The following is a 63,694-nucleotide window of genomic DNA, read 5'->3' as shown; positions in this document are numbered from 1 at the left end:
GTGGGGTCTTCACTGGACAGAAATCAGGAAATGAATCTCCTTTGCAATTCTTTAACTTGGCCCAGATGCCCAAAATCAAACTTGGGAGCTCTACTCTGTTCAAAAATCAGCCCACTCACAATGCATCTGAACAACTACAATTTTATGTTGCAAATTTACATGATGTAAAAAACAGTTTACACTTAGGTAATTATAATCAGTAATAAAACTCACACCTGGTGAAATATCCTTTCAAGATGAATTTTTCGGTCAAAATGACTCATGTGGGAAATTGCCAACTTAGAGTGACAACCATTCGACCAGCAGTTAAAAGGTTCAAACTTGCCTTAGCTCAAAAGGTAATACCCATTAAAGTGCTGTCATCAGTTTCTAAGCATAATTCTTTGGCATTATTCAACATCCACTGTTTAATGAAAGGTAACAAGAAGGATATGCCTCCCAAGGTACAAGAGATGTAAATTTCATCACAGGTAGTTGAAGACATGCGGCCAACCTTACAATCCAATCTCTTACATGAAGGAAATTAGGACACTTAACGCTTTGGCCGGCTTTGGCCAATGCTGATAACCCAATAAACTCCAGCAGAAACAAAGTACTGCCCTTCTATCCCATTTCAGTCCTTATGCAAAAACTGACTGCTGTACTTCCCCATGTAAAGTTGACAGCCTCGGGATTCCATTGTGCAGTGCAAGGTTTTTATGCACTTCACAATAGGTTTGAAGCTGAGAGTCGGGTGAAATGTGACCACTACTTGTATGCATGCAATGTGAAACCATTGTCGTACGCAGCACAAACTACACACGCACAGCAGTGAACTCAATGGGTGTCCAAGGCAGGGTTGACGTCACTGCTGCAACTGAAGGTGTAGCTGCACTGAAGAGACTGCACAGGACTCAAACACAAATCAGGCCTTAATGGGAGGAAGAAGGTAAGCTGAAGGTCTATCCTAACCTCAGTCACGGATGGGGGAGTTAACACTTAATATTAACTTCAGAACTTTTCTGGACCAACTGTTTTCTAGGTAAGAAATTTTTATTCCATGGTTGGAAGTGGAAGGCGAATCCCTGATTATCCTAATGCTTCAAACAAGATAAATATCTGGAGGAACTCAGAACTCAGCTGGTCAGGTAGCATCTAAAGAAGCGAAGGGACAGTTTAAATCAAAATAAAATCATATCGAGTTTAATTATCATTCAAACGATACATAGATACAATTGAAGGAGACAGTATTCCTCTAGGGCCAAGGTGCAAAACCAAAATAGCAAGCAAACATTCAAAATAGTGAGCAAAGAAGCATATTCACTCAAAAAAATCACATACATAGTCCAAGACCCTGAACGACAATGTCTAGTAATCAATGATACAGTCTCCTGCTGAATTGCGTGTGTCTGCAATTCAGCCTGTCATTCCGCTGCTCGAACACAAGAGAACAGAATAGTGGGAGAGGCCGGGCCCCAGCTGAGCGTGGACACCACGCTGTAGCGCTTCTGCGTTTTTCATCTGGTCCGTAGCAGCAGGCAAGCCCAAGGCTTGTGGCCTAGTTTTCGCTACAACCAAGGCTACACAACTCCCATGTCGTCTGCTCTTCCACCAGTTAAGAGTAATAGGCCTGCGGCAACTTACATTATCACTGTCCAGCAGAGTCCCTTGATATCCCGACCAGCTCCTCCGATATCACAACTGACTCCTCTGATATCCCAACGGGCTCCTCCGATATCCGAACCATATCCTTCAACAAACCGGCCGGCCTTTGCAACACCTCGGCCAGCAACTTCTCCAACATCCCGGTTGGCCTCTTCAAAATCTCAGCCGGCTCCACCACCATCAGTCCAGCTCCTCCGATCTACAAGCAGCTCACTCATGGAGTAACCTTATAGTACCTAAAGTTCTTGGTGTAGATTTGTCTTTAGATTGTAAAATTTTACAAAGAAAAAAGCACATTTGGCTGGAATTGGTGTTTCAGACCCTGAATCAGAACTGGGCCCCTGGGTCTTCACCTCCAGTTTCACAATACCCTAATATCTGTAGAAGATATTTGCTGACACTTCCTCTCTCTGACCTTTCTGTTTTAGCCACTTGAGGCTCATTATTTGATGCTGTGGCTCCCTATGAGGGTCCTGATGAAGGGTTTTGGCCTGTAATGTCGACTTTCTTTTCCTTTCCATAGATGCTGCCTGACTTGTTAAGTTCCTCCAGCATTTTGTGTGTGTTGCTCCTGATGAGAACTGCTGCTTTAAGAGCTCCCACACCATGCTCAACTGTTGCCTGCTCAGGATTTGCAACACTTAAACACACAACTCCAAGTCACATGTATAAGTAACTTATTGTCCTGCTACCCTGCAAGAAACTGGTGCAGGCTTCCTGCATAGCATCAATTCTGTGCTTCAGAATTTCTACACAAAAGTAATCCACTAGCTCTGAGGTACTATGAAATGTACAATGTAATGCAAGTTCTTTCTTAAAGGTACAAACAAAGCTTCTGTCATCAGTTCTAAATCAGGGAACCCTGGATATTTCCCTTGTTGAAATTCAACTGAAATCCAAGATCTAGAGTTGAGTTCTGTCATACTGTGTTGGACCAACTGGTGTTTTTCCATTGATATAGTTGATCCTAGAAACTGGCGTGACTAAGAAATTGGGGTCTCGAACCAGTCAAGTTTAGAAACTTAAGACTCTTGATCAAAAATACATCAACTCTCCAGGTGCCAGTGATTCAGAACTCTGGCACCTGCAGTATTTTCTTGTTTTATACTTCTCCTACGCAGTTCCTCATCAAGAATCGATGGATTTCATCAAAAATATTTTGCTTTTATCAGCTTGGTATCTTCTGTAAGAGTAATTAATTCCATTGGAAGTGCAACTAATGACTGAATTACCATTGACACAAGAGCTTATGCAGATGCAACCTCAACAGGTCAGGTAGCATCTAAGGAGGGAAATAAGCAGTTGACTTTCGGGCCAAGACCCTTCATCAGGACTGGAAAGATAGGAGGCAGAAGCCAGAATAAAAAGCTGATAATAAGAATAAGAATTGAATTAACATTAGTAGATAGGAATATAGAATTAGCAAATACTAAACAGGCAGGCAGGGTTGTCTTATTGCTGCACTGAAAGTGAAGTGCCTAATGCTATTCAAACCCTTCACTGTGAGATCTTCATTTATCTCCTCCAACAAAAGTATCAAGTCCTGTTTATCTGTAATTTTTCACACCCTTCATATCATAATTAATTCTGCAAGCATCTAGATAACATAAATAAATGTAAGGAATTAAATATATAAACAGAAAACATAAAAATCTAAACAAAATGGGGGATGGACATTTGCAAAGATGTGAAAGAAGTGGATCTGGATGCCATTTCTGGGCATTCATTAAATATATCAAATCAACGTGAAACTATTATCTCTAAAACTAATTATGTATAGGGATGTTTCTTGGGGCCATTTGATTATAATTCAAAGTAGGTTCTAATTTCTTTACAATTTTATGAGGTCATATAAAATTTATGTTTGCAATCTTGGGTTCCTCATGTTCAGCTGATATGAACTCAAATAATAGCAATGATCTTTTTGGTTTAGAGCTGGAAGTTATACTTTTTATCTTGTACAAAAAGAAACTTTGAAAGCCAGGCTTGCTTTCCTTTGGAGAAGCACTAATAAGTGCTTATGTAAGCAGCCTGCTTAGTGAATACAGAACTAGATTATATGAGAATGATATTTACAAGGTTAAAGTGACAGTATGAATTGGAAAGTGTTTTCCATGCAATGGGAGATAATTGGAATAAATTATTGATAGAAACAAATTATGTCTTTAATAAAATACTAAGTATTTAGTTAAAAACTATTCTGGCAGCTCCAAGTAGACAATATAAGTTGTTGCTGTTGCAGACAAGATGAGCTATATCATTCTATAGTTAGGAACAGTATCTTTGCCATGTAGTTGTTTTTAGGCCAAGTGCCATGTCACCTCACAGTAAAAAAAATCTGGTTAAAGATGAATAATGTGGCTTATGTGACAAACTGAACAAACTGCGCTCACTCTGTGGAAATAAAAAATTAAACAGACCAAATGGTCTTGTTCTGTGCTTCCTCATGTTAGTTGAATCTACCAGCCACATCATTGCAAGCACAGGATGGAAATGACTGCAATCCATACAGAGCATGGGAAATCATCAAAAACCTTCAATATTTGTAACAGCAATTTACAATGGAAAAAATATATTTTACCATAAAGTCATGTGTCAATAGCAAGATTGATGGGAAAATACATGAAAAGTTTACATGATTAATTAACAAACTGGAAGAAGACTTCAGATTATTGCAGAATACTGTGAACTTTCTCAGCAAGATTTTCCCAAATGGAATTATCATTTTTACATGTAGACATTTGGATATGGACATCTGTTACTAGACTCACCTGAATGGAATACACGCCATAATTTCAAAACATCCCCTGAAGTAATGCACACAGTTATTTCAGGAGTCCCTGAATAAAAAAAATACTCTGCATTTCTTCAAGATCAAGAAACAAACATTTGTTTATCCGCAAACATTCAAATCCTCGATTTCAAAATGGATGCAGTTGGAATTCCAAAAAGTGAAAATACTTTTCTTAGAGCTAATGCATCAAATCCTACTAAATCTTACAATGGCCAAAGTACTGAGAGTTTTTCCCACTTCTATAACTGACCAAATCGACCAAGTTCCACCTTCCAGAGATTCACAGCATTAACACTTATTGATGGTTTCCATTGCCTGCACTAATCTGTGAAGTGATTGTTACTTCTCAAGTCTCGGTTGTTGCAGCACTTTTCTTAATTTGCATTTGTCAATGTGGGACAGTTTACTGAACCCAATTTATCTTTTTTATCTTATGGGAGACATTATACAAAGCGATAGCTTGCTAAACTAAAAAACGTTTTGCTACAAGTGAACATTAAACAATCTGCAAAAGGATAGGGGTATGCAGAGTGAGGCAAATTCAGTTATAATCAAATTATACAACACAAATTATACATTTTATTTACAGCTTCCCAGGTCCATCTTTTGCCTCCTTCTTGTCTCATTAGCAGTCTCTTCTACCTTGTGCCATCAACACTTTTCTATCATTTGCTCATTACGTCAGTAAGACCAATGAACTGACTGTGGACTTCAGGAAGGAAAAATTGGAAGAACACACACCAGTCCTCATTGAGGGGTCAGTGGTGGAAAGAGTGAGCAGCTTCAAGTTTCTGGCTGTCAACATGTCAGAGGATTTGGCCTGGACCCAACATATTGATGCAATCATGAACAAAGCACTCCAATAGCTCTACTTCATTAGGAGTTTGAGGACTAAAGACTATAGATTTCTGAACAGTCTATGAACCCATAGATACTACCTCAGTATTAATTTATTTTTGCATTATTTATTTATTTTGTAATTTATAGCAATTTTATGTCTTCGTTGAACTGCCACCACAAAATAAATTTCACATCATATAAGACAGTTAATAAACCTAATTCTGATTCCAACAATTTGCCCAGTCACCTACTTTGCTTTTTGTTCTATTGTCTGCATTGTAAAGCCTGTTTAACTTTCTTTCCCCAGTCCTGATGAAAGTTCATTAATCTGAAATGGTTTCCCTCACTACAGGCACTGCCTGGACTGCTGGGTTTTCAGCATTTTCTACTTCTATTTCAGATTTCTAGATCGGTAGTAATTTGCTTTAGTATACTTGAAGTATGGAAAGAGATGGTTTAACCAAACTTATTGTGGAGCAAATGAAGCAGATGGTGCCTGCTTGCAAGGAGACCTAAACAACATACAGACATGGGACGATACGCAGGCAATATTCAGACCACGAAAGTGCCTTTATTACAAAAGGAATGAAATATAAGAGTTAGGCACTCTTGCTAAAACTGTCTGGGATATTAGCTAGACTACCTCTGGAATATTTTAGGCTGCTTATTTACAGAAGGGGATACTTGTCTGGGTAGTAGTACAGAGAAGATGGATTAAACCGATTCCCACAGATGGATAAGACAATTGGCCTATGAGAAAAGATTGAGCAAAATGAATGTAAAAACTCTTGAGATTAAAAAAAATGAAAGGTAATCTCACTGAAACATGAGATCTTGAGGAGGCAGAGGCTTTGGAACTTTGCGCCCTGATGAAACAGTCTAGATTTAGGGGGCATAATCTGAGAATTAAACATTCGCCCCTTGAGATGATGAAATTTGTCCATCTCAGAGGATTATGAATGCATGAGCCTGATGAAGATAAATGTTAGGAGTACAGGGGAATTCAGAGTGATGGGGATCCAGAAAGTACATGGTCTTGAAGCTAAAAGCTTGATCATGCTCAAGGGACCATATGGCTAATGCGAAAGATCACAAAGCCATATAGCACTACAGCACAGAAACAGGCCCTTCAGCCCATCTAATCCATGCCGAACTGTTATTTTGCCTAGTCCCATCAATCTACACCCAGACCATACATGTACTTATCCAAACTTCTCTTAAATGTTGCAATTGAGCCTGCATGCACCAGTTCCACTGGCAGCTCATTCCACACTCTCACCACCCTTTGAGTGAAGAAATTCTCCCTCATGTTCCCCTTAAATATTTCACCTTTCATCCTTAACAAACGACTTCAGTTCTAGTCTCACCCAGCATCAGTGGAAAAAGCCTGCTTACATTTACCCAATCCATACCCCTCATAATTTTGTATACCTCTATCAAATCTCTCTTAATCATGCTCCATCTTTCCTTATAGCACAGTTCCTCAAGTCCCAGTGACATCCTTGTAAATTTTCTCTGTGCTCTTTCAATGTTATTGATATCTTTCCTGTAGGTAGATGACCAGAACTGCACACAATACTAAAAATTAGGCCTCACCAACATCTTGTACAATTTCAACATAACATCCCATCTCCTGTACTCAATACTTTGATTTATGAAGGCCAGTGTGCCAAAAGCTCTCTTTACAACCCTATCTACCTGAATTATGTACCTGTATTCCTAGATCCCTATGTTCTACCACATTCCTCAGTGGCCTACAGTTCATTGTGTAAGACCTACCCTGGCTTGTCCTCACAAAATACAACACCTCACATTTGTCTGCATTAAATTTCAGCCACTTTTCCTGATGGTCCAGATCCTGCTGTAAGCTTTGATAGCCTTCCTCATTGTCCACTATGCCCCCAATCTTGATGTCATCCATTAATTTTCTGATCCAGTTTATCACATTAACATCCAGCTCATTAATATAGTTGACAAACAACAAGAGAACCAGCACTGATCCCTGCACCACTAGTCACAGGCCTCCAGTTAGAGAAGTAACCATCTACTACCACTCTCTGAATAATCCTGCTAAACCAATATTGAATCCAATTTGCTATTTCATCCTGATTACCAAGCGAGTGAACCTTCTGGACTAGCCTCCCATGCAGGACTTTGATAAAAGCCTTGGTAAAGTCCATGTAGACAACATCCACTGCCTTTCCTTCATCAACTTTCTTGGTAGCCTCCTCGAAAAAAATCAATAAGATTGGTTAGACATGACCTACTGCACACAAAGCCATGTTGACTATCCCTAATCAGCCCCTGTCCATGACCTTGCTTTGCCTCAGTTCTATAGACAATGTGTCCATCTCCTAAGTAAATACAGAGGAAAAATCCATTTTAAGTTCTCCCTCATCTCTTTTGGCTCCATGCGTATGTAAACCACTGATCTTCCCTTGCTATCCTTTGCTCTTAATGTACCTGTAGAAGCTCTTGGGGTTCTCCTTCACCTTGTCTGCTATCCCAACCTCATGCCTTCTTTTAGCACTGCTGGTTTTCCCCTTAAGTGTTCTCTTGCATTTCTTACTTTCGTCAAGTACCTCGTTTGTTCTTTGCTGCTGATACCCACTACGTGCCTCCTTCTTCTTAACCAGGGTTTCAATATCTTTCAAAAACCAAGGTTCCCTAAACCTTGCCTCTTAATCGAGCAGGAACATATAAACTCTATACTCTCAATTTTTCATGTTGAAGTCCTTCTACTTACCAAGCATCCCTTTGCCAGAAAACAAGCTATCCCTATTCACATTTGCCTGATCCTTTCTGATGCCCTCAGAATTGGCCTTTCTCCATTTTTGAATCTCAACCCAAGGACCAGACCTGTCCTTCTCCATAATTACCTTGAGGCTAATTAAATTATAATCACTAGACAAACATTGCTCTTTTTTGCGTTCTTATTTAACAGAGATGAACACAAGATATAGAAATTATTTAATATAAATCAATGTGACATTGTACACAACTTTGTGTTAGAGGCAGGGGATTGACAATCCAAAATACTTCCAGTATGCGCCCAAGGAATTTAATTGTAATAGTTTTTTTCAGTCCAAGCTTCTTAATACTTTCAATGATCACTTTTGATCTTTCACTTTTTAAAGTTCAGTTAAGAATGAAATATATTTAAATTCAAATTAATGTACATTAACTGAAACTTGCCTTTCCCCCTTGGATCTGGTTTGTCTCCATGGTAGTGAGTAGTCACTGAAATTGCCTGATTGATGCAACCTTAATGGGCAGATCCCACTTGGAAACATTGGGAATTTGATGCCCCTCCATTGAACTTCACGAGGAATCCAACATGGGAGCAATGTGGGAATAACTGCAGGAAGAATCACTCAGCAAGTTTGGACTTTTGCATGAGTGATCTCCATTAGTAATTCAGACTGTCAACCTGGACCTGCCCGAGAAAACTCTGCATCTCTGATTTAACAATGTGAAATGTATGTTGAGATTGTTCAATAGAAGTCAATATAAAGTATATGTCAAGATTATTTAACATGTCTTGCAATGAAGTATTTGCAGCAATGATATAACATTAGAATTGCAGGGTGATCAGCAGTGACTAAAGTTTGACATTTATGTTGTTCAGTCATTTTAATGAATTGAAGGTTCGTTCAGCAAATTCAATATTGGATCATCAACAGACAGCATTGAGATATGGTGGGGAATGTATTTCATGGATTGAACACCCATAATCACATTTAGGCATTTGTTGTGTGCAGGATGTGTATTAGTTGACCTACACCTACACAGACCAAATCAGAGCCTGCTTAACGTGGACATCTGCTTCCATTTGAGGTCATAACCTGGGCATTTGGATGTAGGGTCCTAGATGAAGATTTGACTTAATCGGTTATCTTGGTCCATGCACTTGGTACTGTTTTAAACGTGTCTGGGGGATATATTTAAGTTCCTCAACCTGTTACCAGATTGGGGATGGTTTATGGGGAAGTAGTGCCGAGCAGCATTTACTGTGATTTCCTCCAGGTGAGTCTCCTAATTAAGAAAGTTGATCTGGCTCAAGAAAGGCAGCCATCATGAAGACCCATTTAAGTGACACTGTTTTCAGGGATCAGGTACCAACTTCCTAATTAGTGCATCAAGTTTGTTAACAACGGATGAGATATAAGATTAGGTTTCCTGTTTAAATTTTTCTCAAGATGATTCTTTCCGCATAAGATGAGCTCCAGATCCAACACTGTATGGGGTGTAGAGACTATGGTTCTTTCCATGTATGGATGCAATGTCAAGATTATGAGTTGGCCTCAACAATGACTAGCTGCCTTGAGGACAGAGGACATGTACAGCCTTCCATGTGGTTCATTTCTCCTTTGCCTATGCAGATAGTTGCTCTATCACCCCAAAGGCCAAGTTGAGCTTACCATCAAGGTCCATACATCTCACTTGCTACAAATCTGTGTGGGTGGCTACAGTGATTTGTGTTAGTTACCTGCATTGTTACGAGGGAGCTCCTTTTTATTAAGGAGTGTCATTGGCGGCAGGAGGGCTGACATCTGATAGAGGTATAATATTAGGAATGAGTTCTGCTCAGATTTTGAAAAGCTAGTGACCAAACTGAAACTACCTTAACCCTAATAATCTAGGAATTGTTTCCCCATGAGGAGAGATTCAGTGAGAATGTTTTTTACTCACTGGAATTCATTAGGGATAAAATATTTAGTACTAGATGGAACTAATTTCTTAACACAGAGGATTGTAGACCTTTAAGCTCCTTACCTCAGAAATCTATGGATGCTCAGATATTGAGCTTGCAAATGATAAATTTTGGACACCAGCGAGATCAGAGAATATAGGGAGCAGGCGGTAAAATAGACATTGTGGCAGGTCATTGATTAGATTCTGTGGTCCTCTGACTTATCTAGTGGAATATATTTTCAGTGGTGCTCTCAAAGCATTGAGGAAAAGAATCTCAACACAAGAAGTTTTTTTTTAACACCAAATGTTTCCCTATGCACAGATGCTGCCTGGCCTGCTGAACATTACTGGCATTTCAATTTTTATTTCAGGTTTCCAGCACCTGCAGTTTTTGGTCATAATACAATGGATTAACATACACAGCTCTAGTTTTCAAAAAAATATTGCAAAAACCTGGCTTGAATGTAGTTATCACAGTGGTTACAGCATATTTGAAACCAATGTTCCTTTGAATCATCCAGGAAAGGATCTTTTCATCAGTGTGCTCACTACATATACTGGATACATCTTAAAATAATTGCAATCCAGTTTCAATTCCAACCACTGTCTGTAAGCAGTTTGTATGTTCACCCTGTGACCTCTGGGTGCTCCAGTTTCCTCCCACATTCCAAAGATGTATGAGTTAGTAGGTTAATTAGTCACACAGGTGTAATTGGGTGACATGGGCTCATTGTTACTGTGTTGTAACTCTAAATAAAACATAAAATAACTTTTGGAGTGCCATGTATGCAGGGATCTTTGTTTTTATTCAGTAACATGCTGTGGACATCACTGGCAAGGTCAGCACTATTGCCCATCTCTAACTACCATTGAGGTGGCAGGGTAAGCCACTTCCTTGAAACGTTGCATCCACAGTGTCATTGGAAAGGGAGTTCCTGCATTTATACCCAGCAACAATGATAAGGACCAGCAATATATTTCCAGGTTAGGATGGTGTGTGACTTGGAGGGGAACCCACAGGTGGTGGTGGTGGTCCCCTGTGCCTAGTGCCCTTGTTTTTCTTGGTCGTTGATAACAGGCTTGGGAAATGCTGTTGAAAAAAAAAACAGGTGAGAGAATCCAACAATGCTTGTGGAGCATACACACGGCAGCCATAGTGTGCTGCTGGTGGAGTGAGTAAACTGGTAGCTGGTTGATAGCATTCCTGTCAGGTGGGCTTCCCTGTCCTGGATGGTGTCAGAGCCACACACATCCAAGCAGTGGAAAGTATCCCATCACACTTCTGGCTTGTGCTTTGGAGATGGTGGAAAGGCTTTAGGATCTCAACAGGTGTGTCATTCACCATAAAATAACTAGCCTCCAACCTGCTTTTGAAGCCGCAGCATTTATGCTCCAACAGGCAGGGTCAGACTACTTAATTATCATAGGAAATACAAACAGAAAATGAAGACAGGAAATACAGACAGAAAATACCTCAGTAGGGTAGGTTGTACCTATGGAAGGAGAAGCAGTTTAATAGCTCAATTTGAAGATTCTTTGTCAGAACTCTTTCTCTTTCCACAGATGCTACCTGATCTGCTGAGTGGTTCCAGCATTTTTGTTTATTTCACATTCCAGCTACTGTTTCATTTCTGATTTTTTTCATTTCACAAAGAGTTGTGATTAGAATTGAACATTGTATAATCCTCAGGGCCTGAGGGCCTCTTGGGGTAATGTTCTGGATCTAATACAATTTGCCTCCAATAATCACAATCATCCCACATCTAAATTGTTTGCCTAGTGATGAAAAACAGTGGTTGTAGCATTAATTCTGTGGTCATTGCTTTTCACATTCTGCCATTCTGAGGAGTCTCCTTTAATCCATAGTCTCCATTGCCCCAAACAGGATTTGTTCCATTTTATTTTGAACATTCACATAATATTACTTCCCTCTTCTGTTATAGTGCATCCTCTGTCTTTTTCCCAGCTTCTTTTAGTATACAGTTGCAATCTAGGAATTTTATTCTTTTGCTTGTCTAGTTTGAGGTATCACCCTCCCTTCAATCTAAAATGTTTTAATATCTTCAAACATCCTGTCCATGTTGCTACTGCACAGGTGAAAACTGAGACTCAGAAACTTCCCAATTTTTTGCCACTTCATTGAGATTATTGTGGGTTCATCACACGCATCCCTTAGAGACCCTGTTCCTATCTTAATAGTTTGAGATTTATGCGGCTGTAGAATACATTCCTGTTTATTTTTGCATTAACCAACTTTTACAAACTCTTCCTATCGTATCGTATTTTGACTTACTTCTGCCATCAAATTGCATTGCAAACCGAGGATGGTGGAAACAGAAACCATTAGAATATGCTTGATGTCCTGGGATGAAACAGTTAAATGCAATGACCAACTGGCCAAGTCCCTCCCCCAGATCCAGAGCCCCTTATAAATACTTCATTCTGAGCAATTAAATTTGGGGAAACATTTGAGGAGCTGGGAGATAATTTCATCTTTTTAATTTTTTTTTCTGTTATTTTGTAATAGTCTGCTCTTTGGAAGATCGGGAACATGTGGGAGCTGAAATCCATCGCCTTTTGGAGGGCAGTGTTTGCAGAATTCTTTGCCACCATGCTCTTCGTGTTTTTTGGACTGGGCTTTACGATGCGATGGTCTCCGGGCCCCGTGAACGTGCTGCTGGTTTCTCTGGGTTTTGGCTTTGTCCTGGCTGCCCTGGTACAGGCTGTGGGACATGTCAGCGGGGCGCACCTCAACCCGGCTGTTACCTTCGCTTACCTGCTGGGGGCGCAATTGAGCATATTCCGCTGTGTGATGTACATAGCAGCTCAGCTCCTCGGGGCAGTGGCAGGGGCAGCTGTGTTGTTCGGGGTCACCCCTCCTGCTGTACGGGGCAACCTAGGGCTCAACACGGTAAATATGTTTGCAAATAGTACGCTACAAAGGGAGTTAAAGTATGATCTTGTACAAACTAAAATCTTGTTTTGAAAGCGAATATTAAAGTTTGAAGCAAAATGATAAATGTCTTGGAAAATAATGTATTAAAAAATAGTAACAAAGGTAATTGGTAATATAACGAGTGTAAAGCTGTAGAGATTTATTAAAATACTTTTAAAGGATATCTATATAATAGGCTTGAGATACAGAATATAATAGAGAATGAATTGAAGCAGCATGAATACATTTTAGTAAGTGGTGAGTTACATTATTCGGAAATGATTAAAGTGTGTCTAAACCTTGGGACTTAAAAACAGTTACTAAAGTTAAGTAAACGAGAAGCTAAATGACATTATTTTCGCTGGGAATTAAATGGATTAAAATAAACGATATTGTTCCAAAAATATAAATCATTTCGTATTTAAGTTCCCCATGTTAATGAACCCTTTAAAATGGCCAGACAGACGAATTGGAAATAACATGCTATTATTAAAGTACTTTTAGTGGCTTATTCCCAGAATCATTTAATTGTGGTGCCACCATAATTTAAGATTAATAAGTAATAATAATGGGGAACGGGAGTCTAGAATTTTTCCGCGTTGAACTCCTCCTGGTCGTTAATTCCATAAGATTTATTAAACGATATCAAATCGATCGTGTATGCAATGTGAAAATTGAGGAGATAAAACAAAACATAAAGGGTCGTAAGGTTAATGGAAAAATTATCATTTTCGTTTTACTTAGTCTTCATTTAGTGGTTTGTATTGTTTTCGGAAAATAGCAGACTACTTTTGAAAAGTGCTTTTGAAAACTTTCTGTACAACTGCAAAATAATCTACAGACCAATGTGGCAAGGGTAGGAAAAACGTTTATTTATAGTGCAAGATCTGGTGGACTTTGAAAGGTTTGTTGCTTTGGATTGGTTCTGAGCAGAATATTTATCCGGATAATCCAAAATGGTAGATTTCCCATCAACTAAAGGTATGTTCATTGGATTTTTAGCGGTAATTCGTGTTAAGCGTAAGTTATTTTCTGTTTCAATTCGTATTCAACATATTTTTTAAAAGGTGAAGTTTTATTTGGTTTATCACTTTTACCTTGGGCGTTGACCTAACTTAAGGAATTTTATTTTAACGTTCTGTGTGGTAACATTTTCAGACATTTGATAACTTCTCGAAATGTGTTGCGACTTTATGTAACTTCCAGTTTGCTTGAGAGTTAAAGGTTAAGCTTTCGATTTTCCGAACATTTTGTTATGCTCGTAAATTGCGGGTGTCAAACTTGGGGAATAATATTTAAAAGGAGGAAAATGGCTAGGTCATTCAACTGTGATTTCACAGGTTCAAATGATCCGTGTCTACAGTGTGATTGATTGCATTCTTAGCTATAGCGATTGTACTTGGGCTATTAAGTTGCGCAACTACAGCCCCAGAGCTTTAAAGGATGCTAGCAGCTAGCAACGTACCAAAGGATGCTAGCAGCTAAAATGGTAAATAATCTTCGTGATTGGGGAAACACATTAAGAAGACGGACGCAATTACATTTGGTCTTGCTCCAGAACAAGCGGAGAAGCGCGAAGGGCGTACCATGGGTGTGCTATAATATTTTAGTTAGAAATATGTACCTAGCTGGCAGCTATCGCTTTTAGAATTTGCGTTCGATTTGGGGTGAAGTAAAAAATAAAATTAGAACGGTTTCTGACTGGGTTGGTTTATATGAATATACCCAGTGTCTGTGATTCAGGGTTGCTACCGCATTCCAAAACATAAAAATGGCAAAACAAAATCCTCGCTTGCAGCCAAGACTTTATTGCTGGTATATCTTAGTTTCGCTGTCAATTATAGCGCTGGCAAAACAATCCGCTGCGCTATTTGGGCAGAGTTCTCAGTATGATCTGGGCCGCACTTCTCACCGAAAACAGAGGGAACAAGTCACCGATCTCGTTCTTCTTTAGGCATGGCTGCTGTGTGCAAACTAGCAAAAGAAACTAACTAGTCACTGATATTGTTGCCTGTGGGATGTTGCTGCGCGCAAAACACCACGAAAACAAGGTTGTAACGAGTCTTGTAGTTTGTGGGACTTCTTATCTGCAATACATCAAAGTAAACGAACGGTGAGGCATTGTGGTTGCTAGTGGTATCCAATTATGCGCAAAACATTGCCAAAAAAGACTAAGTGCCCATTGCTCAAATATTTTGTGGATCCTGCTGTGCGCAAACATCACCAAAACAGACAGGGTTACCATGGCTGCTTGCGGGATTTCGATGGGCGCAATAACAAAAAATCGGCAAAATAAATTAGGTGGCCATTAATTACATTTTAAACAGGGGTCTTTGCAAAACCACCGTAAAAAAGTCTTTCTGGTTATTGCCCTTATTGTTGCTTGTGGGATCTCGCTGTGCGCAAAGCAACACCAACGCAGGCTAGGTTGTAATTGATCTAACTTCTCTTGCCCAAAACAGAATATCAAATCTCTTAAAATCAGTGCTGCCTATCATTAACCGTACCTTTGACTATAGGATCTGGGTTGCAAATCACCAGCAGGACGCTATCTGGTCACTGAATCAATGCTGACTTGTGTGTGTGAAACTAAAAGCAACTGAGATAATTAAACTCTTTTCTGCTTGCAGGAATCCTTATATGCTCAAACTATTGGCAAAAGACTTTGTACATTGACCATCTTGTCCTCTGTGGGATCTAATACAAATGTGATGTTGCACTTATGTAATGTTGAATGAAGTCAGACTACTGTATAGAAAAGCATTTTGAGATGTGGGCATGATAACACGACAGGTACATTGAAGTATCACTTTAAAACAATGCAGGCCACTTGCATCAAACACTATCTGTTAATGATACTCTGCAAAGATGTAACCAGGAATAAGTATTATATTCAAGCTTTATATACTGAGTGACTGAAACAGGCATAAAGATCCTAACTGGTGGGTCTTTCATGGCTACTAGGAATAATGGCTGAAATTCTTCCTCCTCCACCCCAGGATTCACATACAGACTCATCACTATTACTTTAGATGACTACCTAAACTTCAGTTAATGGTGACATACTATCACCACCAGTCCTCCAAGAAATGGATACATAATTTTCTGCTAGTATGTCAAAACCAAAATATAATTCAGAACAGCTAGCCAGGGCTGCAATAATAAATACCTGTCACTTGCCTTCCTTGGACTAAATATATAGTTGGCCATTAGTCACCAGGGGCTGCAGGCAAAATTCACTATTTCCTTGACAGGGCACAGTTGTGTATTTTACTGCATTGTACTTTACTGTATACTGCACAGCAATGCTTAAATGGATCACTAAGACTTGAACCCTTTCCAAACACACAATTCAGCACAAACTAGGTATTATGACCACAAATGGGACAAAATCCCTAAAATCATTTCCAATATGAAAAATTAAAATTAAATAATAGTAATGAATTAAAATACAATTTAGTTTTAGCAATAAGTTGTAGACATAAGAAATATGTTTTGCCCTTCTAAGTAGACACATCAGTTGCTTACAGCATTTGAAATTACTCTTCTGATTTTGTGTCATTATAATGCATTCAAATTAATATTATTACATTAAGGCATGTTAAGATATTTCCTAATGCATCTGTAGTGTTTTACATCCTCAAAAAGGCCCATCTACCAGTTCTGGTATTTCAAATGATGTTATTGATCCCATAGCACTCTTCAAAGACAAGGAGTTCCCACTCACCTTTCTTCCTCAGACTTCATCGAAACCAGATTAACAACTGTTGTCTATGGCATTTTGGTGTACAGATTTTCCTGTGCAAACTCACTATACAGTGGTGCTAGAAAATTTGTGAACCCTGTAGAATTTTCTCAATTTATGCATAAATATGACCTAAAATGTGATCAGATCTTCGCATAAGTCCTAAAACTAGGTGAAGAGCACCTAATTAAATAAATAACACAAAAACATGTCACCCTAACATTCTCCTGTAAGTGTCTTGATACAATTTTGAATTCATTGTTCCCTCAACAATTGCAAGCTGTCCAGGCCCTGAGGCAGCAAAGCAGCCCCAAGCCATGATGCTCTTTCCACCATGCTCTTCACAGTTGGGATGAGGTTTTGGTGTTGGTGTGCAGTGCCTTTTTCCCTCCAAATATAGTAATGTGCATTTCTGCCAAAGAGTTTAACTTTTGTCTCATGTCCACAGAACATTGTCCCAGAGGTGTTGTAGTACATCCAGGCGGACTTTTGCAAACTTGAGATGTGCAGCAATGTGTTTTTTTTTTGGAGAGCAGTGGTTTCCTCCATGGTGTCCTTCCATGAAAACCATTCTTGCTCAGTGTTTTTCTTACAGTGGACACATGAACAGAGACTTCAGCAAATTCTGGAGATTTCTGCAGGACTTTTACTGTTACCCTTAGGTTCCTTTTCACCTCCTTCAGCATAGCACGTTGTGCTCTTGGTGTGATCTTTGCAGGATGCCCACTCCTAGGGAGAGTAGCAACAGATCTGAGTTTCCTCCATTTGTAGACAATCTCTTACTGTGGACTGGTGAATACTCGGGTCTTTAGAAATTATTTTGTAGACTTTTCCAGCTTAATGCACCTCTACAATTCTTCATCTAGGGTCCTCTGAAAGTTGTTTTGATTGAGGCATGGTGTACATGAACAGATAATTCTTGAGAAGAGCAGGCTCTGTCAGTAACCTGACTTGGTGTGTCTTTTTTAAAAAATAGGGCAGGGCACCTGTACAACCCACACTTCCATCTCATCTCATTGATTGGAACACCCAACTCCAAATAGCTTTTGTAGAAAGCATTACCCCAGAGGTTTACATACTTATTCCAACAAATACATGTCATACTGGATCATTTTTCTCAATAAATAAAAGTATAATGTTTTTAATGTTGTTTATTCCATTTGGTTTTATCTAGTTTTGTGAAGATCTGATCACATTTATGCAGAAATAGATGGTTCACAAATTTTCTAGCACCACTGTATGTTTTGCAGTTTGATATTTCTGAGTAAAATAATGAACTACAAGGAAAACATCATTTTCATATTTATTTGGATCATTTCAAAATCCCAATACAACTTGGCATTGATTTCTTCCATGAACTGCACTGTATATACAAAATGCAGAAGAAAGACAAATTAAGAATTACATTCACAAGGATATTATGTGTTGTTAAATGTGAAAATTTAGCACATGCACAGAAAACAAAATAATTCTTCCTCAAGTGTTGTGTGGAACGTACAGGTAAACAGAAATGAGGTGGTGATTTGGAGACCAAATGGGAGATATAGTAAAAGTTCACAATTACTTGGCTAAATTTCATCATTGATATAATTCAATTATAGGATGTTAAACTTCCTCAATGCTGAACAAAACCCCAGTTTATCATTAAATATATTATTCTAACATTGAAATCACAAACTTAAATATTGACAGTGATTTTTTTTTAGAAAGGTCATAATTCAAATAATTTCCCAGTGGGAGGTAGGTGAAAGCATAATTTTTAAATATTTACTTTTATCTCAAATACAGCTTCCTTCTCCCTGAAATCTTGACCTATTACAAGCTACACACAAAATGTTGGAGGAACTTAGTAGGCTAAGTACCATCTATGGAAAAAAGTACCGTCAATGTTTCAGACCAAGACCCTTCAGCAGGACTGCAAGCTATTAGCTTTCCTATTTGAAACACAGAACAGCTCAATCCAATTTCACATGAATATGGTGCTACATCTCTAAACTATACTTAAGAATTACTTGACACTTTCATTGCAATGCAAAGCTATTGTTTGGAAAATGAAATAAAACCACTTGAAGGTCAAGACATATTATACCGTTAGGCAAAGTAGCGATAGCATCAGATTTACTCAGATATTTCATGGTTTCAAAACTGGAGCAACTCCATTCTCCAGCCAGCAAAGAAATGCTTTGAAATTGGGTTATTTCATTAAATTAATTGTCATGTTCCAGAAGTAATAACACATAATGAAGTCATAACACTGTAATGATCCCTCTCTTAGCCATTCATTGCAAAGTGTGCACATTTAGATAGATAGATAGATAGATAGATAGATACTTTATTCATCCCCATGGGGAAATTCAACTTTTTTTCCAATGTCCCATACACTTGTTGTAGCAAAACTAATTACATACAATACTTAACTCAGTAAAAAAAAAATATGATATGCATCTAAATCACTATCTCAAAAAGCATTAATAATAGCTTTTAAAAAGTTCTGAAGTCCTGGCGGTAGAATTGTAAAGCCTAATGGCATTGGGGAGTATTGACCTCTTCATCCTGTCTGAGGAGCATTGCATCGATAGTAACCTGTCGCTGAAACTGCTTCTCTGTCTCTGGATGGTGCTATGTAGAGGATGTTCAGAGTTATCCATAATTGACTGTAGCCTACTCAGCGCCCTTCGCTCAGCTACCGATGTTAAACTCTCCAGTACTTTGCCCACGACAGAGCCCGCCTTCCTTACCAGCTTATTAAGACATCACGTAGTACTCAGCTAATCTGTGGGTTGAGATGGCATTCAAACACTATCATAAGCTCAGATCCAGGAACGAATAGTAAAATCTAGAATTAAGCAGAATCTAATGAATAGTGTTGGTTTTTGATTTTTGGTAGCAATTATATCTCCAGAAATGCCTGTAAATACACCCCTTTAGATTCCTTTCTGATCCATTGTTGCCATTTCTAATAGCAATATTGTTTTTATTCTTTAGCTGCATGCTGGAGTGGGTATTGGCCAGGGCACAGTCGTGGAGATATTCCTTACTCTTCAGTTTGTCCTCTGTATTTTTGCCACAACAGACATTCGCAGAAATGGATTCATGGGTTCAGCAGCCATGATTATTGGCTTTTCACTCACTGTAGGTCACTTCTTTGGGGTAAGTCTGGAATTTTCACTTCATTTGCCAAAGGACTAAGTTTGGTGTGGAAAATGTACTTGGCTCTAGATTAAAGGTAACAAGCATTCTCCCAGCAGCTGAGTTGCAAAATGTGACTGTGTTGTTGTCCCATCCAGGCTAGGAAGATGTCCAGCTGATGTGCTCAAAATGGCCATGAACCCTCAGAGGAGGGTTTATAATTAAGCCTTATACTGTTAACCATCATTCAGCAATTCCTACTGGAAATTATGTATGTAGGCCTCCATTAGTCGTTAGTCTTGATAAACCACGGATTTGCACCTTGGAAAGTTTCCAGGGCACAAGCCTGGGCAAGGTTTTTTTTATGGAAGACCGGCAGTTGCCCAAGTTGCAAGTCTCCCCTCTCCACACCACCGATGTTGTCCAAGGGAAGGGCACTAGACTGGAAAGTACAAACACGTAAACATGAAGCAAACACAGACACCACCTCTATGTGATTATTTTATGTGTATTGGCCTCTTTAAGGCACCAGTTTTAATTGATTATTTTTACCCTATCAATCTATATGTCATTGTCACTTCAGAAAATTTACCCAAAATCATAATAATTAGCCTGAGTCCAGATCATCACAAAAGATGCAAGGACTGATTTTCATTCAGATCAACCAGCATTAAAAGGATCATTGGCACCTTGGTATGAAACCAGTTTCATTGCTGTTTAGTGAGCAAGGCTGTAGACCATATATGTCAAACTCAAGGCCCGCGGGCCAAATCCGGCCCGCGGTGGAATTATCTTTGGCCCACTAGATAATATCTAATTACTATTAAAGCTGGCCCCAGTCATCGAAGCGCCTATGGCATATGATATGGCTAATGCTGAGTTTATTCAGGTACCAGGTTTTCAGGGTTTTTAGTGTTTATTCGGCAGTCTTCTTCATAAGAAACAGAATTTGTAAAGTGAAACACCTTGTAGTTATAGCAGAGACTGAGACACATGAGAGCAGGCTGAAAAAACAGAGGCAACGAAAGCTGCGTTCGCACGCGTCCGACTGATCCGGCCCGCATGAAGCTGCATTTTGCTCAATCCGGCCCGTGACCTAAAATGAGTTTGACACCCCTGCTGTAGACCAACAACTGGAAACTGATTAACCTAAACAGAATGACTTTAGCCTGCATGAATCTCCATCTATGCTTAAATTTGCCAGTTCTTAAGTTTCTGTGAGTTTCACATCAGGTCTGGAATAATAGGCCTTCTATTGTCTAACAAACCTGGGCAAGAACCCCTTTATAGAGGAGATCAGAGATCCTTAGACACTTAAGCTATATATGTGTGTCTAAGACTTTTGCATAGTACTGTATTTGTCAACGTAGAGCGGAGAGTGAGTCTGTAAATCTGGCAAGACAAAAGAATGTTGGGAATAGTAAGGATGGTGTGGGCCAGCCCTGAGACACCAGGGAAGGTCATTTGATTCCAAACAATTGTTTATTGATCATTACAGAATGTCTCTCTCTGGTGCTTCCTACTCCTCCCCTCTCCCTCTCTCAGTACACAATAGAGATCCATTTCAGATCAGGTTTATCATCACTCATGTATGCCATGAAATTTGGTTTTTTTTTGCTGCAGCAGTACAGTGCAATACATAAAATTACTGCAGCATTATGCAAAAGTATTAGGCATCCTAGCAACATATATGAGCTAGAGTTCCAAGTCCCATCTGGTTCTGCCCACCTCTCTGTCACTACTCTCCATTTCCAGCTCATCCTGCTGCCAGGTGTAGGAAGTTTTTTTGTTGGCTCTGAATTGTTGGGATGGTATTTTGTAGTTCTCAAGAATACAACTGAAGCCAGAGTCTCAGAGACAGAGTCAGAAAAGTCAACTGTGATCCTGTATGAAGAATTCAGCTTATTTAGCAAAAGTCTTCATGTTCTTTAATATTTCCATGCATACTGCTGACAGTATTTTAAGCTCATGGCTCTGAATACTCAATTGGTGATGAGTAGTAATCAGTACTGCTTCTTAGAAATTATCTGTTAAAACTTTTTATGCATTCAATTATGTCTGATCGGAATTATACCATACCACATTGTTTTCTCCAGCTTTATTACACTGGATGTGGAATGAATCCAGCAAGGTCCTTTGCACCAGCCGTACTCACTAGAAATTTTGGAAATCACTGGGTAAGCACAAACTGTATTTAATGCAAACCAAATGAGCAACTGAACAAATCTCATTTACAAAGAAATGAAAACATTAAAGGTGCTTATAAAATGCACCAACATTTCTTCAATCATCACACATGAACAGAATCTTTCAAGTTAGGAACTATGGGGTTTTTGTATCTCAACGATATTTTTAGAATTAGTGGATAACAGATTATTCAAATGCAGCTAAATAAGTTCAAGTTCTCCCAGTATGTCTGATCATACAATCTGCTTATTTGTAAAGCACTTGAAAAAAGTTAAAGATTGTCCATAATTCTTAAAAGGGATCTATCAGACTGTATATGCTAATTATAAGCAAGCCTTTCCCATTTTTAATAAAGCATGTGTCTTTTAGCATGCCCTTGAATCTAAAATAATACAAAACACTATCTTTAAAGGTCTAATATCCTTGTCCTAAGCTGCAGGTTTTAAAGAACTGACATACTTAAAAAGCAATGTCATTTATAATTCAGTAAAAATTGGCTTTGTTAGCAATCTCTAAAAACAGAGATAAGGATGTTTGTGATGAGAACCGGAAATCACTAACTGAGCACTAAAGGGTGCTTTACAGTAGTTATTTGCTCACTAACTTTGTTTTGAATAAAGTTCCATTGCAGCAGGTTGGATCCTACTGCAGAAGTTGCAACAGGCGAATACTCAACAATGCTGCAAGTGTATGTCAGGAAACTTATTTGCTCTGGGTGAGGGAAGGTACAAGGTATTGTCCTACTTTCCATAGCTATTCCTGTTCAATTTTCTATCAGACTGATGCAGTTACATATCATTGCTGCATTTTGCCAAACTTTCTAAGATCTGTTTAAGATGCTGAGCATTGTATTGCTTCTAAACATCAAGCTCCATATTTCAAGTTGAATTAGCTCATCACAACTGGATGTCAAATATCCTCAGACTTGGGATGCCAAAAAAAAATCTTTTTTTTCTTTCCTTCTTTCTTTTGCAAAGTAGGCCCTTTGAGCCTCACTGCCCCAGCAATCTCATACCCCCATTTAACCCTAACCTGATCATGGGACAATTTACAACGACCAATTAACCTACAAACCAGTACATCTTTGGACTGTGGGAGGAAATTGGAGCACCTGGGGAAAACCCAGACATTCCACAGGGAGGACATACAGAGACTTCTTAGAGAACAGCACCAGAATTGAATTCCAAACTTTGCGACGCCCAGAGCTGTGATAACATCATGCTAACCACTACGCTGCCATGGTGCAGTATTTACTACTGGTGACTCTCATAGAAAAGTGTAGATAGGCCTCAAGCTGTAAAGCACTTTACAGTCAAAGTACTTTTAAAAGTTCAATTACAGTCATAAGATAAAAAACTAAGCAGGCAATTCACACAAACATCAACACAATAATAACCCAGATACTGGCTTATAGTGATATTGACAGCCAAGATAATACCCCTGCCTTTTTTTCTGAAAAATGATATAGATTTGAAAGAGCAGATCTGATATCATCTGTTCCTTCAGATGAATGTCTCACCCAAAAGACACCTTCAACAGAGTAGAACACCCAGAAATACTGCACTGGAGCACCACCTAAGATTTTCATACTCCGGTCTCTTCAGTGGAGTTTGTGTTGTCCAGATGCAAGGTTGCTGTGAACTGGAACATTTCTAATAGTTGGTGAAAATACATATGTTGAATAACATTAGGACTTGGCTCATCTATGATGCATCCTGAAGAAACAGCTAGATTGCTTAGATTCATGCATTAAGATATTCACTTGGGTAAGGTTCAGGTGGGACATTAGGACCCATGGAATCATGCACTGTCTCAGTCACAAGCCTTAGGAGGGAATGCTCAATTCTAATTAGTTAACACCATTTTGTTTTTCACTTATGTTATGTCAATTATGTCTTTGCAGGTATACTGGGTAGGCCCTCTGATAGGAGGTTCTATTGCAGCTCTGCTGTATGATTTTATCCTGTTCCCCAGAATGAGAGGTCTCTCAGAGAGATTGGCTATTCTTAAAGGAGCTCATCCCCTTGAAGCTGATGGACAACAGGAACCTCGGAGTGATCCCATTGAACTCAAAACACAAGCCTTATAAAAGTAGCTTTCTTTTTAAAGAAAGTGGTCTACAACACAAGATCTATCCTATCATCACAAAGATATATTGTGAAATTTTCTGTGTTTTTACTCAAGGTGTGCTTGAAAGAATATGAATGCTGTCAATGTCCCTAGGCAGGAAATTCTAATATATCTAAATTACAGTACAGATAAAAAGGAATTGAAAAAGCAAATGGAGATAAATTACTCAGATATTTTCAACATTCTAAGATTCTTCAAATTCAGAGTTTGAATTTAATTAATTGGAAAAATATTATATATAACCATATTTTACAAAAGTTAAATTGAAATTATAACCTGCTATCTTTAAAATACTAATTGCAAATGCTTTAATAATATAATGGGCTGTTTTGATGGGACAAAAATATATTTTTAAGTTCTTTAAGTTCATGAAAAATGTAGGCAAGTTTACATTTTACAGCAGTGAAAGTCCAATCTAGCTGGTTAAATCTACCTTTTCTGAAGTAGAATGGATTTTATAGATCTTATAACTTTTTTTTAAAAAAGCAAACAGCTCCCCATAACATCACCCACCCCATCCCCTCACTCCACAACTCCCCAAAATAAAATTGAAGTTTACTTCAGAAAAATTGCCAAATAAGGAAGTATCATTAAGTGGAACTTTGCTGGTAACTTAGCGTTTTGGAAAATTTCTTTTGTAGCCAATAGGTTTTATCACACAGATAGTATTGGGTCACTTGGTGCAATTTAAAACCCTCCCCACCACTCCTAGTTTATAGTATTTACATAATCTCAGAGACATTTTTCTTACTATCCAAACCCTGCAATATAACAGCACCTTAAAGGCATTTTTACATAGATTAGACTGTCATTCAAGACAATTTAACTCAAAATTATTAAACAAGGGAGCAAATTGATTTTGTGACAAAATATAATCTTCTGCTTTATGAAATGTTATACATGCAACAACTGATCATTATAGTCCTTTCACTTCGCAAAATAAACACCAGGAAATTCTGTATTTTAATTTTAAAATAGTTTGGATTGACCCTCCATGTTTGCCTTGCCCACTCACAAGCTGATTTTGGGTATATGCCCTGCATTCTAATGTTGCACCAGCATAGAATTTAGAGTTGAATTTAGAGTTTAGAGAATATGAAATTTCAAGATGCAGTGTTATAAAGACCATAGACAATTTTATTTTCCAGTAGAGGTGCCAGTGCCTTTTTCCATAAAACATGTTGCAGAACTTGCCTCAAAGTGGATAAAAAGTGTCTAATTGATCTGTGTGTACAATACAACACTGGTTTTTAATATTTTTTAAACACTTTCATGATTATCAGTAACTCGGCACCATTTAGTCAGTGAGAAACCAAGAGGCAGCAGGAAATACAACTTTAAAGATTAATGGGTTGGGATGAAAATTTCTATTATGGGGATATGAAAGACTTAAATCTTTAATGGTTGTAGAATGCCTAATCAAAATCTAAAAATTTGAATTTCACAAGAACAAGTTCTGATGTTCACCACAATGTGTTTGGTAATATTGCTGCATAATCTCTTGAAGACATCATAATGTAAACTAAAGTTCACAAAATCTGCCTACAGTCCTTCACTGTTCATTTGTAGGGTTGTCCAAGAATTCTACTCTGCTTGGTACACCAGGAAGATTATTAATATATATGGACACAGTTACAACCATTCCTCAAGATTTTCTGCTCTGTGTAAAGAACACAAGTTTATGAACAACTTGGGGTGGGGGGGGGGGGGTAGCAGAGTTCTGTTCCTCACTTTTGTTTTCTTTTAAACCTTATTTTGTAAACTCCAAACTAAATTTCAACATTTTTAAAAAATCCAATGGTCCTAATGCAGTATTAATGAATGATGGAGCACGGGGCTCCCAAACCTGAGAGTTACAACTCCATATCTACACTAACATACAAATACAACATTGAATAAATTTTATCACTTCTTGTTGAATCTGCTAGATAAGATTGTTACATAGTTCAAATATTAGCATCTTAAAAGATTAAGGGATGTATGAATACTTCTACCTCATAAAATTAATCACTAGGACATCACTGGTGGCACCCATAAAGAGCACAGACCTTATCAATCACTTGATTCCAGTAAAAAAAACAACACAATGAGGCAGAAGGGAAAGGAAAAGGTACAAAAAATTTAAATAGCTATGATTTAATAACAATAAATGAACTGAAAGAATAATGTCTATTTTGCACTCTGAATTGTGCTAAACCTAATACTATACGTTCAACTGATTTGTCAGTTTATTCCCTATTGTAAATTCCTTTGGCTACGGTGAATGGTAGCTGGAAAACAATTAATTAGGGGAATATTCCAGTAACAATTAGTCAATTGGTATTATTGTAAATGTGCTTCCCTGTAACAAAGTTCTGGATCTGCACACAAGGATTTTTTTTTTTTACAAGCTGTGTGAGATTTATGCTTTGTGGTGAGGTTTTTAGAAGGAAGAATACTGTCCTTATTTGTTTTGGAATAGAGATATTCTTCCCTTCCCGGTCACCTGAAATAAAATGTTCATTTAACATTGGCACCATTACTAGGTTTAGTTCTTGTATTTAAGGGCAAACAGTTTGGACTTTTTTGCCCATTAAGAGCAATTCCTTGTGTGTATTCACTTCGGTCTTTTTGACCAAGATTTTTTTTGAATTGGGAGTGATGCTACTTTGTTAAAATAGTGCATCTTTGTAGTATTGTTAAGGCATTATATTTTGAATAAATAAATTTTGAAAAGTGGCACAGCATTATTTCAGTAAAAGTTTAAATTGATTGTGATTGTATTGATGAATTCATAGTGCATCAAATGGAAGTGGACAAAATAGCAAGTTCAGTAAAAATCTGATCATTCTTAAAATATTCAAGATGTAAGAAAGAATGCAGGATGCTTTCTCAGCTCACACTTTGCACTGAAATAGCATTAAAGTATGTCAGTCATTTGAACTCTCTGAATTGCTTGGTGCTTAAACCCCTTTATTCTTACAATTTTTGTAGATTGCTTTAGGAGGGTAATGGAAGTATTTTAATAGGGCACATTTATTGGCAAACCTGCAGGTTTGATTCTTCCAAAAAATGCCCATTAAACAAACCAACTTAGTTAAGGTTAAAGTCTGTCCCGAGCCTTATAGGCTCATCGGGCCGGTGCTTATGCCGGTTTCCATGGCTTGAAGCGACTGAGAGTACAAGATTCCCTCCCAGATAGGACGCTAATCTATCACGAGGTTAACCCCCAGCATTTTGCTGGTACCTATTTTCAGCTGGGTGGACTGGAGCAATGTGTGATTAAGTGCCTTGCTCAAGGACACAACACGCTGCCACGGCTGGGGCTCGAACTCATGACCTTCAGATCGCTAGTCCAACGCCTTAACCACTTGGCCACGCGCCATACAAACAAATCAACTTGCAACTAATAAAAACTTTTTTTTAAACATACCACTACAATAATTTTGTGTCTTCTCAAGCAAGATGCTAAAGGAGCCTGAAGCCAACTAAAAACAGACGGGACAGACTTACTAATTTTTTCAAGGGCAACACACTAAAGGTGGTGAATGGGATGCTGCTATGAAACTTTCATATCCAACCCATCACTTGGAAACAAAAATTGGCAGATAATTTATTAGTTGTTTTTTTTTTAATTTGAGACTATTAAATTCAAGGTCAACTTAAATTGAATGAGATCGAGTTTTTAAATTGTCTGTTTTAAAATAAAATGTGCTCACACACCATCTAATTGCTATAGCAAGTTGCAACCAAAACAGATCCTCTTCCACAAATTACAGAAACACAATACCAGCTCTTTATAAGCACCACACAATTATGTACATAAAAGTATATTTTGTAAAATTTTACATGTATTTTACAGTTATTACTATAAAGGACAAAGGTTAAATTTATCTTCCTATTTGCCAGTGTTTGTAACCCATAGTGATCAGGAAAGAAAAAGAAAAACAATCCTACACAACTTGAAATTGTTGCAATTTTCCTCTCATGTTAATAGACAAATGTCATGTTGTGTATTTGATCCACAGTGTGTGGCAACCCACAATAATAAGAATATTCAAAGTCTGCAATAGTTTTATCCAAAAACCAAAAAGGAATTTATTCACATAAACCCTGACTTTTAAACCCTCATTCAGTACTATCTATTCCTCTTCTCCACAGCACACAACTTCAGAAATAATAACTGTTGGCAAAAGAGATAACTTGCTCCTGGTCTTATTCTATTAGAGGTATCTGATATAATGTCCTTAAGGTTTGTTTTTAATTTTTCCCCAAGAGACTCAATTGCCCTACTATTCACTAAAGAACCACACTAACTCATCAATCCGATACTTTGCTATAGTTAAAATTTCACAATAACACCAAGTTACAAGATTGCCGTTCTGGCTCTGATACCTCCATCTGAGTACAGATTAAAGGGATTCACCTCTATTTCTCAATTTTGGAAAGCAGTGGTAGGATCTGAGCTGAAACAAACCTGACCAATTCCAAGCACAAGAGATTCTGCAGATGCTGGAAATCCAGGGCAACACACACACAAAGTGCTAGAGGAACTCAGCATCTACAGAAATGAATAAAAAGTCAATGTTTCAGGCCAACCCCTTTCATCAAGACTGCAAATGAAGGGGGAAAGCTGCTGGAATAAGAAGGTGGGGGGGGGGGGGGAATAGAAGGGTTCTCCTTCAAAGGTATTAGAGGAGCAACACCTTATATTCCATCTAGGTAGCCTCCAAACTAATGGTATCAACTTCAAGTTCTTCAACATCAGTAGTTTTTTTCCCTTTCCCTCTTCTTCATTTCCCCACTCTGGCACCCCTCTTGTCTCTTCTCCTCACCTGCTTATCCTTGGTACCCTTCCCATAAGACATAGGAGAATTAGGCCATTCAGCCCATCATGGTTGATCCTGGATCCCACTCAACCCCATACACCTGCCTTCTCACCGTAACCTTTAGTGCCTGACCAATCAGGAAACTATAAATTTTCACTGTAAATATACCCACATACTTGGCCTCCACAGCTGTCTGTGGCAGAGCATTCCAGATTCACTACTCTCTGGCTAAAAAAAATTCCTCCTTATCTCTGTTCTAAAGGGTCACCCCTCAATTTTGAGGCTGTGCCCTTTAGATCTGGGCCCCCCATCAAACATCCTCTCCACATCCACCTTTTCTAGTCCCTTCAACATTCGGTAATTATCAGTGAGATCTCCCAAGGTCCATTTTCCTCTCCTATCAGAGTCCTCCTTCTGCAGCCCTTTGCCTTTTTCACCCGTTACCTCCCTACTTACTCCCCCACCCACCTGGTTTAATCTATTACTTTCCATCACCTTATATCCCTCCCCCTCCCTCTACCACCTTATTCTAGTATCTTCACCCTTCTTTTCCAGTCCCGATGAAGGGTCTCAGCCAAAAAAGTCCCATGTGATGGGTATGACTCAAACCAGTGAAGAGCTTCCCCTTAATTCTAACACTATGTCAGGCTTAACTGTATTCAGATACAATACACACTGTCAAGTGATCCTTCAATAAAACAGTAGCGTTATTTAAACCATTTTACCCAGTAAATTTTTAACGTGGACTAAAAAGTAAATGAGAGTTCAATGGAAAGTGCAAGCTTAAAGTTAAATGTTCTTTATTGTTCTACATTTGTCAAGGTTCCATACAAATAAGTGCAAAGACTTATTTCCTTTTCAACTAAATAGTCACTTGAACTGTATTAAACTCCAATGGTCTGGAAACCTGTATTAATTGAAACATTAACCTACCGTTTAGAAGAATTTCCCAAGGGTAATCACAGGGTAAAATCTATCAAACACAGCATAGCAAACAATATGTACATAATACTAATCCAATCAACTTGTAAGGAAGCTGCTTGTAGCACTGGTTGATCATTTTAATAATATTCTTAAATAGAACAAAGAATAAAAATATCAAAATAATCTGTGGCTTCATTCTTACATTTTCAAACAAACTACATGGAAACAGTAGAATAATTGAATATTGAACACTGAACTTCCGAATTTGAAAGGGACGTTAATGTGATGACCGGTCTTCTTATGAGGAGGTATCTAGTTTCAGTGTGGCACCTGACAGCAGGGACTTGGGAAAAAAACCCAGAAAATGTTAGAAACACTCAGCAGGTCAGGCAGCATCAGTGGAAAAAGGGAGGAAGGGTTAATGTTTTACATCTCTGATCATTCATCACAATTGAAGGGCATCACAGAACAGAGCTCATGAAGAGGAACAGAGCCAGGGAATAGGAAATGAAGAGAAAAAGTAAGGTCCTTACACATCAAGATCAACTGTAGATTATTAATTTAGCTTGAGACAGGGTGCTGATTAAAAATTTTTTTTTAAGTGCAAGACAATAAGAGTAAACAATATAAGATATTAGAAAAAACAAATGAAAAATTATGTTTCTAGGACCCAGGTATGCATAAAAAGTAAAAGCAGAATTGCAGAGAGGGAGAGAACAGAAGATCTGGCAATCCAGAAAAGGCACCCCAGTAGCTCAAGAAAATAATGGAAAAAGGTAGGGAGACACCCACGTTGGTCATGTAGACACAGAGGGATTCCTTTTCCAAGAAGCTGGTCAGAGCCAACCTCATTCTTGGAAGTACCAATATACCCATCCTAAATTACCAGCACATACCATCTGAGAGAAAATCAAAGCAGTGGTTTAGTTTTGAAATTAAGAGACAATTTTAATGCAAAAGTACTATAAAATATGGAGTGGAAAGATGAGAATATGTTCTTGAGCTTATATTCAGCTCAATGGAACGACGCAAGAAGCCAAGCGCATAGAGATCGAAGTTGGAGTAAGATGGAATTTTAACAAATGACTGTAACCCAGTTCAAGTCTTTCCAACACCCCCACCCACTGTGAAAACAAAAACTAACCATCTCCCTTGAAGCAACACACATAAAATACTGGTGGAACACAGCAAGCCAGGCAGCATCTATAGGGAGAAGCACTGTTGACGTTTCAGGCCGAGATCCTTCGTCAGGACTAACTGAAAGGAAAGATAGTAAGAGATTTGAAAGTAGGAGGGGGAGGGGAAAATGCAAAATGATAGAAGACCGGAGGGGGTAGGGTGAAGCTGAGAGCCGGAAAGGTGATTGGCAAAAGGGATACAGAGCTGGAGAAGGGAAAGGATCATGGGACGGGAGGCCCAGGGAGAAAGAAAGGGGGAGGGGAGCACCAGAGGGAGATGGAGAACAGGCAGAGTGATGGGCAGAGAGAGAAAGAGAAAAAGGGGGGGGGGGGAACTAAATATATCAGGGATGGGGTAAGGGGAGGAGGGGCAGTAACAGAAGTTAGAGAAGTCAATGTTCATACCATCATCTCCCATGAAAATATATTTGCAATCCTGAGCTGTAAATCAGGTTTCAAATTTCTTACAGTTGAATTCAAGGGATGGTAGCACTGTGGTTTAGAGGTCTAATGGAAATTGTTCCTTTGGAATGTGAGATAATGTTGGATGTGGTAAAGACTGGTCTGTCAAATAGTGGTGGGATGCAAGATAAACAGTAATAGTTCTGAGATAGCTAAGTGGGTAAGTACAGGAAATAGGATGGATTTGGTTTTAAGTATTCAGTATATAACAAGAGAATGCAATCACTGCTGAGAAAACTGGAGGACACTTCAGAAGCTTTGGTACGTAAGGGTGGCATCAACTAGGTGGATACAAAAGACTCAGTGAGATGTATAATTGAAGTAGCTATGAGAGTCACTGGGCTCATAATAATCAATGGAAAACTATTAGCCAGATTTGAGATAAAGACATTTAGACAGAGAACATAAGTGTCAAGGATAGATTGTGTCAAAAAATGTAAGCAAAATGTAAAGGTAAATTAATTGACTTATGAATTTCTCCAGCATAGACAGAAATAGAAAAAAATCCTGGAGATACAGTACATCAGGGCACACCACCACTGGAGAAGTATTCAATGGGTAATAAAACAAAATCTGACACAGTGAAAACACAAGTGGGTTCTCCTGGTTACTCCTGTTATTTGGGGGAAAGTGTGAAAGAGTTCAGCCTGAAAGAGTAAAAAAAGTGGGGTGACAAGAGACTGCAGATGCTGGAAACTGAAGCAACAAATAATCTGCAAGCAGGAACTCAAGCATGTTGAACAGCATCTGTGGCAGGGGAATGCAGGCAGTGAATGGAGACCCAGGTTACTGATCAAGCAGGTGAATGGGTTATGCACAGACCATCCCAATATTTTTTAACCATGAGAATCACACTAGTGAGGAGGTCTTTTAAGATCAATTTATTGGATAAAGGATTACAGGTGCCAATGTTATAGCATAGTTCACCAAGGTTGCAGTATGTCACATCTTTCATTGAAATTTGTTAAACAAAGCACATGAAAAAGCATGAAATTAATTTGAAAATTTCACACAAATTACATATTTGTGTTGTGTTTTTGGTCTTTATATTCCAGAGAGGTCTATGTCTCATTGAAATGACACCTTAATGTTTGTAAGCATAACAAAACACTATTGGTTCATAATGACCATTTAGCAAAAGAATTCTCTCACTTTATACACAACACTAAATAAATCTTGAGCAGAAAATTAGCTTACTTGGCAACGCTGATTTTAAGGGGTAATTCACATTTTTGTTCAGTGCATCATCCATTGCCAAATTATTGGTGAACTTCATGCAAAGGAAAATTTCAATAATTATACAAAAGTTATTGATACCTCCCCAACCCAACAAATGTGAAGGACAAGAATTGCCAATATTGAAGCCAAAGATTATTTTATAAAATGATTGCTCAACTTTTTATCATAAACAGATAATATTAAAAGAAAATAATTAATTTTTGACAGAATTTCAGAAAGACACCTCAGAATCATTTTTATAAATATGATGCATAAGAAAACTATTAATATAAGAAAATGATCTTAAATTTTGAATTTTTCCTGTGGTAAAGAGATTCCCATTTATGCAAATATGTCATATTCAAACATTACATTCACCAGGATTCTGTGACACATTAAATAATGCTTTTATTCACTCACCTACGTTAACTGAATCCACAGACTAGTTTGAAAATTCCTTGAAAAGAATCCAATATCTAGCATTTGCACCATTTTAATTGGTGCTATCACCATGACTCAAGGTATTTACTTAGTTTACTATACTGTTGTCCTTATAGCTCTTAAACAAACTGGAACAGGCTCTTAGTTTTGAATGGCTCTTGAATGTTTTACAAGCATACCAACAATATTGTATGTGTTAATTTCAGTCAAGGGAATCCTGGATGTTCATAATGGTAACATAAGAAGCTGTGGGGGAATGTTGTACAGAGAAATGTACATTCCTTTCCCACCCTAACAGGCTTAATAAAAATTATAGCAAAGCAGCTGAAGAGCTATTACAAATAACTAGTAGAATAACAATGGGAACATTGCAAATGAATTTGAACATTTAAGTTTCTTTCAACTGTGCAAGATTAGATTATTGGTTCTAATTTCTCGACCACACAAGAACCTAACAAGCATCATGTGCATACCTGAAAAGACTACACAGCTACTATATACAAGTTGAAGATAAGGTTAACAGAAAAGCAACAATTGAGGGTAAGTGCCCCCGATAACTAGCTGATTAAACAATGTTTGGGTAAAATGTCACAGCGACTCCTTTAAAATTGAGCACCTGGTCCAATGAAATTGAATTGCTACAGTGACATCAGTTTAAGTTTTAACAGTGAATGAACAAAAGCCATTCACACTGTTAACTACGTAACTAGAAGATCATTTTGGCAAATTTCAGGAAAATTAATCATGTGGTCAGAACATTGAATACAAAATCCCAATAGATTTTACAATAATCTGTAGATTTTCAAGTTTCAAAGTTTAAGAGAAAAGATACACTTGTTCAAAATGTCTTTAAGGGTATTATCTGGTTCGAAGTCAACTAGCCAGGAAAGGAATGTCCTGTTCCCAATGGAGATGGACACAAGCTTGAAAGGGAGAAAAGATATTTTCAACATGAATGTGCACATGCCCTACCTGCAACAATTCGGCTCAGCAAACTTAAAAGACAGTGTGCAAACACTTCCATTCTGGCCCCAGATAAGACTGTCTTTATAGCTACCTTACGGTGTACTGTAAATTATCAGCTCTACATAATTTATCAAAGAATTTGTACATTTCTTGAACTTCCATACAAATTATAATATTTTGATTAAATAGAATATGCATTTTCACACAAGGATTTGAAAAAGATTTGTATTGCTGACCCAAGCTGTATGCAGAGGAACTATTTTTGACACTTGTTTTTCATCCACTTTACTCAACTATCTTTATCCAGTTCCATCCTCATTTATTATCACCAGTCAACATTAAGAAATGTGCTTTGCTGCAGTTTTGGGGAATGCACAGCTCAAGAGAAGAGAAGCCAGAGCAACAACAGCTGCAGGCTAGATGCAGAGTCAGTATCTATCTACAATACTTGACCTCATGACATCCTTCCTGAATACGTGTGTTCCCTATCCACTTCCCATTTTTTTCAATAAACTAGTTCAAGTAAAATGCCAAATCAAGGACATTTTTGTTTAGGGCACTGGTGTCCAGCAGAAAAAGCAATTCAAATTCTTTTAGCTCACATTGTTCTTGCAGCTGGCAAAAAGGTAAGAGTTTAATCTTATTATTGATTTTTTTGTCCATACCTTGGGCATCCAGTGCAACAAGAATAACAAACCTGAAAGTACACTTTAGGTTCAGTCATTCTAATGGTTTCAAAATTAATTAGACACTTTGGTAATGCAATGCATTTTTCTCATATTGTGAAGATTAAACTGTAAAATCTGATGGTTCAGAAAGTTTAAAAAAGTATTTGTACTTAAGCGAGCGCCACCTCATCTTCAAGATGCCCCAAAAATGTTTCACACTGAGAATTACTCTCTGAAGTGCAATGGCCACTATATGGGAAATTCAGCAGTCATTCAGCGCCAGCAACAGCCACAAAAAAAGTTTTCCAATACTTCTTTTTTGCTCATTACTGCCAGAAAAATTTACAATTTCATCTGCCACTAAATTTCAGTTTTGCGTCAAGAAAGCAAATAGTCAAGCATGGGAGACAAAGGATAGAAGTAGATCGGAATATTTGCGCAGCATCGCAGCCCGGTGATTTGTTTGTTCTAACACAAAAACCTTTATAGAAAAAAAATACTTTTGTGTCATTTGCACACATTTTAAGTAAAGTTTGACAATGGATTTACAAGAGTTGATGAGGTGAGCACAAATTATGAGTAAAGCAAGTGTTCAGAATATACAATGAATTGAAGAGGAATATTTCATTGACATAAAAATAAATTATGGGTCAGAATCCTATTTGGCTTTGGCGTGCATATCTATATAACACACATCATGGAAAGCAACATGGGAACAGAATCTCTTCTAAAACCTTTATGTGTTTCTTTGATCAAGGCTTCTCAGTGAGGAATTGCTGTAATTCTCATACTCTGTGAAGCAATTGGATAAGTAACCATTGGAGTGGTGGCATGGCTTATGGTAATTCCTGGGAGAGCTTGTGCAATTGACACTGCCACTGGTGCAACAGAGACAGCCACCGGAGCCATGGAAACTGGAGGTGCCATTCCCTGAGCAATGGTCTGGGCAAGTGCCGCAGGTAGAGAAGCAATTTCAGGATTAAGATGCTGTGCTGTTGGTGCAGCATTGGTAGGTGCTGCAGCAGAAGCTGCAGCAGTTGCTACTAGATCTTGTTGCGTGACAGGTCGTGGTTGAAGTGCTTGGCTGCTTAAAGTAGTATGAGTCTGTGCTACACCATGGTTGTAATTGGTCAGTGTGGCCACAGTTGGTGCTGCCAGTATTTGCTCTGTTGCTGTGGGAGTGGAAGTCAGCGTCACCACCTTAGTTTGGTTGCGGAAATGTGCATTTTGCTCCAAAAGTACCTCATTAGTTGCCATCAAATTTGAGATCTGTTTTTTAAGTTCCTCAACACGTTTTCGAAGCATCAGATTCTCCTCTTCTAAAAATCTATAGTCCACTGGACGTGAATTTGAGATACTAAAATCATAACTTTCAAACCTTAAGCCATCCACTCTTCTCCTCTTTAGTATATGGTCATAATCATTATAGCGATCAGAGTCATAAAGGTCATCAAATGGGTCATATCGCCGCACTACAGGAGAAAGCACTTGGTCTCGTGCCAATCTCTCTAAAGTTCTGTTTTCATACTCATATTCATCACGTTTTAAGTGCCGAAATTTACACTTAGATCCTCTTTGACAGTCCCCTTTCAGGTAATCTCGGCAGATTGGAACCTCGCCTTTTTTAAAGGAAAGGTCAGAGGGTGAAAGGCCAAGACCCATGGCTACTGTAAGGCGCAGACGTGGGGGAAGCTCTCCTGATTTTTTGTAATGCTCCTCATCTTCCTTTGTCCCATGAATAAACTTGCAGTTGATGCGAGTGCACTCCTTGTTCTGATAATCATGGCAAAAGACAAACTCATTTTTTTTAACGCCCAAGTCGGACACCTCATTAATGTCAGGGTGGTAGAACTTGCAGCGCTTGCCACGTTTGCAGACATTGCGCAGGAAGTCACGGCAAATATCATCTGAGCTGTGGCCAGCCTCGTCATTACCACTGTTAAATAAATTATCTTTATCCGGCATCTTCACAGACTATTATTGTTTCTCAGCAACTGTACATTAAAACATCTGAAAAAGAAAATCAAGGTATGTCTTTACAGAGAAGGAGGAATTAACCCACAAAGTAAATGTTACTTGAACTACTGCATTCTGAGCTCAGCAAGCTGAATGAACAATGTTGTCTGGGGAAAATAAAGGTTTCTACATGTTTGTCTGGTGTTGACATCAAATATTATTATGAGGTTAGTTGTAATACACTTCCCCTTGATCATACCCAAGATAAATAGGACCCATCGTACCAGTGACACAATTTCATTCCCGAATAACTTATCCCTAGGGCTTAAGACTGGGAATATATAGGTGCTTTTTCCATAGTAAATTTCAATTTTTTTTATGCAATTACTTAGGCCCATTAAGGTCCTGTTGAAAATTTGCCAAACTTATTTTGTTTTGAGATTACAACCAAAAGAGTGCTCCCTTTATTACTGTGGGATACATTATACAACTGCTGTTAAATGAATGCCAACATAAGATTTTTGGAAGACTAATTTATAGGTTAAAGTTTTCCAGTGTGAACTGTTAAATATATATCACTACTAAATGTATACGCATGCTTTCAAACATAGCAGGCAGCAATCACATTGTTTCTACTCACCAAACCCCCACCCCCAACAACTTCACACCTCTGGAGATAGTGGCTTGATACAGTTTTAGGAGATAACGATTCCATCTTCAGCCAACAAATATTTCCTAATATAATGGTAGCAAGTCCAATGATGGTGTAAAACTGATATAATGAATTAAAATGAAGTCAACTTGCACTGACTTAATTACAGTTGCCCTTCAGCCAAGGTAAAGGGGGAAGAAAACATAACCAGAGCTTGCATTTCTGATTTCAACACAATGATCCTTGCTGGAAAATGTTTCTCCACAGATCTGGGCTTCCCAAAGTATTTTCAAATACTTTATTTCCAACTTAATTCTTGAAATTGACATTCATGCCACCAGGTTGGGGGCCATGAACCAACATGTCAGAACGGGAATGGGAATGAGAATTAAATTGTTTGGTCACCAGAAGGCAGATGAAGCCGAAGTGCTCAACAAAGCAATTTATGATGGGTCTCACCAATCTAGAGGAGGCTGCATCAGGAGCACCAGGAACAACAGACAACCCCAGTAGATTTGTTGCCTCACCTAAAATGACTGTTTGGGGCCCTGAATGGGCAGGTGTAGCACTTAGGCTACTTGCACGGACAAGAGCCGGTTGGAAGATTAGTGGGGGGGAAGTAAAGATATGGTTGGTGGTAGGATCCCTTTGGAAATGGCAGAGGTTGTGGAGGATGATGTGTTGGTGGTTAGCAAGGACAAGAGGGACTCAACCACTGTTAAGGCTGTGGGAAAATGGGGTGAGCACAAATGTCCAGGAAATTGAAGAGATGTGGGTGAGGGCAGCATCAATGGTGGAGGAAGAGAAACCCCATTCTTTGAAGAAGGATGACATCTCTGATGTCCTGGAAAGAAAAGTCACATTCTGGGAACAGATGTGATGGAGATGAAGGAACTGAGAAAAGGAAATAGCATTTTTACAAGAGATAGGGTGGGAAAAAGTACACTCAAGATTACTATTGGAATCAGTTGGCTTATAAAAGATATTGGTTGAAAGCTTGTCTCCAGAGATGGAAACAGAGAGATCGAGAAAGGCATCAGAAATGGACCAAGTGAATTTAAGAATAGGGTGGAGGTTGGGGGCAAAGTTGATGAATTCGATGAGCTCAGCATGGGTGCATGAAACAGTACCAATGCAGTCGTCAATGTAGCAAAGGAAGAGTTGGGGAGCATTAACAGGGAAGGCTTGGAATATGGATGTTCTACCTAGCCAACGAAGAGGCAGGCATAGCTAAGGCCCAAGCTGGTGTCCATGGCTACCTCTCAAGTCTGGAGAAAGTGGGAGGAGCCAAAGGAAAATTTGTTGAGGGTGAGGATTAGTTCTGCCAAATGGAGGAGTGTGTTGGTGGAGGGGAACTGGTTGGTTCTTTTATTGTGAAAGAACCATTACCTGCAGTTGTTACATGTCAGCAAAGTAAATCATTAGTCCTTTGCTCTCATGCCTCAAAATGAATGTAGATTATCAAGACAGCAGGAGTTACAAGGTGTAGTTTGACTGCTTCCAAAATTAGCCAAGACCATTATCGTGGGAACATGATGGACTTTACATGGCCCATGATTCATGATTCCAACAACTCATGCTGCAAACAATTTGGGGCCATGACACAGAATTTGGAAAGCACTATGTAAAGATAGTCATACAGAGGTTGTGGTCAGATGTGATGTCACCCACTGCAAAATGACCTACCAATAATTACTCATCTTGGTTCGCGTACAAGGAAACCCATCGACTGGGAAAGATGAGACAATCGGAAGTTTACCCCAGGAAGAGTCTGCACTTTTAGAAGAGACAAAATTGAGAATAGGATCCAATATTTGCAATAATGATCAAGTATTAACCTAAGGAAAAAGAAAAGGTTAAAGCATCATAGAACTAGAAATGCAATGAAAGGCCAAATGATTAAAATGGTAAGTAACAGAAACCCATTAAGTAAAAAAATATATACCTTTGAGCATTGCTTTGATTTTTTTGGTATACCATTTGTCAAAATAGTGGACACATTTGATATTAAATAAGAAATTCACATGAAATCCCAGCTGCTCAGCCAGACAACTGAATAAACCCATATAGCTGAAAAGTCAAAGTAATTAAAACATTCTCAGTACCAAATATATAGCTTCCTCCCTCCAATTAACTATAGACACCCAGAATGTTCTAATTAATATGATTGAATCTGGGCTATTAACAAAATTGCTGACTTTCTCAGAGGATTCCAAACTAGTATGATGAATAAAATGTGGCATCAGTAGTTCTCCAGATATCTACAGACATGATGCATCACCTTGTAAATGGTACTGTGTGGGAGTGGGGGGTTGGGGGTTGATTTTTGTAAATAAAATATTTTAAAATTTTAAAAAATCACACTGCTTCATAAAACAACATGACCAAAAAGTTTTATTTTGAAAAGGCTGATGGTAGGTATGGGGGTGCAGAAGGTAGCTTTACTCTGCTGATATTCAGTGCCACGAACAATTCTTGTTTAATACCCAAGTCACATGTAATTTGGCATGGGGTCAATAAGGTCAGAATTTGGAGAAAAAGAATTTTAGATCTGAAATTTAAATAGTAGAACCAGTTTGGATGAACCTGAGAAACACAAGGGGCAAGACGTTTTGATAAGTTGCCTATAGCCCTAAAAAAGTAGGCGGAGCATGATACAAATAAGGAAATTTAGATGCTCACATAACAAGGGTAGTACATAAGTCACGTAGAACTTTAATCCGCATATGCACTGGGCAAACCAACATAGTAGTATTGATGAGGAGGATAGGTTCATGGATGCATCCAATCTTCTCAATCAGTACATTCAGGGAATGGGCTATTTTAGATCTGGCATAAGAAACATACAAAATAGAAGCAGGTACATGCCATTTGGACCATTACACTTGCTCCATAATTCATTAACATCATGGCCAATCTGTTACCTTGGCATCACTATCCTGCATGAACTCCATATCCCTTAGCATCTAAAAAAAAATCAATCTTTTATCTATCCTGAGTATGCTTTGCAGTCCTCTAGGTACAGAATGGCAAAAATATGGATGAATAAATTGCTTGTCATCTCAGATCTAAATGCCTGACCTCTTATTTTGAGACTGTGACATCCTAGCCAGGGGCCACATCAATTCTGCACTATCAAGGCCTATAAGAATGTGAATGTTTCATTCTTATGAATTCAAAGCAAGTAAAAGCCTAATCTAGTTAAGCTCTCCTCACAGTAGGAACCTGTCATCCCAGGAATCAATCTGATGAACCTTTGTTGCACTCCCTCTGTTATAGGTATACTTTCATTAAGTAGGCAATACTCTCGTTGCAATCTCACGAGGATCTATATGATTTCAGTAAAAAATACTTCATTCTGAAAATGTGAAATTGTCCATTTTGTCAAGAAAAATTTGTAAAGGTATATAATTTAAATAGTTAAACACTGCAAAGCTCTTGAAATGCAGAGGGATCTGGGTGTCCTAGTGCAGGATTTGCAAAAGGCTAGCATGCAGGTATAGCAAGTTTCTTGGAAAATTTAATAGAATGTCATTATTGTGAGGAGGATCGAACACAAAACTAACTTCAGTTATATGGGGAATTGGTGAATACAGAGAAGGTTTACTAGACTAATATCCGGTTTGGGCAGGTTGTCCTAAAAGATTGGACAGGCTAGGCTTACATTGCAATTTAGAACAGGGGAAAAAAAAATGACTGAAATAGATAATGTCTTAAGTAGCCTTAATGTTTCTCTCCAGTGGTAATCACAGTCATTGTTTAAAAATAAGGTGTCACCCATTTAAGGCAGAGATAAAATGAAATTATTTTCTTGCAGAGTCATGCACAAATCTTTGAAACTTATTGTTTTTACAAAGAGCAATGAAAGCTGTCTTTGAATATTTTTTCCAAGACAGACATTGAAAGATCCTTGATAAGCAAGAAGATGAATGTGTGCCATGGGCAAGCAGGAACAATTAACAATCAGTTCAGTTAAAATATACTTACCATCAAGGTAGTGCATTGATTCTTAGGACAGAGTGATTTCCCTACAAGAGAAATTAAGTAAACAAGGTCTATACTCTTCAGATTATAAAGGAATGAGAAGTGATCTTATTGAATTATACAAAATTCTTATGAGGCTTGACATGATAGATGCAGAGATAACATTTCCCTTGACATGGGTATCTAGAACAAGGCGTCAGGCACAAAACAAGGGTTGCTGTTGCAGGACTGATGAGAAGAAATGTCTTCACCCAGTAGTAAATCTCTGGAAGTTTCTATGCATAGGATGTAAATACTCGGTCACAGAGTATATGCAACAGAAAGATCAAAAGAGTTTTGGATATTAAAAGAATCAAGTGGAATGAGACTAATTGAGAAAAATGGTGCTAAGGTAAAAGATTGGCCACAATTTAACTGAATATCACAGTGTGTGTGTGTGTGAAAGGTCAAAAAGCCGACTTGAGTTTTTATTTATGTTCTTAATTTTATGTGAAATCATAATTCTATAGTTACAATATATCATGGGCATTCAGTCTTGAATTACACTAACAAACCAAAGGAACAGTAGAAAAGCATGGACACAATATTTAACTTGTACAAATTTGTTACCAGGCTGCAACTGGGCATTGTACATTTTGTTTTGGGATACCCATTATAAGAAGGATGTAGAAGCTACAGAGAAAATGCAGAGTAAATCAACTACAACATACATAAAAGGTAGGAATTACGAAAAGAGTTTAAGAAGAGCTTTTTGTTGGAGATGTGAAGTATGAGAGACAAACAACCTTAGAGGTCTTCAGAATTATAGGCAATTATGATCAAGGCAAATTGTGATCAGCTGTTTTCATTAGTGAGATGACAATGAGCTTAAATAAAGGATCATAAAAGTCATGAAATATGATTTCACACAGGCCATGATAATATGAAATCTTCTGCCAACACCTATGGTTAAATCAGAGGACATAAACTACTTTAAAAAGGAATTAGGCAGTTGCTTGTAAAAAGAAATATTAAATGATATGGGAAGCATAGAGCAGGATGAGATTAGGCAGGACTAGTAATAACCATATGACACTTGGGCCTCAGATTTCTTGTCACATGCTGTGATTCTAAAATGCATATTTATAATTGAAATCAATGTAATTATGAGCAAAAAAAGCTGGAAAAACAGACTTGTCAGTTTTCAAAGAAGGCAAGTAAGATGGTGCGACATAAAACACTAACTGGAATATTAAAGATTCTTTTGAACAATGCTTTATTAAGCTATAATTCAAAAACAAGGAAAGCAAATGTTATAAAATGATGGAAGGTCTCATGTCAGAAATCATTTGCAGAGATCAAGAATTGAAATCTTCAAGAGATGGAGACAAAACCCTTTGTATTCATTCAAGAGGTGGTGAGATATTCTGAAGTGGCTGGAATTGTGGTTTTCTACAAAACATGCTGCAAGATCTACCTTCCTTATCTGGACTTCTAATTGCTTTGCAAGAAGCTTTCCCAGAATACACAGAAGTATTCCACTCCTTAGTACTCTTCCCTCACTGACTGTAGTCAAAGAAGCCAACCATATCCAATCCTGGCACATCAGTCATTAAGAATTCAATGAATCATGCAATAATATTTGCAACAATTTTTGGAAATAATTAAGTTGCTGTAAAGTCCCACATTTATTTCTGTAAAAATAAACAGCACACCAGAATACAAGATCCACAAAAATGTCAAAAGCATTTGCTTGAAAGTTGAAACCTGTTAGAACTTGCTGGCAGTGACAAGCTGACTGTGCACACTGCTGACCTTTGTGGCACAACTGAATTTACCCCTCCTGGAAACACTTATGGCAACTTGCATTTTTTTTAAATCTTATTAATTCATGGGATACAAGCATCACTGGCAAGACTAACATTTACTGCCTATACTTAATTATCCTTGAGAAGGTAGGAAGCAAGTCTTTTTGAACTTTTGCAGTCCTTCTAGTGAAACTAATACCACAATGTTTAGGGTAGGGAGTTCCAAGATTTAGACCCAATGACTTTGAAGGAACAAGTCAGGATGGTGTGTGACTTGGAGAGAACCTGCAGTCAATGGTGTTCTCATTAGTCTGCTGTCCTTTTCCTTTTTGGTATTAGAGGTCATGGATTTAAAGGTGTTGCCCAAAACTATCCTGATCCAAAATGATGAGTTTGTATGTAGCAGAAGGGCAGTGAGCTAGGTAATGCTGTCATGCGGCCAAGGTGGGCTGATCTGCCTTCCTTGCCTGTATTATTGTCTTAATAGAGTGCAAGAAGCCTTCTAACGGAAAACAAAATATATTCTTCCAGGATGTGGAGTCATGAAACAGCTAAGAAAGATGGCAGCCAGTTAAACCACATATCCAGGCTTGGCTGACTGTCAAATCTGTCAAGAATTCAAGGCTTCTGAACGCCACTAACATTCAGAAACATTCAAAAGCTATTAAAATAAACACTTAAATATTAAAACACTTAGCACACCCAATTAATTCAAAATATTATAAATTACCTTATACTGCCTTGGTCCCTTGCCGCCCCATGCTGGGAAATTTACAGCAAATTTGCACTCTGCTGCTGGATTCCATGAGGAGTCGAACATTTGAGTGCAGCCACTTGACAGGTCAATAAATTCGGGGCCTGTGATTCTGCGCCCTCATTCCCTCACTGCGAGATTCATTGTAGCAGAAAGAAGGTGTCAGCTTTCAACGTAATGAAATGCAATCCCAATAAATTTAAGAACAATCATGTTTTTATAATGAAGAGTTCCAATGGTAACACTAGCTTGAGACATGGAACCAAATGGTTGATTATGAATTAATCTGTATTAAAAATGCTAACATATGCAAATTTGTTTTGCGGGGGTGGGGGTGGGGGAAAGAAGACAAATCCAAAGTAATATGTATCATCCTGTGCTAAATCAGGGTTTTGAACTGATAGTTCACATGAGTGAAAATTCTAAAAGCACCCTTTAAAATTAAACTTACACGTAAGCCAATTAAATAATATATAAATTGACAATAACTACCCTACATTTTGCACTTCATAAATTTCTCTTTAATTTTAGACCATACCTTGATACCAAGAAAGAAATCATATACAATTACATCCCATATCAGAAGTGATTTCTAAAAAGGATCAAAGTCCATCAAGACATCACCCAACCTAAGCATCACCCAAGGGAGCAGCCTCAATGCCCAAGATACAGTGAATTTGCAATTCTTGACTAGTACCCAAACCTTCCCCATGAATATTATATTTTAAAACATTATAATTCAGAAATATACAATACTTTGCCAAGTAGCTATTTAATAAATTTAAATATTGCCATGTAAGCAAATATATATTTCCAACAAGTAAATGGCCTGAAATTTTGATTAAACAAGCTGGGTACAAAGACTAAGGACTCCTCCAATCTGTCTAAATCCGCTGATCAGTCAAGATTTAGGATTGCTCCCTAGTTTGTGCTTTGTTAGGTGTTCCCAGCCAGGAAAACAACAAAAATTTGGTATAACTGACCTCAGAAAATGGCAAAATCAGTTACTGATGGACATATAGAATATCAACATATTGAACACAGAATGTAGACTCAGTTCCTCATTCAACACTCACTTCAGCACTCCTTCCCTTATCCGGTCTTATCTATCACCTGCCAGCTGGTATTTCTTTCCCCTCACCCCACATTCTGCCTTCTCACTTCTTTTCCAGTCCTGATGAAGGGTCTCAGCCTGAAACGTTGACTGTTTATTCCTCTCCATAGATGCTGTCTGATCTGCTGAGCTCCTCCAGCATTTTGTGTGCATTGCCCTAGACTTAGAGGAAAATGTCTTTCACTATTTGTGCCACAGTAGTGTAGCAGTTAGTGCAACGCTATTACAGCTCAGGGCTTCGGAGTTCAATTCCAGCGTCCTCTTTACGTCCTCCCTGTGGAATGCGTGGATTTTCTCTGGGTCCTCCCGTTTCCTCCCTTAGTCCATAAACATACCAGGTGGGTTAACTGGTCATTGTAAATTGTCCCGTGATTAGTATATGGTTAAATTGGCGGTGTCGGGGATAGTGGGACAGTGCAACTCAAAAGGCCTATTCTGTGCTGTACATCTAAATAAGTAAAATTAAAAGACTAAATAAAGTAGATACAACACAGACAAAAATGTTCCAGTTTCAATCCGGATACTATAGTAGATAGCATCATTTCCAGAATGGAGGAATTGTGTCACTAAGTTCCTAACCTTGAATATTACTCTTTTAAGCTGTTAGAAATTTGCAGATGCAGCTTCAATATGGCTCAAAGGCAAAAACCTTACTGACATTCTCAGGTCAATTCACTGATGAAGAATGTCACCTTTGATAAGGACATTAAAATTTCCAGCCATGGAACACAGTATATCCAATTACCATTGCTTTAAGAATTGGGTCCTATACAAAGATAGTTATGAAGAAAGATTGTCAAAAATGGGGTTATTCTCTTTAGAATAGATGAAACCAGGAAGAGGTTTAATCAAAATGTATAACATGCAAGGCCCAAATAAGAAAACATGAATTTCCCCATCAGCAAGGACAGTAACCATACATTCAAGGTAATGTTGAAAGGATTCTTCTGAAATCAAAGATTGCTGACAGTCTAAAACCTACTGCCTGAAAAGGGTGGAAGAGACAGAAAACCTTACATTTAAAATGCTCATGGAGGTACACTTGCAATGCTGCTATCCACAGGCCAATAAACATAGGTCAGATTAAAACAAAAAAAAGCTTTTTTTTTGGGAGGGATGGCAAAGGGAGCGTTCTATCTTCCTGTGATGCAATCTTCTATGGTACTATAAGGGTAAGGGAAAACAAAAGTTTCAAAAACACTTTACAAATATGCAGCATGATATTATTGTATTCCATTATTAACTTCAGGACACAGATTAAGGATTCATCTCTTATACTACGGTTATCTAATCTGCCTTAGATTCTATCAATGTAATGCAGAAGAATATGATTTACTTTATGTAACAGATAATACTTTATATGGATTGGTTCAACTCAACTGTATAAGATAAATGATAACATCCATCCATAAGTTTTCAAAATCGTTAAGCTTAGCATACTTATGCTTCAAACTTTACCACAGCCTACTGATCCTACGGGTACAATCAACTATAAATACACGTATTTGTAATATTCCTCAATCTATTTCATCTCAGTACCTCTTCCCCCCCACCTTCAAATGCTTCCTCAAAACTTTGTTTCAATCACACCTTCAGTCACACACACACAACTCTTCCTGAGACTAGTCCCCTACCTATCAAGTTTATTCAGATGTTTTGTTACATTAAAAATGTTTTATACAAATATAAACTAAAGTACTAACAAAAAGAAATTAAAGCATTTTGCACGGAAACAAAGTCTAAATACACCTCTTAATAACAGACATAGAACCTTTAGTGTTTCAAGGACAATCCAAGAATTTTCACACGAACTTGTTAAGGTTTCGAAGGCTGTTACGGGATTTCTAGGCCTCAACGTTCTGTTGCATGGAACAAATCCATGTATTAACAGAACTAAATGTTTACTAAGAATATTTAAACTGTAGGCATAATTAAAAGAACGGATTGAAACTATTATAAAATTGATAGAAAACTGGAGCATATTTACATACATGGTTCAGCTCCTTTACTCGCTCCTCCAAACACAACGAGCACCGAACAAGAGCGAATTAGAGCCAAATAGCTGTTTCGAACGCTTAATTTCTTTCGATCAAATTCGCAATGAGATGCAGTATTTCAAATTAAAAGTTGGGTAAACCGAATAGCCTAAATATAAATTTTGAAATTAAACATCTAAAAATATTGTAATAGAAAACAATCCCGAACTACACACTCGTCGTCAGCAGCCGTACAGACGCTTGTGGAGACACTCCAAACAGCGTCTTCTACGGTTGCTCTTGCCTCGGAGGACCTGAATCGCAGCTCGTTGTGCTTGGAGGACCAAGTGAGGGGGTGAAAGGCTAAATAGTGTAAGTAAATGTGTTTCTTTCCTTCCGTTTATTTATCGAGTTTATTCCCGGTATTGGTAAAGTGAGATTATTTATTTACGTTTTTAGAAATTAAATAACTGTTTTGTTTTCCTTTGTGTGCTGGAATTTTATCAATTTGTGTAAAACACTTGAGGCCTAGGAACGCAATCGAAGCCTCGCAGCAAGTTCGAGAACTTTCCGCCGCGACGCCACCAAAACTGTCAATATCCCGTTTTCGGCGAGTCTCCTCATGGCGGTAAGCCGAGGAACAAAAATTGTTTGTGGAGAAGTCACGTCTAGTGGTTAGGTTAAACTTATGGCCTTCTTGAAGGAATAGAATTGTGTATTCCGGGTACACAAAAAGAAAATTCACAACGTCAAAATGAATGAACCATGAAAGAGCAGCCAAGCTGAATTTATAGTTTTTTTCAATCGTGATGCTCCTACGGGATTTTAAAATCCTTGATTTTAAATCTCCATTTTTAAACTCATTGCTTCAGAAAGCAATTTTCTTTCGATGTTACGGACCAACGGTGTGGCCCAGCTTCAACCAAGTGTGCAGCATTTTGTGCCCATTCTGGGGGTATCGAAAGGCCGCTGAGTCTGGGGAAAGAGATCATCGCAGTTCGGTCTGATCTAGGAAGCGTTGTTATCCTGGAGATTGAAGCTGAAGCCATGTCGTGCAATACTCAATCCGGTTACTTTCAACCACTAAATCAATTGATTTCAAGAGTATTTGTGCGTGTGATTTTAAAATAAGTGTGTTAATTAGTTGACTTATGAAAATAATACTGACTGTATATTAAAATATTTTACTTCCAAATTACTTTTACTATTATATTATTTAACATTTTCCTCCTTAGGTCATTGCATCTTTTGTCATTCAAAAGGAATAATCAGCAAGGTGCACTTGGCCATTTACAGGTATGTGGGAGGCCAAATTATCAGATTTTCCTTTCTCTTTGCTATTCTGTGAGGGAATTATGGAATTTTTATTTTGCAACCTACTTTGAATATTGCAACATTGCAACCAATTTATGATATAAATACTTTTAAAATCCCAGTCTTCCTCCCTTTCTGTCCTGCCCAGTTTTGTCTCTTTAAACCTCCTAAAGCCAATGACTAGTGAGATGTAGTCAAGAGGTTGCACCAGCCATTTAGGAGTTTAATCCAAGTAGTCATTGATAACCCAAGTGTAAATATTGACTGCTGTAGGGGTCTACAATTACAGTTAGCTAGTGTCCATCTGGGTAGCAGCCTTCTAATCTACAGGATGATGATTTGTTCTTTGATAGACGTTGCTTGGTGTGGCCTAGAATTCCTCTTTCGCCTGAATATCTCACGATTGCTGCAGATGAATGCCATAGGCTAAGAAAGTGAAAATTTGCTTACTTCTGCTTTCTCTGACTTCTGTTAGCTGAAATTTTTGTTTTTTTGTTTCTTTCAATGCCCTCCTGAACAGTCAAACTTTGGAGGTTATGACTGCTCATGATTATTTGTCAATTGCCAGAACCCACCTTCTTCAATCATACTTCGAGTCTTTGTTTATTAGAGATATGGGCATCCAGCTGGCTGTGACCCCTGAAGCCATTTCACCATCAGAATATTGTTAGGAATGTGACTATCGTTCATCTGATGAACTTGGTAGCTCCACTGAAGATATTAGTTTAGTTATGAATGTTTGTTGATGGATTAAATGTACCCCAGGATATCTAGAGTGACCTTGTCCAACTGGAAGGTACCGAAGGGGCATTCTTTAATCTTGTTTGAACTGGAATCCTACCTTTCTAAAAGATATTAATAGTCAAAGACTGTTTTGTTCTTCTCTTCCTGACATACAGGTAGTTGAGATCAATTAGTAAAATGCATACTGTGGGAAGATCCTGACACTGCTATTCTGCATTGTTGTTTGTTGCACGCTGTTGCTTGAGTTTTTGGGAGGAATGAGGGTGAGAAGAGAACCAATTTCTATGTGATTTTGACTAGGTTGTATTGCTACATTGTTTTAAAAACAAGTAACAAGAAAGCACAATAGTACCAAGTTCTGCTCTTATCTATATTTCTCAGGTGAGAAAATGATCCTCCCCTGCCTGGAGTGAGTTCAGCATCACAAATTGGACCAGAAACTGATTAGGATTATTTACCAAAGTACTGAAAATTCAGAACTCAAGGGCTCAACGCAACTTAAAATTGCATGATCCAATTTGCCAGTTATTCTGGCAAAACCATTCAACAAGTAAGTATACTGCTTTTGTAAGGTTGCTGAATGATATTTGAAACCATTTTTTTCTGACAGTTGTCGCATTCTGGTATTCTGCTTTGAGAAAATAGATCAATAACTTAAAAACACAAAATGCTGGCAGAACTCAGCAGGCCAGACAGCATCTATGGGGGGAGGTAGTGACGATGTTTCGGGCCAAAACCCTTCATCAGGTAGGTTTCGGCCTGAAACATCGTCACTACCTCCCCCCATAGATGCTGTCTGGCCTGCTGAGTTCTGCCAGCATTTTGTGTTTTTATTTATTTCCAGCATCTGCAGATTCACTCGTGTTGCCTTAGATCAATAACTTGTATGTTTTATTGAACTGAATTCAGATTCTGTTTTTTGGTGCTGGTGGTAACAAACCTCTGACAGTTGGAAGTAGAGCAGCATATTCCTCTTAGATATGTTATCAGACTCCTCCTCCTGAGTACAAATTAGAACTAGTTCAAGGTAAAAAGAAAGAGTAGGTCATATTAGAGACCGCATAACAGCCTGAGTGTGAAGCCAGGGGATGTGTAAAGTTCTATAAGAAAATTTTGTATTTGTCTTTAAAGAAGTGGGGTATGATTATAAGTATTGGCATTGTGAAGTGTCATGAGGATGCATTAAAGAGGCCTGGCATCTTTTTAAAAAATTGATAAATTGCTTGGTCTAGATAAAATGTATTCCAAGCTCATAAAGAAGCAGGGGAGGATATAGTGCAAGCTTTGGCTATAATCTTCTTTTGTTCTTTGTCTGCGAATGTGGTAACAGAGGACTGGAAAGTTACACATGTACTATTTTGGAAAAAAAGGGGAAATGAGATAGATGAATATCCACAGGCCAGTCATTTTGACTGCATGGATGGTTGTTGGAAATTTATATAAATCAGACACACTTAATTAAACTTTTGCAGAGATGCTTGAAGAGCATTTGATGTAGTATAAATGAATTTTGGAAAGGTGTTAGATTAATGTCAATTAGCAGATTGATCAAGAAAGTATATACAGACAGAATCAGACTCCATGGGGCTCAGTACTTTGTGATCTATTAAACTCATGAGAGGCATAGAGAGAGTAAACACTAGAAGGATGTGTTTCTCTTGGAGAGACCAATAACAGGAGAATGGGTTTAAGATAATAGAAAGGTTTGAGGAATATTTGTTTCCCTAATCATTAAATGAGTGGTGATGGTCTAGAACTCATTGCATGAAAGGCCATTAGAAATAGGAGTAGATCATTCACCTACTTCAATAATATGGCTGATCCCACTTCTGTCAAGCCCTCTTCTCCCTAGCCCTTGAATCCCTGACTGATTTTTAAAAAAATTGTCTTAGCCTTTTAATATATTCAACAATTCAACCTTCACAGCGTTCTGGGATGAGGAATTCTCTTAGTTTGCAACCCTTGGAGATTTTTCATCACAGTTTTAAAAAGACACATCTTTTATCTGAAGACAAATTTCATCAACACTCATAAACAGGAAATCATTTCAAGCCTCCTAAGAACCTTAGATACTTCAATAAGTTTGGCTTTCATGCTTCTGAACTCCAATGAGTGGGCCCAATCTATTCCATCTTTTCCCCATAAAACAGTCACTCTACTTCCAGGATCACTTTTTTGAAGCCTCTGAACTTCCTCCAATGATGTACCATTCCTTAAATCAAAGGACCAGCTTACACGAATCTAGATGTGGTCTCACTGATGCCTTTGTACAATTGTACTCAGATTTCTCTACTTTTAGACTTAAAGCCTCTGAAATAAAAGCTAGCATTCCATTATGAAGGGAATAAACTATCCTGATGAAGGGTCTTGGCCTGAAACACCAACTGCTTATTTATTTCCATAGATGCTGCCTGGTCTGCTGAGTTCCTCCAGCATTTTGTGTGTGTTGATTCCATTAACCTTCCCGATTACCTGCTGTCCTATACACTGATTTTCTGTGTTTCATGTTCAAAAATCCTTCGTTCTCTAAGCTTTCTGCAGGCTTTCTCCATTTGAATAATCTGTTTAATTATTCTTCCATACAAAGTGAACAATTTGCACTTTCCTCATATTGTACTTCCTTTTGCCTATTCTTTGTATCAGTACCTCTTTATAAATTATCTGCATCTTCCTCACAGTTCGTCTTTCCACGGTGCTTATCATTTACAACATGGGTGTGGTAGGCTGAGGAGCCTGTTTCTGAGCTGTACTGTTAATCAATAACAACTGTGTTCTGTCACTCCAATTGTTCAAGATTGCCAACTGAAAAATGGTCCCTACTTGATGCTTCCTGTTCATTAGCCAATCCTCTATCCGTGCTAGTAAATTACCTCTGATGCCATAAGGTCTTACCTGATTTTGTATGGCACCTTGTCAAACATGTTTTGAAAATTCAACCATACTATATCTTAAGGGTAATGGAGGTAGAAACCTTCCCCACATTTAAATTGTATCTGGATGAGCACTTGATGGGTAAGACTCTCGACCAAATATTGGGATCTAGGATTAACCCAATGTCCTCCTATTGTTAGTGAGGACATGGTGGACTGAATGCTGACCTCCTACACCTTAAATTTGAACTTTCTAAACTATAATAAAGAAACTTGAATAATAAGTCCTTTTCTAGAGGATGACTTTAAAAAAATTAAGAGATCAAAGGATCTGCAAAGCTAGAAAATAATTAAATCAGAGAAAGTGAAGTAACAAATTCTTCAATTTTTGAGACTCTGAGAAAGAATTAATTAAAATAAGCAATAGCATAATAAGTTTTTCTTTATTTCAATGAAGATATCGAAAGACTCAGGGACTCATGGAGAGGCAGGAGATTTTGCTCAGAAAATCTAAATTTTGATGTTTATTCAGTAAAAGTAAATGGCAATTCTCTTAACCACCAAATAGCTAACTTTTGCATCATTTAGAATAGTGCCGAAAGAACCAACTGCTAGTTTTGAAATACGAGATCAATACTTGGAAGTTGTTGATACATGTTATTTTCCTAAAGACTTAAGGGGTAAGGACTTGAACTCAAAATGATGCAAGTTTTTGGGAATCATGGAGGGAGATTAGGTATTGTTTGAGATCAGAGGCAATAATGGTGCTAAAGGAGGCAATAAATATGAGTCAACATTACAATGTCAAAGGAATGTGGATTACCACATTAGAACTCACAGCTTTTACTCCTGAGAATTACATAGTTTGCAATGAAGTTGACAATATATGTTGATGACATTTGATTATTTCTATAGTCTGTTTTTAAATCCATTCAAAATTGCTATTTTAGTTATCTTGACATTACTATTAAACATATGTTTTCTTTAAAATTGGCTTTTACAAATGAAAATTTTAGCCTCACATGGTTATAACTTCAATAATATTTCTTTATTTACACATATTGCAGTGACATGTCTTGATTGTGTCTGTAATTTGTGTATTTAGAGATATTCATATACAGTCTAAAACCTACCTATTACTTTTACTGTTAAAGTTGATATCAAGCATTTACCTTGTAGTCTTTGGTATTGTTTACACATGGATGACAGAACAAAATATCTGTTGCTATTTTTAAGGATGAATTTAAGTGACCAATTCTGGTTTAAAAAACATGTCTGTTGCAGATAGAAAAATTCCAAAGTAGTTAACTATTCTTGTTGGAGTTCCTTGTGAAAAGTCAAAGATTGGCTTTCAGTATTCATTTACCCAATACTTGTGGTATCTTTTAATTGTGGTGGAAGGATTCTGGTGAGCTAAATCAGCACCTCTCCTTAATCTTTCTTTAACCTGTTTCTCTAGTAATTATTTCTAGTGCTGATTCTATCTCACTGCATTTATAAATTTCTATTAAAACATTTGCAGTATGCATTCTAGTTTTCCTAACTGTATTATCTGGAGTATAACATTCACAAGGGCATGCTTACGTGCAATGCCAGTGTTTTTTTTCAGAAAAACACAAAGCAATGGTATCTGTGGTTATAAAAGTTTAAAAAAAAAGACAATGATTTTAATGTAAACCTCAATGTTCTGCTCATACCTTCCAGTAAGTATTTTCTAGTGATTTGCCAATGTACGTGAATCTACAATATTTTGTGAGAAAGGGATTAACCTAAGTTACTTTGTAGATTAATCTCTTATTCATTGTAAAAGACCTGGCTTCTTTTTCTTTTACAGTTATTTATTGAGAGCCTTGGCTGATTAGCGCAGAAATAATCTGGAAGCATGTCGGAGAACGACACTGATAATTTAGTCAACAGCGGCAAATATGAGCCTGGCAAGAGCAAACGGAATGTTTGCCGAGACTTTCTGCGCAATGTCTGCACCCGTGGTAAGAATTGCAGGTACTTCCACCCCGACAATATTGAGGCCTCCGACCTCGCCGACATAAGGAATGACTCTGATAATATAGTCAACATTGCTAACGATGAAGCTGGTAAAAACAAACAGAACATTTGCCGAGACTTTCTGCGCAATATCTGCAGCCGTGGTAAGAATTGCAGGTACTTCCATCCAGATGACATTGAGGCTTCAGACCTTGCTGACATAAGGAATGACATTGATAATTTAGTCAACGTTGGCAATGATGAGGCTGGCAAAAACAAACTGAACATTTGCCGAGACTTTCTGCGCAATCTCTGCAATCGTGGTAAGAATTGCAGATATTTTCACCCAGATGATATTGAGGTATCCAACCATGCTGACCTAAGTGATGATGCTGATAACTTAGTCAATAATAGCAAATATGATGCTAGCAAGAACAAACGGAATGTTTGTCGTGATTTTCTGCGCAATGTCTGCAGTCGTGGTAAGAATTGCAGGTACTTTCACCCAGACAATGTTGAAGCCTATGATGTAGGTGATGTGCGGCATGAGTCTATATTTTGTCAGTACTTTCAGAATAGTAAATGTACCCGTGAAAACTGCACGTTCATTCACGGGACAAAGGCTGAAGAAAGTTATTACAATAAAACAGGAAAGCTTCCTGCCCACTTGCAAAAGACAGTGGCTGTGACATTTGGGCTTTCGCCCTCCAATTTGCCCCTTATTACAAAGGAAGTCCCATTCTGCCGTGACTTTCTCAAAGGCAAATGTCGAAGAGGATCCAAGTGTAAATTTCAGCACTTGAAACGTGATGACAATGATAAGAAAAGCACAGAAAAAGTGTCGCAAAATAGAGAGGCTTCTCCTGAGATCTGCAGATATGACCGTTTGGATGACCTTTATGAGACTGAGAAATGTGCTTATGACCAAAATCCAAAAAGGAAAAGAATGGAGGGCTTGCGATTTGAAGTATTTGATTACAGTACACCCAGTCTGCGGCCAGTTGAAAGGAGTTTCCTGGAGGAGGAAAACCATATGCTTAGAAAGCGCAATGAAGAGCTCAAGAAGCAGGTATCAAGCCTAATGATTACAAATGAGGTACTTCTGAAACAAAATGCTGATCTCCGCAAACAAGTGAAGCTGGGGATCCTGACCACAGGAACTGACCCAACACAGCCACCACCTATGCACACTGTTACCAATTATAATCATAGCATAGTGGAGACTCATACCACCCTCAGCAACCAATCTTTGAGATCACAGCCTATTTCTCATCAAGAATTGATAGCGCAAGCGAGAGCTCATAATGCTTTGTGTTCTGAAGCTACCTCCCAAAGTCCACCCCACCTTAGTGCTGCTCTCTCTACACCTTATGCCCAAGGGATGGCTTCACCAGTTTCAGTGGCACCAATTGCCATTTCAGTTGCACCAGTGGCAGTAACGCAATCACTTCCAGGAATTGCCATGAGTTATACCACCACTCAAATGGTCAGTTATCCAAATGCATCACAGAGTATGAGGTTCCTCTGTCGTGCGGAGGAGAGTTGAGATTAGAGGACATTTCATTCGAAGCTTTACAAGAGTTTTCTATTTCTCATTGCTTCCTAGGGCAATTGTGAAAAAAATGAGTCAAGTATGAATCTTAAAGAGGGAGTCTCACCATCACGAACCCTTTTACAAAAGCAAAAAAAAAGAAATAATGATAATTCTTTTTTGTTTCCTGTCTCAAGTAGCAATTGCTGTTGAACTCACCAGGAGAAGTCTGCGCAGAATTGTACCTCAGTAATAGTAGCAAATGGAAGTTAAAACAATTTGCCACTAAATATGTCGCAAATATTTTTTTGGGGGGGAGGACAAAGGGTTAAATAGGACTTGTGTTTTTGAATTCCTTTAACATTTGGTGTCAGCAGAAACCTTGATTTTTTTTTTTGATTTGCTCACATTGTAAGCTCTGGTGCTAATGAAAGCAAAGTCTTTGACAGCGCATTGCAATTCCCACACCAACTCGAGCTCTCCAACTGCTGCAGCAGTGGGAATAGGTTTTGTTTGCAAGTATGGCTGCTTTGCTTGCTCATATAAAATTGGTTTCAATTAACATCAAAAAACGCTTCCTAAAAGCACATCTGTATGCGCTTAAAGAGCATTGTGCCTTTTCAGTCATTGATGTTTTTTTTTTATCACTTTTTTTTTAAACCCAGGAATTTTTTTAAACAAAAGTATGAGTAAATTACCCTCTTTCTCTTCACCCCACCTATCTGAAGAAGCATCCTCTGCTGCTTTGATTGTGATCAGAGCAGAAATAGGAGTGTGCAGAAAATGACACCATAGCTCCTGTTTCTCCTTGTTGGTGAAACTCTTGTAGCACAAGTGAGATAAGTTAGTCAGTTTCACCTACTAATGGAGGACAATGCAAATCTATAACATAATGGCTGTTTTCCTTTAGAGTAATGAGTTTGGCAACTCATTAGGCTTAACTCGTAGGGCTAACTTAGGGTGAGGTTATTTGGAAGTAAGGTCACAGAAGCACCTTGGGTTAATGATGGCAGTTACTGATCATTAAATTCTTTCAAACTGTCTCGCTCCAAAAATACTCAGATTTGAGTACTCTAAAAGTTCAAATTGTATTATGTCATGTAATTAAAAAATTAAGATTTTTTTTCAGAAGGGGTGTTGATGGCAAGACTTCCTCTACTTGTATTAAATATAAAAATCTGCTGCAAGAATAGTAATGAGTCTGTGGGTTCTGACAAAACAAACAATTAAATGGGATAATGAGCACACTTCCTCATCCCTTAACATTGTTAAGTTATCACATTTTTTGGTTGATTACAGTGTATTTTTAAACAGTGATCCTGTGCCACAAATTTTCCTTTTTATTCAGAAATTACATTTGAGATAATTCTTAGAAATTAATTAGCAATATCCCTACTTTTTGTTAAGCATAAGCATTCTGGTATGTGAAAAAATAATTTTTGTATCCATCCCACTTTTAAACAAATGTGTATGGAAAAACATTGAGAGTCATTTTATTTAGTTCAAAGTATTTTAATAATTAAGCATGCACTCTGCCTCTTTTCAAGTCATCAATTAACATGTTTTCTTTTGTATTTTTACAAACAGATTTTTCTGATCAAAGCATTTGTTCATGTTCTACTATATTTTTCTTTCAAAACTGTAGAAGTCCTCTGAAAGTGGACTACAAAAAGTGTTTTAGAAATAAAAATTAATATACTTTCACCATTAACAGTTGCTGTAACCACCAAGGATATTAAAGTGAAGCTAGAACATGCAGATAATTGTGATGCAAGCTTGTGAAGCGGAGTTAAAAATATATAATACATATAGATTTGATTTCGTGCCTAGATATGGAAACTGGGTGTTGGTCTGTAAATAAGCATGTCAAGTATTGCAGCAGAAGATGTAAAGGAAAAATTGCTGGTTTCATATATATGCTGTTGCATTATTGGAAAGTTGATGCACAGCTCTTGTATAATACCATGTCATTTTCACAGCTGACCTGGGCACTCACTGGTCAGATGCCCCATTGTGCAATTAGTTCATTTTCAATCAGAGGATTTTGGGGGTGTCTGATGCTTTAAGTTGCAAAACCAATTGAACAAGATAAAAACACATGCAAAATGCTACTGTATACATAATATATATTTAAATGTGTATGTAAGTGATTTGACTAAAATACACTTTAGTCATGAACAGTATAAATGTGCATTGAAGTGTATTATCTGAGTATCCCTGCTGAAAATGCTTGTGGCTGTCAAGCATAGAATCTGGCTCAGCATAATATGCTACATGGGCTCATTAGATAGCACCTTGTGTCTGAACCTTTTGAGTGACAAAGATGACAGTAAAAAATTGGTAAAAGCAAAAGAGGAGGGGGAAGTTTTGCAATTATACATAGATTAAAAAAGTGAAATGCAGCAAGAAAGACTTGACATAGATAGAGTCCCATTGCTTGTCATTTAAGTGTTTCTGAATGTAATTTGCATGAGTGATACATAATTGTACCGATTTCATTTTCCTTTACTTAAAACAAAATGCACCATTGGATGCATAAATGTCCTGCACTCTTGGGGCATCTTGAGTGAGCTGTAAAGAGGAGGTAAAGTTAGTGACATTTGGAAGATAAACCTATGCCTGCATATTAGTGTCATAATGATAATTCTGCAACTTTTTATGTTAAATTTTTAATCTTATTGTTTGACTGGAAGTCAATAGATTTCTAACCTACTGCAATGAACATGGGAGTTTCTTTTTGAGTCATTGTGAACAGTTTGAAAATGCACTTAATGGAGAAGGATTTATAAGGCCAACACCAACAGTGAGAAATTTGGCACGAGTCTTTTGTAAGCCTTGGTCCTAAAATACAGCTAACACTTTACTCTTTTAAGAATCCTTGAGATTGTACAACATATTATCCAACTTCCAAGATTTGTTCATTGCAGCCAAAAAAAATCCAAAATGTACAATTTATGATATGTTTTAAAGGCCCAGAAAACTTATTTTGTCCATTTTTAACTAAAGAGTTGTTACTGTAGATACCAAATGTCAATGCTGTCTGATGTTTATGAGAAGTTGCGATTTATTGGGAATCTGTAAATGTTTACTGTTGGTTACCCTCTAGTTAGTACAATTGGTTAAACACTATGTGTAAATACTTCAAAATATATTAAAATGAATGTTCTGTAGTGTTGTTGCTTATATTGTTGGGATTAAAACTGATTCAGGACCAGAACTGGTGAGTTCATGTTCTTTTTGAAGGAGCTACTGGACTTGGAAGAAATTTATCTTTCTTGTGTTTCTCCATTGGGATGCATGTAATATTATTTTCTAATTAACTTTTATATAACCTAAACTCCCAGTTTTCTTTTGTATCTTGTTTAATTGATATATTGTGCAAATTGTAGATTTTTAAAAATCATATTGTGATAAAAATTTTAAAAAGCATTTTTTCAATAGTGTATAACTTGTATATGTTGTATGTCGTCAGTTAATGTTTTAACTCCTGACATTAGTAATTATCTTAAGTATTCACTAAAGGGTTTTTAGTCTTAAGTGTTCGGGAAAATCTAGGCAGTTTAGCAAGTACTGATTGCTTTTGGTCTTAAAGACTTCTTGGCTGTCACTCATACATATTGGATGGCTCATAATTTGCCATACTAACATACTGATTCCGTGGATTAGTGCGCCACTTGGACACAAGTCAGGGGCTGATCACCCCCAACTGGGTAGTCCGGGCGAGGGTGTCTGATGACCCGAAACATCCTATGACCTTGGGTTCATCACTGAAGATGTGTCCAAGTAGCACCAGGAGGTGTATTCTACAACTAAATACATTAGATTTTGTGCAGAGTGTGGGCGTCCAACAGAAACACCTATTATGGTTCATTGTCTTATCCAACAACTGTGGAAGATTTAAATTTGAATTGGGAAACAAGTACTTTGTATAAAGAGGGATATAAAGCTGCAAACTTGCTATGTCTATGAGGGAAAGAGCTGGACAGAGATCAACTACTTCCTCGCATTGAAACTATAGGAAGGGGTGGCAGAAGGAATTGTTCTGCCAGCAGCACCAGTTTCAGAGCAGTATAAGGCTGGGTGAAGGACAGCCAGTTTGATATCTATAGGTAATGTAATGCACAGGGCAATTAGTTATAGAGGGAAAAAATCTGCATCTTACTGAACAAATGGGGGAAATGATTGCACTGTTGGATTGTGTGTGTGCATTGTGATGTTTCTTTGTTGAATATTTTCAGTTCTTAATCACATCATTCTCACTGGATTTAAAAGATATAGTTCTAAATAATGAACTACATTTAGCAGTGTTCCTAGATAAATTTTTTGGGTTTCTGCTTTGCTTATGAAATCCACTAGTTTGTACTAACTTACTTAAACTGACTCATCTGGGGTCAGATTGAATAATTGTTTGAGCCAGAGTCAGCATTAGAGGATTGGCTCCATTTGTAGCTTGGCTTAAGTTATAGCTCTTCCCCAATTTTGCTTGATGATGATTTCTAACATTGTTTGAATTCATCTGCTTTATGCTCTAAGTTGCATTCAGATACATACGACCAGATAGGAATGCAAAATGCAGCCATGACGTAGCAGGTTTTAACTGATCCTGCTCTTGTTCATAATCTTTGCTTTCTACGTGTATAGAATTGAAATCAAAGCATCAAGAAAAATCTTTGCAAGTGGTCAGGTAGGAAGTCAGAAGAGAACATCAATTCTGTTATTTATTACAAATTTAGTAATACATCATGTCAATATCTGCTCAATAAACTTCTTCGATCTGGAATAAAGTAAATCCAATACAAAAGGCTCCAGGAGGTGTCTTTCCCCCTGACTTATCTGAATCTGTAATGTTTATACTTTGTTTTTTGTCTTTGCACATTGGTGCATTACCTGTGTAATGTTGCCAGTGGCTAACATATCAAAGCAGATTGACTTGAACTTAGCAACAACACATACAAATTGCTGGAGGAAGGGTCCTGATGAAGGGTCTTGGCCCAAAACATCAACAATACTCTTATCCATAAGGTGCTGCTTGGCCTGCTGAGTTCCTCCATCAATTTGTGTATGTTGCTTGGATTTCTAGCATCTGCAGATTTTCTCTTGTTTGTTGATTTTGAATTTACTGCAGTTGCAAATCTGTTAAGAGCTTCAATTTTGCAGGAGAATGCAGAATAGATGGGCTTGGTAGAGGATGATGACATTTTGGAGCTGCAGTGCAAATCATTTTGAGTCAAATTTTTCTGAACACCTGAAGCAAAATCAGGTTATTTGAATACCTGCCTCTGTAGAAAATGTAATTAGTGTGTGAAACTAAACTTGGCCACTGTTGGAGTATGTGCTCTGTCTTCGTGTCTTGTCTTCCAAGCTGGAGGTGGAGGCAGAGAATTCAAACCAAATTAAGCTGTTATAGATAATGCTGGAGAAGACAGGAAGAAAAATATCTTTGTGTGCAATAAGTGGTTAAGCAAAGGTATGCCCTGGTTTTGTGAAAATGGAAAAAGTTTCATTAATCTCTTTCAAAAGGGTAAATACATGGAGAGAAATTGCAGATATGTGGGGAATGAGTGAGATGTCAAGCTCTTTTGAAAGACCAAATAGTGTCTTACGATACTGTACGACTTGGATTCCATAACTGGTACATTGGAAGTTGGAGGATGTGCATAGAAGTAAGTATTGCATGGTAGGTATTGTCCCAACTAAGAAAGATCGTGTCTTGTGCAACACAGGAACATCACTGTGCTGGAAGTTAGAATGCATTTCCTTCTAAAGTAGGTGCAGCCTATTTAGTGTGATAATGATCAGATAGCCTGCTTTCATTTGTGATGTTGGCCAGAACGATGGGACTAATTTAAGGTCCCTATTATTTTTTTACAAGAAACTCACATACGCAAATGTGATAATCTTTTTTTAGCCATTGGAACGGACTTTATTTTCATTCATCTTTTCAGGCCAAATCTGGAGGAGTCAGATTCTTAAAGAAAAAACACTTTCCTTTGTTCAACATTAAGTAGTATCTGATACTAATGGACTTTTTGTTATAGTTTCAGGAAAACTAGATAATAAATTAATAGTATTTGCCAATGTGTATGCCCCAAATGTAGATGATCCAGGATTCTTTGAGGTTTTTTTTGTTTTTACCAGATCGGAGTCTTTATTCTTTGGTGATGGGAGGAGATTTTAACTGCTAGGTAGACCCAATTTTAGACCGATCATCTTCTAAACCAGCGTCTCTTAATAAATCAGCTTTGTTTATTCAATCTTTTTTATTGAAATGTGGTATTGTGGATGTTTGGTGTTTCATACATCCTTTAGATGGGGGTACTTTTTTCCCCATGTTCATCATACATATTCCAGGATTGATTTTTTTTTATTGATAGTCAAATGATTTCATCAGTTCGTTCCTGTGCATATAAAGAGATTGCTGTTTCAGATCATGCTCCTGTATTTCTATCTTTAAATCTCCCTGGTCTTGCTGAAACAAACAGATTTTGGCATTTTAATACAACTTTGTTACCTGATAAGGAATTTTTAAAATTTCTAGAGAGGCATATTATTTTGTTTTTTGAAGAGAATAAAAAGGAAGAGATTTCTAATCTTATTGTATGGACACTTTCAAGGCCTATATTAGAGGACAAATTATTTCTTATACTGCGAGTGTTAAGAATAAAACTAATAAAGCAAGAATTGAATTAGCCAATCAATTGAAACAATTAGATCAAAAATATGCTATAGCTGCAGATCCTGTTTTATATAAAAGATGTGTTGAAGTTAAAACTAAATATGATCTTCTGTTAACCAATTGAAACTCAACTTCTTGCAGATAAAACTCAATTTTACATTCACGGAGATAAATCAGGAAAAGTATTGGCCAACCAATCAAAAATTTATGTAGTTAAATGACAAATTAAAGAAAAATTTGCAAAACTAATGCTGATAGGACAACTGATCACTCTGAAATAAATGATACCTTTAGAGAATTCTATTCTAAACTTTATAGTTCTGATTCCCCTAAAGATAATACTGTAATGAATAATTTTCTTGATCAATTAAATATCCCTGCACTTCCTGCAGATAATTGTAAACAGATGGAGCAACCCATTTCTTATGAGGAAATTGCCGAGGCTATACGTTCATTACACTCGGGGAAGGCTCCGGGTCCAGATGGATTTTCTGGAGAATTTTATAAGGCTTTTCCTTCATTAATTATACTGCAGTTAAACTTAGTCTTTTTGGATTCTTTCAAATTGGGTAGCTTGCCTCAATCTTTCTATGAAGCCTCTATTTCGCTTCTAAAGGTTTCTTAATACAAAACATTTGTCACGTATTTGTATGAACTTTTTACCTTGATTATAAGTTCCTATAGAATCTTGATACATTGTATCTGGCTACCAATTGTGGTGCTATTGCATCTCCAAACTGTAGAGAAACACCTACACTCATGTTATTTTCTGAAACGTTGACTAGTTGTGACCTTTAACTATAGAAAATCCAAGTATGCATAAAAATGTACACTAATGTTTGCTCCAACATTCCTAACTCATTTTGATTTACCAAATTATGTTATCATAAAACAACACAAAGTACCTTGGGTATTTCTCAGAGGAATTAGCTGGTGGTACTTGTATATCAATATGGTTAATGTATATACAAAATATTCTTGTATGTAGTCCACACTTCATGGTCTCAAATCAGGTAAGAGTTAAAGAGCCATTCTTAAAATTAAGTGCACAATCTTGGCTGACTCCTGAATGTGAACAAATGCAGTTACCAACTGTTGTCTTGGATGAAGTGTAAAACTGGGGATTTGTCTGCTCTCTGATGGACAAAAATGATCCCAAACTGTTTTTCATAGAAGAGCTGGGAGATCTACCTGCTGTCTTCAGCCAACCTCGCAAAAATGCCTTTCACTGAAGAGGCACGTTAAAACAACATGGTGTGATCTGTAATTTTTGCTGAGGACTTCCCAACAGCAAACTTCTGTGCACAAAATCCAAGGTGACGTGTGATAAATTTGACTTCTATTCGTAATTGTGGAGCTACTGGAGGAAATGTGAGGGGGTTGGGGGTGGGATAGGAAAGCGCAGAGAAGATTGTTGGACAAGTATTCAGGGGCTGCAGACATTGGCAGTAGGATGAGTGGGGACAGTTGCAGATGGGAGCAACATTTAATAAACTATCTAGAGGATTTTTAAAAATTGGATGCTTTGGGATCCATAACAGTGGACTTGATAAGTTTGGGGCCCCTTTTAATCAATGCCAATGCAACTT

At 37.7% G+C, this 63,694-nt stretch overlaps 3 protein-coding genes across 13 annotated transcripts; 2 read left to right on the top strand and 1 right to left on the bottom strand.

The window, feature by feature from the left end:
- Positions 1-12,442: 12,442 nt before the first annotated feature.
- LOC140741116 (lens fiber major intrinsic protein-like) lies at positions 12,443-27,021 on the top strand. The gene is made up of 4 exons (XM_073070903.1): positions 12,443-12,884; positions 19,639-19,803; positions 21,879-21,959; positions 23,873-27,021. Exons 1-4 carry the CDS (start codon positions 12,525-12,527, stop codon positions 24,056-24,058), a joined length of 792 nt encoding a protein of 263 aa, XP_072927004.1. The 5' UTR covers positions 12,443-12,524; the 3' UTR covers positions 24,059-27,021.
- LOC140741114 (zinc finger CCCH domain-containing protein 10-like) lies at positions 17,945-47,277 on the bottom strand. 10 transcript variants are annotated; one of them, XM_073070893.1, is made up of 6 exons: positions 47,003-47,277; positions 46,029-46,175; positions 43,874-44,028; positions 41,360-41,400; positions 39,059-39,210; positions 29,691-36,774 (listed from the first exon to the last, which is right to left on the bottom strand). In XM_073070893.1, the coding sequence occupies exon 6, from the start codon at positions 36,727-36,729 to the stop codon at positions 35,527-35,529; it is 1,203 nt and encodes a 400-aa protein (XP_072926994.1). In that variant the 5' UTR covers positions 36,730-36,774; positions 39,059-39,210; positions 41,360-41,400; positions 43,874-44,028; positions 46,029-46,175; positions 47,003-47,277; the 3' UTR covers positions 29,691-35,526. The 10 variants fall into 10 exon arrangements, 9 of the variants coding, with proteins under 9 accessions (XP_072926994.1, XP_072926990.1, XP_072926991.1 ...); XM_073070889.1 differs by lacking the exon at positions 46,029-46,175 and adding an exon at positions 40,055-40,201; XM_073070890.1 differs by lacking the exon at positions 46,029-46,175 and adding an exon at positions 40,055-40,201 and having other exon boundaries at positions 39,059-39,143.
- A 13-nt stretch (positions 47,278-47,290) lies between these two features.
- On the top strand, positions 47,291-58,858 carry LOC140741112 (zinc finger CCCH domain-containing protein 10-like). 2 transcript variants are annotated; one of them, XM_073070881.1, is made up of 4 exons: positions 47,291-47,359; positions 48,223-48,283; positions 49,427-49,595; positions 53,750-58,858. In XM_073070881.1, exon 4 carries the CDS (start codon positions 53,798-53,800, stop codon positions 55,442-55,444), a length of 1,647 nt encoding a protein of 548 aa, XP_072926982.1. In that variant the 5' UTR covers positions 47,291-47,359; positions 48,223-48,283; positions 49,427-49,595; positions 53,750-53,797; the 3' UTR covers positions 55,445-58,858. The 2 variants fall into 2 exon arrangements, with proteins under 2 accessions (XP_072926982.1, XP_072926984.1); XM_073070883.1 differs by lacking the exon at positions 47,291-47,359 and adding an exon at positions 47,465-47,615.
- The last annotated feature ends 4,836 nt before the right edge of the window (positions 58,859-63,694 follow it).

This window comes from Hemitrygon akajei, chromosome 18 (genome assembly GCF_048418815.1).
Source record: "Hemitrygon akajei chromosome 18, sHemAka1.3, whole genome shotgun sequence".
Taxonomy (NCBI): Eukaryota; Metazoa; Chordata; class Chondrichthyes; order Myliobatiformes; family Dasyatidae; genus Hemitrygon; species Hemitrygon akajei.
The sequence above is the reverse complement of the archived record's forward strand: the minus strand, read 5'-3'. Positions and strand labels throughout refer to the sequence as shown.

Coding starts and splice junctions, on each gene's coding strand:
- LOC140741114 (XM_073070893.1), bottom strand. CDS start 36,729: ATGCCGGATAAAGATAATTTATTTAACAGTGGTAATGACGAGGCTGGC.
- LOC140741112 (XM_073070881.1), top strand. CDS start 53,798: ATGTCGGAGAACGACACTGATAATTTAGTCAACAGCGGCAAATATGAG.
- LOC140741116 (XM_073070903.1), top strand. CDS start 12,525: ATGTGGGAGCTGAAATCCATCGCCTTTTGGAGGGCAGTGTTTGCAGAA. Junction 12,885..19,638: donor GCAACCTAGGGCTCAACACG/GTAAATATGTTT, acceptor TTTATTCTTTAG/CTGCATGCTGGAGTGGGTAT. Junction 21,960..23,872: donor GAAATTTTGGAAATCACTGG/GTAAGCACAAAC, acceptor ATGTCTTTGCAG/GTATACTGGGTAGGCCCTCT.